At 34.7% G+C, this 72,089-nt stretch overlaps 1 protein-coding gene across 1 annotated transcript; it reads right to left on the bottom strand.

Moving 5' to 3' along the window:
* Window positions 1–13,566: 13,566 nt before the first annotated feature.
* LOC105778289 (myosin-6) lies at window positions 13,567–54,656 on the bottom strand. The gene is made up of 39 exons (XM_012601970.2): window positions 54,519–54,656; window positions 53,413–53,556; window positions 53,020–53,165; window positions 52,771–52,930; window positions 52,548–52,606; window positions 52,275–52,434; window positions 51,588–51,737; window positions 51,369–51,505; window positions 51,125–51,271; window positions 50,912–51,013; window positions 50,483–50,540; window positions 50,285–50,386; window positions 32,309–32,346; window positions 32,042–32,168; window positions 31,427–31,597; window positions 31,205–31,336; window positions 31,018–31,127; window positions 30,843–30,909; window positions 30,455–30,632; window positions 30,102–30,307; window positions 29,419–29,538; window positions 28,902–29,000; window positions 19,161–19,361; window positions 18,946–19,080; window positions 18,740–18,858; window positions 18,540–18,648; window positions 18,413–18,433; window positions 18,254–18,334; window positions 17,975–18,145; window positions 17,703–17,843; window positions 16,764–16,937; window positions 15,916–16,023; window positions 15,754–15,824; window positions 15,571–15,670; window positions 15,396–15,452; window positions 14,606–14,662; window positions 14,411–14,488; window positions 14,242–14,321; window positions 13,567–14,133 (listed from the first exon to the last, which is right to left on the bottom strand). Exons 1-39 carry the CDS (start codon window positions 54,654–54,656, stop codon window positions 14,019–14,021), a joined length of 4,569 nt encoding a protein of 1,522 aa, XP_012457424.2. The 3' UTR covers window positions 13,567–14,018.
* Between the last annotated feature and the right edge of the window lie 17,433 nt (window positions 54,657–72,089).

The following is a 72,089-nucleotide window of genomic DNA, read 5'->3' as shown; positions in this document are numbered from 1 at the left end:
GAAAACTTCGAGTGGTACTCTTTCGCTTGAGTTGTTTCTCCACCTTAATGGCCATGTGTACCATGTCCACTATCTCAACATAATGTTGGAGTTCCACAATGTTAGCAATATCTCGGTTGAGACCAGTAAGGAATCGTGCCATTGTTGCTTCACGATCTTCTTGGACATCGGCTCGGATCATCGCGATCTCCATCTCTTTGAAATAATCCTCGACACTCCTTGAACCTTGAGTGAGATTTTGAAGCTTTTGATAGAGTTCCCGATGGTAGTAGGAGGGAATGAAACGACGTCACATCACGGCCTTCATCTCGGCCCAAGTGGATATTGGCCGTTCCCCATTCCTTCTTCGGCTCGTAGTGAGTTGATCCCACCATATCATAGCGTAATCGGAGAATTCTATGGCTGCCAACTTCACCTTTTTGATCTCGGAATAATTATGACAATCAAAAACCAATTCGATCTTCTTCTCCCATTCCAAGTAGGCTTCTGGATCAGATTTTCCTTGAAAGGATGGAATGGATAGTTTAATGTTTCTTAAGTCGTCATCCATGCGTCTTTGATTCCGATTACCTCGGTTCCTTTGACCTCTTCGTCCTTCACTTATGTTTGATCCTTGATCACTTTCGGCTTCATTCGGATCATATAGGTCGTCTTGATTGATTTCCAATTGGTCTCGCCTTCTTTACGGCCCTTGGGGTGTACGCTCTCGTTGATACCCCAATTCAACTCGATCCAATCGTTCGTTAACGGATTCTAACTCACCTCGGATCATACGTTGGATTTCTCGTAACAAGGGTTGTTGAGCCAAATCCGGCACTCCACCTCCTCCAGGCGCAATGTTTCGAATTGGTTGTCTTCCACCTCCTTCCGCCATATTTCGTTCAGGACTTTGAGACATGAAAAAAAAAACCTCACAACAAAACCTCACGAATCTCTCGAAAAGAAAGAATAGCACTCCACTCGTGTTTCACTCAATTTTTTTTGGCTTTTTCTTTTGATGTAACTCTCACGCCTTTTTCCACTCAACTTCCTCTCGTGATTTCGTAAGTGACTCGTCGTGACCTTATCGTAGTTCAATGGGTCGGCTTCAAATGGCTTTACAAGGGTTTGATGTTAGGTTACGGGTAGGCTAAAAGAAACAAGAAAGGCTTTAGGCTAAGTGTGGCTGAGAAGATGAATAGAAGAGAATGCCAAACTTACAAACTCGAAACACTTTTTTTTTTATATCGAATTTTTTTTTCAATAGCGTGAATTTCACTAAGGGGGATATAAAAGAGTGTAGAATGTGATTTTGGAAAAATTTCTATTGAAGTGTCTCCATACTTTTTTTTTACGGATCTTTCACGTTCTTTTCGTCCGCACCTAGACCGTATACAATTTTTTTCTTTCTTGTCTTTTTTTTTCAATTTTTTTTCAAATTTTTTTTCAAAATTTTTTTTCCAAGAATCTACTTACTCCGGCACTTCTCGAACGTCCGTTCTTCTCGTTTTAACCAGCTCTGATACCAAATGATACGATCTAGGTTTAGTAGTTGAACCCGAGTCGTTTAGTTCCCGATCGTAAACGTAGAAGTGTATTAGAAAAGAAGAAGAGAAAATGTAATTAAGTTCAAAGAGGTAAGGTAGGTTCGTTCAAAGTAGGTTGTGGAATTTGGTTTAGGAATAATTCAAGAATGGTCTTTAGTTTTGGTGCGATTTGGTATTCGGAAAATGGTACGAAATGGTATGGGATTTGGTACGAAATGGTAATGGTTCAAAAAGGTCAAGAAAGAACCAACACTAAAAAGAGTGTCGACCCGAAACTTATAGGACCTAAATGAATTGGAATTGAGGTGATAAGGACCTTGACCCAATACTTAGGAAAGTATGAACCAAAGGTATCAATGGTGAATGCCACACTCGGGTTGGGGAGTGATAAGTTCGAAAGAAAGACTCGGAAAGACGCCACTAGAAGCTAGATAAGTCTTACGGGTCTCGAACGAAATTTGAGAGAAAATGCCTCACAAATTTGGCAGCAATTCGTTACTTAAAATGTCAAAAAGTCCTTTACAAAGTAAAAATTCAGCTATTTATAATAATCTCCTAAGCTAGCCGAATGGTCTCTTTCAATCCTTAAGGAGTAAGCAAATGAACCACTTGAATGTGCTAGCTAGATTCGGCTGAACTTGACAAGCTTCTAGAACTCCCATTGAACCTTGGTCACTTTGAATGGTGCATGAAGGAGTTAGATTCGGCCAATGTACATAAATGAGCTTATTTAAGTTGTATCTTTTGCTGAAAAGTGACCAGCCATTAAGAGGGATTTGAATGGCCAAATGAAGTGTGAACACTCGGTTTCAAAGAGTCCTTGTGTGTGAACATTCCAAACCGAAAAGCCAAGAGTGTGAACTTCATGTGTGAACGGTAATATGTTGGTTCTTGAATCATTTAAAATCAATTGAACATTCCTCATGCATGTAACGCCACATTCATTGAACCTATGATGCATACACCTAGCTTAAATGCTTCCATCCACATTCGCCCAACCTACACAACATGAACAAATGAATTTAGTTGATCATTATTCAATTGAATCATATTAAAAATGAAATTTAGACAACATTAATCCAAATAATTAAAACAAAACTCAATTAATTAAACTAAGTCTAATTAATTCGGTTTGGACAAGACACATTAAAAACATGTATTAAGACTTATATATAAGTCAGAGGAAATTAATTTGACTTAATAACATGTAGGAAAAACACAATTAATCATGCATAATTAAATCGACCATTTGAGACAAATTAGATAGCAAAAATTATTTGAGTGAATTTGCAAGTTTTGAGCTAAATTGAGCTGATTTGAGCTCATTGAGCTAAATTGGAAGTTAATTCAGCTCGTAGTAAAATGCATGGAGTGTTCTTCGAGTTGGTCCAAGCTTCTTCGATGTGCCCAACCAAAGTCTCGCCCCAAACTTTGTTAACTAAAGCCGAAACAGCCTCCTTGAATTGTTTGGCTCGTGATCGGGTGATGGGACCTTGAGGCAGCTCCAAAGGCTCCTTGCTTGAGCTAGATTGGACTTGAGGTGTGGCCGTATCAAAAGGATCCAAGACAAAGCTAGAGTTAAGATGTTTCAAACCTAAAAGTCACTTTTCTTTATCCCTACCTTTAGCCTAGCCCCATTACAACTTAATAAAAGACCTATTGATTAGACGATTATACCGACTACACTAGTGGAGAGGAATTACTGAGTTCAACATATGAAGACACTAATTAAACCTTGGGATTGCTATGTTTAGTTTATAAAGAAAGCATGTTGATTGGTGAATGTGATGTATGACTTTGACAATGCATGCAAACAATAATTCATGTTGACATTATGATGTACTTAATAGAAAGTTATAACTACTATTTTCATTTGAGCTACTTGTCAATAAAGAGTATTTTTAGCATGACTTAATTGATGCATGATTATGTGCAAAGATTGATGCTACTTTATCATTTTGCAAAATTGCCTTAGCAATAGTTGTGCTATGCATGAACATTACTCGGGACGAGCAATGGTTTAAGTTTGGGGGTGTGTAAACTCGAAATTATATAGGGTTTTTCTATATGTTTTTACCTCATTTTTACCTAATTATTATGTTTATCTCCAGTAATTATTATTGAAATAAGTGAATTTTACTTAATTAGTCCTTTTAGACATGAAATTAGAAAGTATGTGAAATTATGTTTAATTACATGATTTTCAGGCATATTTTATATTAATTCATGTTAATTTATTCATGTGTATATTTTTCACTGTATAGGTAGGCTATGGAGACATGATGTAAATAAATAAAAGGTGTTCATGCACAATTTATCCATGTGGACGGCAAGACCATGCAATTTGGGCATAGGGATTGACTACTTGACCTAGTAAAGAAAGGTGATAAAAAGATAGACATGTCTGCTAAGTTTTGGACTGAAGAATTCTCCAACTAGGGGAATTAAAAGCCCAGATTTGGCACTTGATATTGGCTGCCCAAAAAGTGTTTTGGGGAAATTTAAATGAAGGTCCCTCAATTTGAAATTAATCAAATTCAGCCCAACGACTTATTTGTTGAAACCATCCACTACATAGCTATCTTTAGCTTGAAATTCAAATTCAAAATAGAAGACTTGGTCATCCCTTTTCTTTGATACATGGTCGGCCACATGAGAAAGGGAAGGAAGGTAATTTTAAACTATTTTTAGTAAACTCAAACCCTACTACTCACCAATAAATACCTTGCCATCCTCCACACATCCCTCATCCCTCATTCCTCATTCCTCATTTTCTCTACATTTCTCTCTCACTTTAGTTCTCTCAAATCCTTCTCCCTTTTTCTCTTGCATAGCCATCCATCCCCTCTCCATCTTTAGCCTCAAAAGCTTTATCAAAAGCACTCCTTAGTTGGCTAACTTCTAAAACCTTAGCAAAAGAAGCTTTCATCATAACGAATGAGCGCATCAGTTATAATAATTCGGAAGGCTACTGAATTGAGCAAAGTAAAGCACCTCAATTAGAATAGATCTGAAAGGTTGCTGAACTGAGTCAGTTAGAATAGATCCAAAAAGCTGTTGAACTGAATAAAGTTTACTCTCTCCTCTTGTTATTTATTTTAAACATGTTTGCTTTGAGTTTTATGCTTTTGACATCAACTATGAAGTTTTAAATCCTAATTGTTGGGATAATTATATTTAGTTGATGAGATTTATTTAATCCATGTTAACATGTTTTGTGCCTTTGTTGACTATATTTTCAATTAATATCACGTTGCATTTCATTCATACGTGATTGAGTACACTCAGATTAGCTGAGCGGTCCTAACCACAGGACGACTAGTAGACGCATATTTGAAAAGTGTAATGCTTAATTTAGGTCATTAAAACCGACTAAGTTAAGGTTCATAATATATTTAGTTAGCTCTATTATCTTGCATGGTTTTTAGATTTCTGTAATTAAATTGTTGCAAACGTAAATGTCCTTGTGACCTTGCATAAATGCTAAGAAACCCTTAGTTTAATATGATCAGTAAAATGCATATTTAACTAAGTAAAAGATCTAAGAGGACTTAATTTGGTTTTCAAACCCATAAGAGATCGATTTTCCATGGAAATAATTCTAAACATGTTAGCATGATGAAACTAAATTGAATTAATTAATATAATTATCCGAGCTCGTTTAAAGTTGATTGTTTTTTATTGCTAAAGGCCTCATTCATATGTTTAGGTAAAACTGCATTTAGATTAGAAATTGCATAGGGATCACTCCTTGCATTTAATTTAATTAAATCATCACCATCCAAATTTATTAAGTTTTTTTTATATCAAATTGTTAATTATAATTTTGCAATTGAATTGATTAATCTTATCTAGTCCCTATGGAGACGATAACTCATATTACTTACTTATTACTTGAACGACTACTTACACTTGCATAAACATGTTACAATTCGTTACAAGCTTACAAGCATATGCCTTGAGACATAGAGCCCTTGTCTCGAGAAAAGAATAACAAAATATGATCGTTGGAGCATACTATGTCGAGACACAATAGATATGTCTCAAGACATTTAGAGGTATGTCCTGAGACAAATACACGATTGCCTAGAAACATGGCTCCCTAAACCAACCCTTAGCTTTGATGTTTTCTTGTCTCGAGACAAACATGCTTTTGTCTTGAGAAAAGGTTCCCCTGAAGCACACCCTTAGCTTCGATGTTGATCAGTCTCGAGACTAATATCCTTATGTCTCAAAACATGGCCTGTTGTGTAACGACCTAAAATTTAATGGTGTCGAAAATTATAATTTTGGGACCTCGTTTCTGTAAACCAAGTCTGTAAATATTAAATATCAATATTTAATTTCGTCCTCTATGGAAGAAAAACTTTAAAAATCTTTTTTATATTTTACATCAATTACAAGTAAGTCCCTAGCCATTTTTCTTTGATTTTTATGGTTTTTTTTATCGTGGGAACTTGATTTAGCTAGCCCATGTATCAATTTTCAAAACTGTTAAAGTTTTTGAAAGTTTTCATAGTTGAGAAATGGATGAATTTGGTGTGAATTTGATACAAATTAAGCTTAGATTAAGAAAAGGATTAAATTTTAAAGCTTAATTGTTAGTTTCATACATTAGGGATCAAATTGATTAAAATGTAAATTTTTTATAAAATTTTAGTAAGAATAGAAAATAGGAGGTCCCTAATGAGTAAATGTGAAATCGAATTTCAATTCGAAGCCTTAGATTAAAAGTTATGTTTGTCCCCTGTTTAGATACTAAATTGAATACATTTAAAATTTTGATTGGCTTTGTATTTGAAAGTGATTTGATATAGAATTTGATATTATGTCATTTTGTACCTTTTTTGGTAGACTTTCATGACTGGACTTGTAACATCCCACCTAGCGGAGCCTTGGTAATTGAGTACTATTCCATATATGAGAAGGATACGGAAAGAATAGAAGTGTATAAGTGTTAGAATTAGATTATTTATAAGAATTGGCGGAGTGCACCCATGACACCTTTGGAATTGGCAAACACTGGTTTAGCACATAGTGACCAAAGAGTAAGCCTAACAATGAAGGGTTTGCCCTTGAAGCCTCTATTGGCGTGTATACTTTAGGCGGACTCTGTAATAAGAAAATGAACCCTATGATAATGAAGCTTATGTTAGCAATAAGTGCGTCTAGTAACATTGCCCTTGCGCCGGTTAAGATATAAGAAAAAGATAGTTTGGAGGTAACCAAATTGGAACTAAGATAGTTAAAAACCAAAGAAAAGTACTCGATTAGTTATTCGAATTCGTAAGATTTGGATAAGACTACCAAATGACCGATGTGACATTTGTTGAGTCTTAATAAAGTTTAGAAACGGGTCAAAGGGCTTATCAATGAAGGTAGGAAAACTCCTTAGAGCTAAGTAAAAGCCTCAAGGATTAGGCAAGGTCGTCGTAAGGTGACGCCTGAATGGCGAACTATGAAGTCTATGAGTAAATAAGGTGTTGTTCGCCCCACTAATATTCTTATCGTATATGTGGGTACATAACCAGCACAAAGATATAGAAATACTATATGAAGTATCGTTGGGAAAGGAAGCCTTGAAAAGCATTAAGGGGACTCCAGTAAATGAGGTTACCACCAAAGAGGCATGATGTGCCAAAGCGTGATCATTTAAGCCATCAACTATGCCTTAACAAAGGATGGGTTAAGACCCAAAAGTATGTTAGGTCAAGGTAAGTGTGCCTGCACATGTTACTTTTACAGCTTTCGTGCATCTAAATGGTAAGTCACAAGGATTAAGACGTTTTTCAAACATCTAACAAGACAAGGAAAAATATCTAGTTGACCATGTAAGTGGTGGGCACGATTCACTTACTTCCTAAGGAAGTATTATTTGCCTATATAAGGAATAGATGAGGGGAAAAATCCTCTCATCCTTTAGGATGAGGTTGGAATGTAGGTTAAATCCTGGGATGCCCCTATTAAGGTAAGAATCGTGACCTTGCATGTTATATTGCTAAAGAGCAGATTTATTTAGCTTGATGAAGCAAGTATGGTGAGGTTCTGCTATGTAATTCTGATGTTCAAAGTTAAAAGGAAATGAGTTAAATGAACAGATCTTGATGAGTTTCTTGTGGTTTAACCTTTAGGGGCTGCTGATCTACTTGAGGGAAGTCCAGGTCTAATGTTGAAACAAATAAAGGTGAAGCTTCTGTGAAGATTTTGTAAGGTTTTTGTAAGTCTCTAAATTGACTCTTTTATACATGTTTGCATGTTCATTTCCTCGGTGCTAACAGATTGATCTAGGAAACAAAATGAAAGCTTTGTATGTACAATAAGCTTGTATGTGTGGCTTGATGCCTAAATGACAATGCGCCTCTGCCATTAAAAGATAGTATGAAAATGATGAATATGCAAGAAAGAATGAGCTAAATGATAAGTCTCTATCTTGTTGAAAAGTATGTGCATGCATGAGTATGTTTAAAGTACGGTTGTCCTTGCGTAATGAGTTTTAGTTGCATGTCTAGAAACATAAATGCATTTGCATGTTGAATTCTATTGCAATGAGTCAATCAAGCATAAGTCCACATAAAAAGTCTTTTTGCATGTGAGTTCGTTAAGACAGTAAACACAAATTTTGATATGGAAGTCCATGGCCATGGCAAAAGGACCACATAATGTAAGACGTAGTCTGGGACTATGGCATCATGTGGGGAAAAAGATAAAGGACGGTTGGGTGAGTACCAGGCGATAAGGAGCAAACATCAAGGCATTGATTTTAGGCAAATCCCTATCATCGAAAATGAAATTTACTGAAATGTGGAATCCTTTGTGGCTGTTCTCGGATATATGAAAGCCTTTGTGGCTATTCTCTATTACATGTGAGCCCTAGTAGTAGAACCTGCTATATGTGAAAGCCTTTATGGTTGTTCTCTGTTATTCGTGAGCCTTTACGGTGATATCTGTTATATGAAGTCTTAATGGCCAAATCTATGAATGTGCCTTTGTGGCGAAGTATGTAAAATTGGATAACCTTATGGCGAAGTCTGTTATATAAGGATGCCTTTGTTCTATCTATTTGTATAAACACCTCTATGGCTATCTTATGTATGTGTTCGGATGCCTCAGTGGCTATCTATCTACTGTGCAATGATGCCTCTATGGTTATCTGTGACAAGGGAAGAATATGCCTTTATGGTGCAGTCTGTAGAATGGTCTTCATGGTAACATTTCAAAGACAACGCAAAATTGGCAGACTCTGACTGAAAGCGCGACTAGCAAGCTTGAGATAATGGAAGACTGGCAAATAATGTATCATGCTAAAGCGATAGAAGTTTTCCTTGTCCCCTAAAATTAAAGGTGAATTAAAAAGTATGTCGTGAGCACGAGCCCACAAATAAGTCGAACAACACCAACTAAGGTAAGAATGCTCATGGAGTATTAAAGAGGGTGAGGTAAGTAAAGGATTATTATGTGAAGTGCTAATTCTAGTAAGTACTCGCCCAAGAAGTAAAGGAAGGTGCAAATTTTAAAGTTTAATAGGAAATAATGAATGAATGTATGGAATTGTCTCACTAAGTTCTTCTGAACTTACTGTGTATGCATCTAAATGCAGGATTGATAGAAATGATTGCACTAAGAGACAATGATAAGGCCACACCGAGGGAGCGACGGATTGTGCTGATATGCATACAGAGAAGAGAAGAAAAGAACTATACTGAAGTCTTAATCTATGCCAAAGTTTTTATGAAAAGCCTTATGGAAAAGTCAATGCCTGCGCATAAGTATTAGTACTCTGATTTTTGTATTTAGTGAAGGTGAGACATGAGTTCATCTAGTATGTAAATGTGAAACATACATTGTATGTAAAAATATTCTAAATAATATACACGATGTTATTCAGTATAAGGGTAAAAGAAATTTTATTAGACATTGTAATAATAGTTACATAGGAAAGTATAAAAAGAGTCTAAATATGTTTGTCCTTAGACGTAACACCTAATACTTAGATTGGGTTAGGTGGAGGGCGTTACAAGACTAGTCCTTGGCGGACTCCCTCTTTATATACGCTAGTCTCGAAAGACTTATTAGCACTTCCATGTGGTGCTGACCTTCCGCAAGCCTCGCTACTTTAGCAAATCCGTTCTCATTCCACTCTACCATTGTAGTGGGAGATTACTTCCAATAATTCGCCTCACACACCATTCCTTACTTAGGGACTCTCCTACCCTATAAATGGAGATTTATTTTCTATGCGTGCATGTCATCTCACTCGCTCGTTTCCTCCTTACGGAGCTATCCTTCTTGCGGTGTACCTGCACTAGACTTTCCTCAAAGAGTAATATTCTTGTCAGACATTCTATCCTTTGGATAGAACCTTTAGTCTAGGAGCATATCCCTCAATTATCCTATGAGGTACACTTCTCGCTTACAACTTTATTGAGCTCTCCCTGGTGACTCTTTATTTCAAATCCTTGCTTGCAATCCTTGCTTGCAATCATTGGATAATTTCTCTTCTTGATCAGGCCAGCTCCTATGCAGCCTACCCTTTCCCATTTCTCATTAGGTCTTCGCCCATACCTTGTCGACTTTCATCACTTTTGGCAGATTCCTCATAGTCCGCTTACCACTATTCATACTTTCTTTTAACTCTTCCTCACCCATGGGGTTTCTCGTACTGGTCGCACTGGTCACATACCTTTCACTTGAGATCAGGGCATACTTACTACATTTGTCCCATGGTGGAATCCATGAGATGTCGTAGCCTAGCTATGGCCTTATACCCTTATTACCTCTTTTTTTTGTCCTAATGAACTCATTCGTATTTATTGTTCCAGCAGGCTTATCTCTATGGAGGCCACGGAGTTTTTCATCCATAATCTTACATTGATTTGCCATCTTAGCATATTACCTCGTGATGCCATAGAGTCTTTCATCCATGGTCTTACTCATCATACATGGCTATTATAACATCTTTCATTTATGGTCTTACACTGTTTACCCTTTATATCATATACCTTGCTGTCATGGTGTCTTCTATCTATGGTCTTACACCCATATCATTACCATGTACCATGCCACCATCACATCTTTCATCCATAGTCTTACGCTACGTACCACATACCAAACTGTTAGAGCCTCTTTCATCTATGGTTTTATGCCATATACTGTCATCACAGTGTCGCCTCGAAGGACCAATCGATACTGCTGTCGCCATAAATACCATTCCATAATTTCATTTCCCAAATCCTCCTCCCATCACTTCCTTGACACCACCTAACCTTGATCATCGAACACCACAGTGTTCCCTCCGCAAGGTCCGAAGCTTCACCCTAAGCAATAACTAATGGGTTCTCTTCCCATTCCCATCCTATCTTCCTCTAGCCCTTTAAGGTTTCCTACGTTCATGCAATTCATGCTCATATTATCATACTTCATTCTTATGCAACCGTGGCCTACTTAAACAACGTAAACCATAACAATGGGTTTGGAGTCTGGAACTCACCTGACTCATCGCTTCCATAGCTTATTCCTTCTCTAGTATGCCAAAGCTTTCATTCCCTTGACGGCAACTTACAACCAAAAACTTACTAGTTAAACTTATGTTATATCTTAAAAGCTTAAACTTTCATAACATGCAGAACCAGTAAAATAGTTCTGAAGCTCCATAGGTTCATTTCTTAACTCTTACGTTCACAAAAGAGTTAAAAACCTTATTCGCTTGTTGTTTTCCCTATTTCTCCAGCTTTGTCCTTATGAAGTTTGCTCCATGCAGAACCTTCAATGACTACTCCTACTTCGAGCTACCGAAGAAGATGAAGAACGGAAGAAATGAACAAGGTTGGGAAGAAAATCATCCCTGGAAGCCATCTCTCAGCTATTTACAGCCCTTTCCGTGCTATTACCAACATAATGAGAGTCGTGCATCGCTAATCATGATGTCTCCCACTAAGGATTCCGCGGGTTCCATCCTAATCGAACTAGAATTGGATCTCGAACAAGTCTGATTCGGTTTCTAACTTTCTTATTTCATTCAATAGAGGCAGCTAGTTTGCGGTCTCTTATTTATTCTAAATTTTGGGTTAATTGGAAATTGGGTGTTACATTGCTAATAATTATGGCTATTAAAATAGAAAATGAAGAAAACTAACATAAAAGAACTTGAAATCAAGCTCATTAAATGCCTAAAATAGTCTAATTTGCCACAACGAATTGTGGCAAATCAAGTACCTCTTACCTTTTCTCTTTATTTTATTTCTCATACACATTGAAGGCAATGTGGAATAAGTAAGGGAAGTGGGATAAATCATTTCTAACATTTTTTGTTGCATGTTATTGTTGTGCGTCCACGACTTTGTTGCATCTACTCTTGCACATGAATTATTGCTTTTCATTATATGATGCAACATTTCATGCCCACGACTTGGCTAGACCCCTTTTTGTTCCCTTACATGCTTTCGATTCTGCCATCTAGTCATTCTTTAAGTACTTGAAATTAGTTTGAAATTTCACTGCCTTAGTAATTTAAGCAATTGAATGTTTGATGAATGATTTCTTGTGATTCAATTATTACAATATACTATTGGAATCTGTTAAATATTGGATTTTAATTATGTGTTAAATACATGTCTCATGGAATTTGACACTTTATATACTCTCTTAGACAAATTTCTCCTTTGAATAAAAAAGAAGAAGAAAGAGAACAGAGGAAAACAAATAAAATACTCTATTGATAGCATAGGTTATGAGTAAAACCTTGAGAACTATGACTAAATCGAGTAACCGGGATGGAGTGTTTGGGTTGTCATCCCATTTCACGTCAAAATATCAAGTGACGTTTCAAGTCACTAAGTTATTCCTCTCATCACAACAATCATGAGCAGAGTGAAATGGCAGTTTAGAGATGTATCGAATTGAATAATTGGGATGGGGTGCCTGGATTGTCATCTCATTTCGCATAAAAAAGTTTGACAACATCCTAAATAAAAGAAAGAAAAAAAAAGTGTTAATAAAAAAGGAAAAAATTGTCTTTGCAAGTCCAGCTAAGTGTTAGTTTTCATGAGAATAATTAAATAAATTCAATGTTGTATTAAACTTGATGATTCCTACACTTATTGTTTGAATTGAGGTTTGTTGAGAAGCTATTTTAATCACATCCCTTTGTAGAAATTAAGTAAAGTTGTGGAATAAAAACTTTTTTTTGAAAAATTTATGAATGACTCGAAAGATTGAGCTAAAGTTATGCTTGAAGGTAAGTAGGAGGATTTGATATTATGCTTAATTGGCATATTTATTGAGCTTAATTTTGATATATTTTAAAATGAAGTGCCACTAATTTTGAGCTTATTCCTTGGTTTTTAATTAGGTATGGAGCAAAATCAGGAATGTCACGAAAAGTCAAAAACATCAATTGTCGAAAGATTTTTTGGGGATGTGAGCAATTTGTAGACGTATAAAATACTATTTAAATTGTTATAATTCTTATCTTAATTTTGAACTTTATTTGTGCAATTATATATTTACGAGTTTTATTAGGATTAGGCTTTACTTTTTTATCTTTTATTTTTACTAGCTATTTTTTAGACTTATCTTTAGTAATTTGATTAAATAGAGTTTTGAATTTCTATTTTTATAATAGATATGAATGAGAGAAAGCAGAGGAGCTCCATGTACTTTGGTTGGGAATCACAAAACAAATTCAATTATTTCCTTTGTTTTACTTATTACTTTCCAGGAGTAACTTAACCACCCAATCTAGCTTTAGGTCCATAATTAATCTGGGAGAGAATCGTGAGATTTGAAACCATACTTAAAAATCTCCACTTTGATATTTAATTTTTTTTAGTTTAAGAAATAGACTCAATCGTCTCACAAAGTCATTATAGCATCAAGTCAAAAAAAGTTCGTTGATTCAGTATTGTGCAACGTACAGTTGAAAGAACCAATACAATCCATAATTATTGTAATCGCACTACTAAAAAATAAATTTACATGATTAATTGAGTGAGTTGTTAGATCCATCAAGAGAAATAATGATTGAATTTAAACGGCCACACAATTGAGGTCATTGATTCAAATCAGATTCTTCTAATTGTCAATGAATAATATGAATTCAAACATCAATTCACTTGTATTCCACTTTATAATTAATAATATGTACCAATGAATACGTAAAAAGGAAACTATAAATACTTTTGGCATTTCAGTTTGTACAATATGAGATTGGGGGCAGAGTAGCTTTTATCAGCTCCTACCACGGGACTAGATTACATTTTTCTTCCCCTCCTATCACTATAAATAATGCTGATGAGAAATGACCATATCTATGGATTAGTGGTGTCAGATTAAAATATGTCCAACACGAATTTGTTTATTTTTTTTTTCGAAATTTTTTTATATATTTAAAAGATTATATCTTATACTCATGTCCAAATATATATCGGACATAGGGGGCATGGATGTTACAATGAAAGGGCACCGATTCTAAGTACTGGCGCTGGATACGGTGCCTTACTCCTGTAAAAATTGGAAGTCAGGATTCTCAGTAAGTTCAGCACTGGGTTTAACATCAGCAAAATCTTGTACTTTCATGGAATCAGTGATGTCCTCCACTAAGAAAGGAATGCTGCATTCAGACAGTATAAGCAATAATTAGGACTCTGAACCACATTAACCTCAATAAAAAAAGAAAAAAAAAGCTATAGTTTTTCAACTTTGGTTGAAGTTATCTTACCTAGAATCTTCATCCAATAAAAAGGAGCTGCTATCATTTTCGGAGTCATCTGTCATAAGAAGTTTCATGCTTGACATGACCTGGGCAAGAATGAAGAGGTTTAATTAACATATGAAAAGAGAAAAAAATGTAGAGTTGAAATTTGTGCAATTTGTTGTGGCAGACTTACATCTGCCGAAACACTTTCATTGTTGTTACCATCACTGTAAAGAGTGCATAATTTATAAAATTGTTGAACACTCAGAACCTGGTGATTTAGGACACATAATAATGTAAGAAGCAGAATATAGATGTATATATTGAACAAAATTTTGAAATTCTGAAGAATTCCATATTGTTAAAGCAGTGTTATAAAGAGACTTACAGTGCAAAGGTCATTTGTAATTTCGTCATACGAAATTTTGGACTTTTCAGGCATAACCTGACAATACAATACACAAACAGTTGTTCAAATTAGAGAAACTAAAGAAAACTACATGATGGAACTGAGAGCAAGGGATGGTAGCTACCAAAATTAACAAAGATATTTGCACAAGTAGATACTTTTAATATATATATAAAGGCATAATGATAAATTTAACCCTTCACGTTTACATTTTTTTGTCAATTTAGCTCTTATTCCTTTTTAGCTAAATTTTGCCATTAACTTTTCAAAAAATAATCAAATCGGTTTTATAATGTAAATGTTGATTAAAACATTAATTTTCTTAACCATGTTGGCATGGTAATCTACGTGACAGCCCACAAATACTTAATGCTGACATAACACTATTTGTTTATATGCCATGTCAACAAACAATTTAATAATTACAAAAATATTAAAATATATATATAATAAAATAACTCAAAACTAAAAGTTAAAAAAATTCAAAATTAGCATGAAGTATATGTGGATTACCATACGGGCTGCCATGTCTAAAAAATTAACATTTTAGTCAATATTTTCATTAAAAAAATAACCATTCAACTTTTTTTTAGGTTGAGAGTCAAATTGACAAAAAATGCAAACGTTATGGGTCATATTTGTTATTATGGCTATAAAAAAATAGCATCAAATGAGAATGACATGTATAAATGCATCAAACCAAAAGAGTAGAAATAATTTAATGCAACAAAGTTCTAACTTGGAAACATGAACAACTGAAGAAACATACCAAGAATCCAACTGCTTGCCTAGTGTGCTTAAGTTCATCCCATGCTGAGCCAGCATACTGTAGTAAGAGGAATCACCAAAGACAACTATGAAACCTTAAAACTAAAAACTTTGCTTGGTAGTATGTGAAAATGACACTTTTTTCAACATTCATTAGTCAGAACTAAAGAAACTACCTCTTCTTTTGCTTCAGTACACCATTTTTCCAAGGAATCTAAGCCAGACTTCACATACTCACCATTGCTAAATGTTGAACACTCTTTATGCTGAAGAAGGCTGTATCATAACATTACATTTTGAAAATAGCACTTATTATATTATCTACAGTAATAGGAAATAAAGATGAAATAGTGATTTACCTATTAAAAATCTGTACATTCATATATGCAAAATTTTGAGTGAAAATCTTCTGAACAAGTATTGGAGGCACCTAAAATAAACCATACCATAAGCTCACGGTTCATAAAAACAAAATAAGGAAAAACTCCACTTTAATATCATCAGAATTGGAAATTACGTACAAAATTATCTTTTAATGTGCTTAGAAACTGGTTTAGGCACTCAATAATGCTCTGCCAGTGACTAGCTGGAGAAGTATCATCTTTTGATTCTTCAGAAGTCTTAGGAACCTGATATGTGAAAGCAAGTTAAAGTAAATTAATATTGAAACATCCAGTTTCAGTTTATCACAAGAAAGCACACAGTCTAACAAGTTCAACGAAAGCAGCACAGCCAACTTATAATGTGCAAGGCACTATACAACGGGAGGAGATGGTTTCAAAAAATAAGCCTGCAGAAAGATCAAAATGCTTTCTCCTGTCTAGGTTAAATTTTGCCATTAGTCATTGTACTTATATTTGGTCATTTTCAGTTCCTATACTTTTAGAATTGTAAAATTTTAGTCTTCACCAAATGGTACAAATTAAATTGATTAAATTAAGTTTTGCTTCTTTTCAAAATTTGAAGCGACAAACATATTACACGTGTAATTTCATGTCAGCTTCTTATTTTCATATATTACTCAAAAAAAACAGTTAAGAGATTTAATTATTGACATTTGTATTAAGATTAAAATTTTGAAACTTGAGAAATATAACGACTAAAAAGGATCCAGTTGGAGAATATAGACTAAATCTACAACTTCATGCATAATAGACTAATAGCAGAATTCAACTAAACAGATTTAATTGCTATCATTTGGTCAGGACTAAAATTTAAAAATTAGAAAAGTATAGACTAAAATTGATCAAATTAAAGTACAGGTACTAAATCAATAATTTAGCCAAAGTACATGGTCTAATAACAGAATTCAACCTATCAACTAACATAATTTTAAAAGTAAACAAAATAAATGCATAGCTCCTTATACCTGAATACAAGAAGAAACATGTCGTGACAATTCCTTTTTCAATTTGTCCCTAATGATTCCAAAGATCTTTTCTACATATGCTGTGAGTTGCTGCTTAAAAAGCAGGGCTGGATATTTGGCCTCAACTAGTTGCACTACACCAACCGGTAAATTGGCAGAAGATGAACGAAAACTCTGAGAAAGAACAAAATGTCACATAATTTTCCTTCAAAAGCTCTAGAATAATTAGAGCTGTAAATGATGAACAATTCATGAACAATTTGGTTTTTGTTCGTTTATTAAACTAAATAAATGAATACGAACAAGATTTTGAGGCTCGTTTATTAAACAAACCAAACACAAACAAAACTTGTTCAGTTATTTATGTTCATGAAGAAGCTCGTTTATGTTCGTTTAAAGCTCATTTAATAAATAATTTAAAGCTTATTTATTGTTCCATTAGTATATAATAATAAATTTATTATGGTTTGTGTGCTTATTTTATATTTATTATAATTATTAATATTTATATTTGACTATTTTATGTCTAAAAATAATATATATGTTTATTTGTAGTTTGTTTGTTTATTATTCATGAGCATTGTTCGTGAACAAGTTCAATTATATGTTCATGAACATGTTTGTTTAATGTTCACGAATATGTTCATTTAACTTAAACAAACGAAAATGAATGCACATACTTCTAAATGAACGAACATGAACAAAAATTTTGAAATAAACAAACAAACATGAACAGAGGTATGTTCGTTCAAGCTCAGTTCATTTACAGCCAAAAGATTAATTCAAGAAAATATCGATCATAATCATATCACAAGAGTTTTAAAAGAAGTAGGGTTCTTTCTTTTTCTAGTGATATGTTAAAGAAGAGTTATAGATTTTTAAATCATGAGCACTTCATGCAAACAAATTAGGCAGAATGTTAATGAAATATCTTAATACCTGGGTCATTCTTGAAAATATTGATGTTGCAGCAGGTTTATCAGCACTTGAACCAGAGGATTTCAAACTACGTTGAAGCAAAAACAGCAATGCACAAGTGTTGGACAGCCAATAAGCCATGTGGTCATTGTTGTCCTGGTCCTGAAAAATATCACAAAGCATTGAACAAACTACAAATCTCAACTTTCTACACTAGCTTTTTTGTACTAAATATTGAGGACTATGATTTGAGATTATAGTAAACAGGAGCTTTTTGGTAATAAACAAGTCACCTCTAGTGCAGATCCAATCATTTCAATAAGACGGTCAAATACACTTGTCTTTTCTGCTTCAAATGATTTCCAGTGGAGAAGGCATTTGTATATTGTAAATGCTGCTACAGGCTTTTCTTGACTGAATCCAAGATTCTGTGACACACATTTGAGTAGAGTATCTACATTTTCCTGTGGATAGGTGATACACAATCACAATTAGCCCCTAAAAACTTCATCTGATTCATATACTAGAACGAAAAACTAGAAATGGGAAAATCATATTATGTGAGTTAATACTTGTTGCCTTCCATTTTGTGAACTTGTTTTACTATCTTCTCTACCCAAACTTTTTTTTGATGAACCAGGACTCATTTGTGCCTATCACAAAGAACTTTCCATCTCAGGATGATAGAATCATCAAAGAACCAAGTATACAGTCACTCATCCCTAGCTTACCTGTTGATCATTTTCCAGAGGCTGCAAGATGAAGATAAAGACCAACAAGAAAAAAATAAGGTGAAAATTAATCTAGGGAAAAAAGAACTCAAGAAAGAAAAGGAAAACATGTTTAAAGAAAGCTTACTGCGGATGTTGCAGCTGTCTCTGACGTTTTTGAATTAGATGCACTCAACAATGCTTGCTGTCGTAAAATCTGGTCTTCAGTTTCTATGTCCAAAATCTTCTCTTCAAGCCTGTTAAAAGATACAGACAATCTGCAATCAAAGAATGAAAAATCCTATTGACAAACATTCATACAGCGATAAAAACATCAAACATATAAACCTCTGCATTGCTGTTTTTAGCTCAATTATCTTTGACTCTGCCTCCATAGCATGCTTGCTTGTTTCTTCATATTTCTTCTCAGTTTCCTCAATTTTCTGTTCTAATGAACTTACCAGAGCCTGCAACGACATTGTGGCAAACAAGATCTCAACAAACATAAAGACAAACCTAAGTTCTCATTCAGAGGAACATATGTCTAACAATACCTTCAGCCGTTCATTTTCTGCTGTAAGTTTCTTTGTCAATTCGTCACTAGTAACAGGGATCCCCTGAGTCGTAGGAACTTGTTCAGAAGTGCTGCTTGCAGCTGCACTTTCCTTAAGTGGCAATTCTTTTGTTTCCTAAAACTCAAGTTGCATAAGGGAAGCCTTTAGTCAAACCTAAGGTCTTATTCAGAAGCCAAAAATGTGTATAATAATACCTTCAGCCCTTCATTTTCAGCAGCAGGTTTTTTCACCAATACATCATTAGTAACAGGAACCTCCTGAGTCACAGCAATGTTTTTTGCAGTTTGACCTTCCTTGTTTTGCATTTCTTTTGTTTCCTTCAACTCAAGTTGCGTCATCTCCAAAGCAGATTGTAACCTTGCAATTTCTTGGTTTTTGGATTCCTCAAGCTCAGCCTGCCCTAATAAATTAATCAGTTAGGAACAAGAAAAATACCAAATTGCAGTAATCCTGCTAATGGTTGTTATCCTTTATAGCATGTTTACCATGAGAAATTAAGTAGAAATGGACTAATTCTACCAAAGGTAACTTGTACATAAGCATTATTGGTAGCCTTCTAATGATACCAAGAAAATGCATCTGCTATCCTAACCTATAAGCAAACCAAGGGCACTATAATTTAGTCCGGAAAAGGGAAAACATCACCCAGACCATAAATAAAATGGAAAGCATAAGAAATTCTCCATAAACAAATTCGCATAATAGTTTATTACTAATCAGATATTTAGGCTATTTTTGAATTGACATAGAATCGTAGGACATATATGTTAAGCAATATGTAGATATGTGAATCATTGGAAGATTTGATAGCTGATTATTAGGGATTATATTTTTTCCTTATAAGATAGTCTCTAAACATGTATATTTATGTACTATGAAACATGTATATTATATTTTTTTCCTTATAAGATAGTCTCTAAACATATATATTTATGTACTATGAAACATGGACACACAATACGAGTATAACATGATATGGACACGACGATACGATGATTTCAAAAAGATGAGGATATGAGTAAGGCACGACACGACAATAAAAATATTTTTATATATATTTTTATGTTAAAATATTTCATTTGTTTACCACCTTGTTGTTAAAATAATAATAGCATTTTTTAATTTAATTTAATCTTAATTAATTAAAATATTTTAAGTTAAAATTTTATAAATTAAATGTTATTTGTAATAGTTTCTAAAACTCAATGTATAACTTGTGCTAAATAACCCAAATATATTATAATAAATAACTGAAGCCCATCCTAAAAAACAAAATGGGGTATTTGGTAAAATAGAATTTTGGGTCTTTTTTAGTTGATCTAGGCACAAATAGAGGATTGGGTAATCAAACCTTCTAATTGTAGTATTCGGTGAATAGGGGTTTACAAAAACTTGTTAAGTTAAAACTTCCAAAAAAAAAAAAAACACTACGATGAACAACTTTTTTCACAACTAATTAGGAATGTGATACATAGAATGACATATATTTGACCATGCTTGCTAAAAAATTATTCATTTTGCCACATGCTTGCTCAAAAGTTATTCCATTTGCCTCATGTATCTTTCTTGAATATTTATGTACTCTTAATTTATTTTCAATTTACTTGTGTAAAATGGTTTCTTATGCAACTTTATCTTAATTGAAATGTGTTACTTGACACATTTATTTAGAGTGTAACATAATTATCACTAATTTACGTACTAAGAATATGACATAATTATCACTAAGAATATAGTTTACAATTATATTGATACACTATTAATATTTATCAATTTCCACAATGTTAATATTTGCAAATAAGAAATTTAAGAAATTTGTTTATTTAAATTTTAAAAATATTCACTAATTAATTTCCGTAATAGATGCTTTAATTCCTTGATAATTATGTTTTATTTCAATAATTTCACCCAATAAAGACTAAAGTATTACAAACAAATAAATACGTAATAATAAATTGTGTCATGCCTTTATTTGTCATTTTACACATATCAACTTTTAGCTTTTAGGTAAATTTTACCAAACATTTTTAAATAAACAGTTAATAGAATCAATTGGTCAAATTAGTTAATAGAACCAATTGGTCAAACTAACCACTGTAATCAACAATCAATTATCAGCTAATTGCTAAATATGACCAAAGCTTGAATTCAAAAAAACAACCAAAGCTCAACAACTAAAAAAAAACTCTACCAAAAAAAAATTATATCACTTCATCAAGCGATGAGTTCAATACACCAAAAAATTAACTCTAGAGACACTTGTTTCTTTCTACCACCACAAGTCTTCTTCCTCCTTTTTCTCATTCATCAGTCGACTACTTCTTTTTCATCGCTTATTGACCGCCAACCGTCCGTGTTCGTTTGTATCCATTTTTGGACTAATATCTTGATCGTGCCAAGACCAAGTCCAATTTTTTTTCTTTGATGTATTTCAATATGTGTCGTACATATCCGGGTGTATCCGCGATATGTTTGTGTCAAACACCCGTACAACACCAATACGAGAGGGGAAGAGTAGTTTCGGTGGTTCATAGTTTGTGTTAGAGTATGCCCAAAGAGCAATCATGAGATGGTTGTAATTACATACTCATTTTACCTTTTTATTAATATAAGACACTCCCATTATTATTTAAGTTTCTTTTTCTGTGCGTATAAATAAAATTATCAATAATAAATTTTCTTAAAAGATCGTTAATCAAATATTATTGTAAGATTGAACAATAATAATGAATTGAGACTAATGTGTAGTTGATTGATGATAAAGTATTGTCATTGAAATAGGGATGTCAAAATCAATGCATGAGTGTGTTAGAGAACAACATACTAGACTGACCGTCATGAGTATGTTTTTTGGATTATTATGAAATAGTCACAAACATTACTTATAATGATAATTATGTATATGATCCTCAAACTTGAGATCATTATTTTCCCAACATCATGAATCGTATATTTTGATACACCAAACGTCTCATCGTAATAGATTATACTATAAAGACTAATATTGAATATACTACAATCCATGTAGTGTGATATGATTAATTAAAATAGGATTTATTCCTCCTATATCATTGGAGTAATATCTTATTCTATTTGATAGAGTGAGACTAGAAATGTATGGTAATACTCAAATAAGTTAATATGAAAAATTCCCATTTTTTTACAGTAATCTACCTAGACTATCAAGAAATATGGTATTGGATTATACAAGTGTGATGATATCATGACTTGTGTCCAATCTAGATATAAGAAAAAAAAATGATGCATGAAAAGTTCATCACAAAAAGGTTATGTCGAATCACGATTTCTTGTAACTTGAGTGACAATAATGCATTGCTAGACGTCACTCATTACTTGTAACATTAGAAATGTTCTATTATTACTACTAATATTATAAGAACCTATAGGGTCACACCTTATTATTAAAACAAACAGAATTCACGCCAATGGAATGGGCATATACCTTCCTACATACAACTATGGGGGATAAGTATCACATGACGGACAGAATCGTCCGACGAACAATAGTTCCTGGTGAATAGTATTGCATGGCAGACAAAATAACCTGGCAATAGAATTACTGGGCGAATGGGATTATCTGGCGGATACGATTCGCAACATCTTTTCAGAGTTAATATTTGTGAAAGTTAATATTCTTTTGGAAGGAATATAATTTCAATATCTTTCATGATTTTCTTTAAAAAGTAAAAGGGAAATTATTTCGTTTTTAATACACATGATATTAATAAAAGGAATACAATCAAAGATTATGTAAAAGAGTGTAAGAAAAATCAAATTAGGTCTAGCAGCCAAAAAGTTTGTATTCTCTCTAAAAAAGTTAAAAGAGTTTTGTTTTTCGTGCTTAACTGGGTGGGCCACGTAGTGGCCGAGACACTTTGTTACGGCTAGGATTGATATCGCAAAAAGGAATCCAACCAACAACCTTCTTACTCACAATTCTTCAATTTTGAAAAGGTATATATTCAACCCTATTTCAACTCGACTCGTTTATCGTACATGGATCGTGGTTGACAATCGTCGAAATAATTTTTTCGTGGTATCATGGCCTCTTGGCTCGATTTAGTGAGTTCACATTTTGTTATTTTAAACGGGAATCATTTGAGTATTTCATGGGTTCGTGTACATGGCCAACACAAGCAGGTGTGCCATCATCTCCACAGAAAATCTACAACTTTCGACGGCTGGAGGGCTTGCACGTAAAGCTCATGCACCACATAAAGGTTTGCAACTTTGCTTCACGCGTCGGAATGCCTAGGTGTGTAGAGTTTTGTCTCACCTTCGGCTTTCGTCCCCGACGTTGACTCCCTTGTCTGACCTTAGCCTAGTGATCGGTTGCTTGATCAAATGAGGTTTCATGGGTCATTTGGTTATTTTTGGGTTTCACACTATTTTGGTTCTATTTTTTTCCTTATTTCGAGATTAATTTGAGTTGATTAATCGTCATTTGGACTAGTTTCATTATTTTTTGTTTGTGTTGTTCAAAATTTTTTGAATTACAGTTGAATTTTATCTAGAAATCTATCTATTCTTCGTAAGTGTTAAGTTTTCTTAAGAAGAGATATGATGATTGACTCTAGATTGGCTGCGAGTAAGATGATTCCGGTTATGTCTAAAATTAGAGAGCACAAAGTCAATGGATACAATTATTTTGAATGTAGTAAGACGGTTCAGATCTACTTGAGAAGTATTGACAAGCATGATCACCTGACCAATAACCCACCCATTGATGAGACACGGAAAACATAGGTAAGAGATGATGCCAAACTATTTTTGTAGATTCGCAATTCTATTGACAGTGAAGTAATTGCTTTGATTAATCATTGTGAATTTGTTAAAAAACTAGTGGAGTATCTGGATTTTTTATGTTTCGAGAAATGAAATATCTCATATGTATGAAGTATTCCAAGTGTTTTATCGTCTAGAGAAGCAGAATAAATCTCTGAGAGCTTACTTAATCGACTTTAAGAGAGTGTATGAAGAACCCAATGGGAACAAATGATGTTTATGAGTTTTCTCTTTGGTCATTTTCCAGAGTTTGAGGCTACCAGATCCCAAAACACAAATTTTGCTCAGACTCAGTAATGTATGGTGGGTCACGGTAATAAGACATAAGGATCAACTACTCGTGACAAACATGGTGGTAGTCACAAAACAAGGTGTGGTGTGTTATTATTGTCATGAGTCTGTCTAAAGCTTCAGACTTAGGCTAGGAGAGCATAGTCACCACATGTTGCAGCAATAAGTACTATGACCATTTCACTATCTGGAAAATTTACTCCTATCACTTCTATTTTTGAGTCAGGTAACTCCACTATGTTGAAATTGGCCAACCATGCTGCTGTTACATGTTTTGGTTGAAGTGCATGCAGCTTGATGACATGCTGCAACACGTATACTTGCTGTAACAGCAAGGTTTTCTCTTTAGTTTCTTTGTTAAGCTACTTAGTTGAAAATGAACTAAGTTGGTATTGTTTTGATATTTTTAGGTGCTGATTGACATAATCAGCTTGTGTGCAAGTTAAGTTTTACTTGTTTCAAAGTATGATTAGTGGTAGTAGGTAGTAGTTGGTGATGTATTTGACTATATATATGTTGTTTTTCTAGTTGAATGAATGAGCTGAATGAGCTATCAGCCATAAGCTCCCTTGCTGCACGTTTGTGAGCAAGTACAAATTTTCTTGCACCTTGCTTCATGTTCTGTTCTCTCTGTTCTCTTATTTTGCTGTTGCCATTGTTCCAACACACTAAGTGGCTCATTTCTTCATCATCCAATTGAATTATTGATTCTAGTGCTATAGATCACATGATGGATAATACAAATATCTTTTTAACCTACATAAAAATACTTCTAAAATTGTTCTAGCTAATGGGTCCAATTCTCATGTTCTTGGATCTAGCACCGTTATCCTACATAATCTATTTCTATCATTTATGCGTTAAACATAATTGAAATTTCTTCCAACTTATTGATTGCTAGTAAGCTTACTTGTGCCCTTAATAGTTGTCTTATTCTTTCCAAATCATTCTCTCTTTCAGGATCTTACGAAAAACAGATTATTGGTAGAGGTCATGAGTTTGGAGGTATTTTATCTTCCTGATACATTAATGTTGAGAGCTATTGCTTGCTCTAGTATGCAATGTCCCTTTGAGGTCATTACTGGTTAGGTCGTCCCTCAATTTCTAGAGTCAATAAAAGAGTTGAGTTTCTTTTGAGTTAGTCCATTATGATGTTTAGGGTTCGTGTCCTACTACTTTAAAGTCTGAGTTTCATTATTTTTTTGGACAATCATTCATGCGTAACTTGGTTTGTTTAATGAAAAATCGTTGTGATTTATTTTGGTAAAAGGACCCCTTTGATCCCTCTCAATTTTAAAATTTAACAAATTGGCCGCTCTTAAAAAAATTAGAGCAACTAAGGATAATTAAGCACAATATTAATGTTTTTTTTGTCAATTGTACATAATTTTGTTTGGTATAATAATAAAATTAACCTTTGATGTCTACATATTTTGTCATTTTGGTCTTAATTCTACAAAATTCAATAAATTCAACATTAACATTTACACATTTATACAAATGTTATGGATAAATTTGTTAAATTAAGACTAAATTGATGTAATGTGTAAACTTTGATGGCTAAATATATTATTATACTAATCAAAATCATGTACAATTGATGAAAAACATTAATGTCATGATTAATTATCCTTAGTTGTTCACTTTCGAAATTGAAAATGATGAAATTGTTTTGATTTTTTTGAGAGGGACTGTAGAGGTCTTTTTACCCTTTGCTTTGTATCTTTTGTGCCTCTTGTACTGAAATTAAAACTCAATTTAATGTTTTTTTTTTCTTATTTTGCGAAGTGATAATATAAAATACATTTTTTGCTATGCTTTCAATGTTTATGACTTAAAATGGTATTACTCATCAACCCTTTTCTGTTTATACTCTATTCTAGAATAGAGTGGCTAAAAGAAAAAAAATAGACATTTTCTTGAATTGACCAAAAGCTCTCCTTTTTAGATAAGTGTTTCTTAGATTATTATATAAGTCACAATATTTCTTATAGTGATAATTATATGTATAATCCTTAGATTTGAGATCATCAAAGTCCCAACATTGTTTCTTGGATTGGCCACACTTTGTATAGTAAGATTTGAGTTATTAAGATAGGATTTGTCCCTCTTGCATAATAGAAATAATATCTCATATAACATCTTTGAAAACCCGTGGTCATAATGGAATAATTTTGAACAATTATGAGTCAAATTTGTATGAATAAATAAAATGTTAATTATAAGCGTTAGTGGAAAAGGTAATATGATACGGGAGAAAATTTAAAAGAATGATTTATTAAAAAATTAACTTGGGATATAAATTAAATTGTAAATTTTACAAAATGTTAGGGTCAAAGTGAGAAATTTATAGTAAAAATGATTAAATTGAATTAATAGTGAGATGTGTGAGGACATGAAATTTTTTTACCAAGAGTTAGTAGACAATGATGATGGATTGATTTTTCTTAATGGATAAGTAATAAAAATCTTATTATTTTATTTTATTTCTATTATGTTTTTATTATTATATTGGTGATATTTTAAAAGAAAGATGGAAAAGATTCATCATCTTTCTCCATCTCTTTCACGTCACCACCGTAGAGAAGAAGAAAAAACATTTCATTCCTTTACAAATTGATCCTCCATCTCTATTAAAGACCCTTCCAAGCTTAAAACCATCAACTTTCTTTAGAAAAACTATAACCTAGAAAGCTTAGATTTTTTTAATAGAAGGAAAGTGTTCATACTTGAAGAGAGAAAATCTAAATAATGTGAAGAACTAAAGTTTTAAGTTAATCTCCATTATTTAGTGATAGTTTTATGTCTATTTTGATTATTTGAACATGAAAATGTTGTGGATAAAGAATATAAATTTTTCATATTTTATGATATTGATGTGAAATGAAGAGAAAGAGAAGGAAGAAGATAGGAGTGTAGACAAGGGAAACAAGTAGACAAAGCTTGAAGGAAGTTTAATTTAGCTAAATTTGTAAGTACGGTAGAATTCTTTCTTACCTAATTAGATTTTATTAAAATGATAAATTAAAGAGCATGCTAATGTTATGAGTTAAGTACTTGTAACTTAGTAAATGTGTGAATGATTCAAGAAAATAGGAAATGGTTGCGGTTATTATTGATATGATTAAATGTGTAGAAAAAAGAACTAAATTGTAAAATGTTAAAAAAGTTATGTGGCTGTGAAAATATGAAACTTGATTGTGCTTGTGATGAATATTGATTTTATAATAATGTAAAAGCTATTGTAGACAAGTTTTGAACTTGTGAGATATAGATGGCATGTCATTAGAAATATCATAGCACACTTGTGAATTTAGTACTCTGGTGCTCCTGAAACTAGCACTTCGGTGCTCTTAAATTTAGCACTTACATGCTCTTGTATTTGTGATTTCATTTTGTTTATCCTTTTTGGTCACTTGAGTCTACAATGGGCGAAATTGAGTGATACATGAACAATGCATGAATGATTAAAGTATGCTAAGTGAAAAAGAATGTAGACTAATCTTGTTGCTATTGTGTACTTTATCTACGACTAATTACTATGATCATGTTAAGATAGTTAATTAAACTTAGTGGTAACGTTTGAATTCTCTATTACTTATCAAGCTTTTACAAGCTTAATGTGTTGTTTTAAACGTGTAGGTAAAGATTGTTTTGAAGGCAAATTTTGAAGTGACTCTCCCCATCCTTATCCCATCATCAAGCAAGGAGTGAAGAGTATGAAACTTAAATATTGGTAATAAGGTGGCATGTAAATAGGATTAGAACCATATGAATTTTTGTTGTAAAGTAACTAATTGGTTCAATAACTATGTCACGCATGCTTAATGTCATTTTGGCACCTTGGGATAATTTTCTTTGAACGGATATACTCATGTTTTTTGTGACCATTTATCACTTATGACTAGCTCTTTTATTACATTTTTGGACTCTATTTCAATTCCTAAAACTTTTAGGGAAGCTTTGTCCCATCCTGGCTGGCGTGATGCAATGATATAAGAGATGACTGCTTTAGATGGTAATAGTACTTGAGAATTGGTGGATTTGTTTTCTGGAAAGAAGGCTATTGGATGTAAATAGATTTTTGAAGTTAAAGTTAATCCTGATGCAGATTGGGCAGGATCAGAGATGGATATAAGGTCAACTACAGATTATTGTGTTTTTGTTGGAGGGAATCTAAGTTTTTGGAAAAATAAGAAGCAAAGTGTAGTATCACAGTCAAGTGTAGAATCTGAATACAAAACTACGACACAATATAAATGTGAGGTTATGTGGTTACAACAGTTATTGAATGAACTTGGCTCCCATATGTCGTTACCAGCAAAACTATAGTGTGACAGTCAAGTTGCTCTTCATATATTTTCCAATCCAGTGTTTCATGAACAAACCAAGCATGTTAAAATCAACTGTCATTTTATTCATGAGAAGATGCAACAAAAATTTATATCAACAGGCTATGTCAGAAACAAGAGATCAATTAAGAGATCTTTACAAAAAGTGGATCTCGAATTGATTATATTTGTAGCAATCTGGGAATGATTAATATCTATGCTCCAACTCGAGAGGGAGTGTTAAAGAATGTGTAGTTATGTGAATCATAAGAAGATTAGATAGTTGATTATTAGGGATTAGATTTTGTTCACTTTTATTTGCTTTCCTTATAGAGTAGGCTCTAAACCTGTATATCTATTGTACCGTTTGATGGAATGTAGAAGATAGAAAATTCATTATCTCATTCTCCTCATGTTCGATTATTTCGTTTCAGTATTTTATTTTAATATATATGGAAAAGTTATAAACTCATCTACTTCTAGTAAAGTAATCAAGAAAAGACCTACCCTCAATTTTTTCTCCAACTGCAAGCTGCTTGTAAGTTCTTTAACTTGCTTTTCCAGCTTATCCTTGGCGTCTTGGAGTGCACCAGTTTCCTTGGCAGCCTGCAGACAGACAAGGTGTAATCGATTTACATAATCAATCCCGGACTATCACCTTAGAGATGAGACTAACAAAAGATCACATCAAACAAATGAATTGTTTTCCTCTGGCAGGAATGGAAGAAAACTAGGATTACAAGAGATGACGTTATATTATAATACCAACTAATGCAAGCAACATAAGCGCAAAAGATAAAATTAGTATCCCATTTCTCAATAACTGCTGTTAGTAGGGGTTTGTTCTAGATATTCCTTCGTTCTATAATTAATCAAAACGAGCAAAAATTACATTAATATTCACATACAATAGCATACTTTCGGGAATATCATCATCTATCAAGAAATTTTGTTGAAAACAAGATTAGATCAATAGCTTCAGCAAATTAAAGGAAAAAAAGAAATAAAGAAATGACAAATTCACCATTCTTAGCTTCACTAATTCTCCAAATGCATTGCTTCCTCTCACGGCACATTGTATGATAAGTGCTGCTTCCTTTAACCGACGATAACGAAGGTTGGCCAATTTTCGTCGACAATGAGTCTGTAGTAGACAAGAACTCACATAGCTTCAGAATCCAAACAGAAATCATAACAAAAATTGCAGCTGGGAATTGCGATATAAAAAACATCAGCATGATTTCTTTTGTTAAATTAACCAACATCAATATTTAATGCAAGACAACTAAGATAACACAGAAAGGCTGTTTTTTTTATTGGAAATAGTTAAACCTAGAACCTCCTTTAGCGCAATCCTACTATTTACAACCTAGGGCACACCAGAGGTTGCTTTGGCTTTTTAGAACTAATAAGAGGGAATGCTAGACTTTCTTTTCCCTTTTGATTTTACTTTTATAGGCAAAACCTAGGTCCTGAATGAGAATGAACTCATTATAGTTTGATCTAGAATAAAGTAAATGCAGGATCTAAGTAATAAGTTCTATTCAACATACTCTCTTATTTCTGAATCCTGTTGACTGGAGATAATAAGGGGAAAATATAAGTTCCACGTGGTTGAATTCTTAGAAACATATCGTAAAACGAGAAATAAAGAGGAAGGTAGTAGCTATTAATGTTTCCTTGTTTAAAAGAAATTTTTATCTTTACCTGAATTACAGTTGCAGCTACAGTCCGCTTCCTGGACCGAAGCTCATTACGAGCACTAAGGGCACGTAAACTTGCCTGAATGGAAATAGCTGAGAAGCGCAAATTATTGTATGCTTTCCTTTTTAGAAACCTGCGTGCATATTTTTGAATTTTCAAACTAGCAGCTTCCCTTCTCATTCCCTCATACAGATGGCGTGTCATTTGTCCTGCAAGAATGTTAGAGAAAACAAAAGGAAAGGTATATAAGACTAGATATATTCATCAAACAAAAAATGACAATAGATATACATATAGCAGCAGCAATTCCATCTTATGAAACAATCACGTCTGCACATATATGAAACTCTTGTTACCTCTACAAAAGGCTTGAATTTGTGTGGCAGATGATTTTAGCAAGACAAACTTTTTGCGACACATATATGTACAGGCTCTTCTCTGTATTTTTGTAGCTGAACTTCCCAAAATCTCACCTCGCTGACCATCCAGTTCTGCCATCTGACCAGCCCTAAGAAAAACTTTTGTTTTACCAATCTGCAACAGCAGAAAATCTGTAAGTACAGAATTAAGTGGTACAAGAGCCTAATGGAAGCAAAAAAATAAAATATACTAAATATCAAAACTGATGCAAGAAATGTGTAATGTGGACATGCATGATATATAGGAACTTCTTAAGAAATAAATGGATTGACAAAAGCTGCCCCAAAGTTTAACTTTAAGAAAATTTATAAATACATCATGTACCTGATAACCAGTGAGGTTACTCTTCTCCAGAATCTTTTTGCAAGCAGCGATATCATCTTTCTTGCCACTGAATAAGTAACTCGTGAATTCTAGTAACATAATTCTAAAGAATAAAAGGTGCACCTAAACAGAAGTAATAATTTTTGAACTGCAAGGGATAATCATGAAAAGCTACCTCTTATTTCGAACCTCTGGAGCCAATATGACAAACCGATCTATAAATTCATGAAACAGCTTTCGGGAGGGAAATCCGGCACAACTAATTCTAATTGCCTCCATCACTCCCTGGAATCAAACATGCATAAAAACTAATGGACTTACAGACAGGTTACTTAGGCATTGACCAAAACGTCAAAACTTACCCCACATCGAAGTTGTTGTAGTACATTATTGTTTTCAAATATTGCTGGCTTAAGAGCATTATTTGGCTTTACACAACGAACGTAGTGTGGCTCAGTGGAACTCAAAGTCTCCAGCAAAGATTGGAGTTGTAGCTGTATAAAGCACATGGTATGCATGAGATGAAAGAAAATAGATGAAGAATATAATCTGTCTTTAACAGACGCACCAAAGCTAAAACAGACCTTGAAGCCAGAACCTATAGAAGAAAACTTTGATGATTTGGAAGATTCCTCAGGTAAAGGAGGAAACAAGCTTGAAACAAAAGAGCACTTTGAAGCAGCCAGTAAGGCTTGATGCTCTGGAACAACATAATCTTTGTTCTTATCCAGGAAAAGCTCGGTTTGGTAAGTCACCTGTAGAAGAAATTCCTTCCACTCAATATTAAGAAGATTTCACAAAAGTAGATTAGAGAATAATAACTGATTATGACTATTTCTAGCGAATGATGAGACTGTATTGGATTTAATGTAACTGATTTAATTATTTATAGAACAAAAATCTGATATCGGTTTCTGTTATCTAGATTCCACATATATGGATTCCTATGCATAGTTTGAGTAGAGTTAGCTAATTGGATTCTTCTTGTTTAATCTTAACCAATTTAGACATGTGTTAGATGTCAAGTTTAACATCCATTTTCAAAGTTGGAGTAAGGAGTAAGGAGTCATAAGCAGCCAAATACCCTATATATTCTCTATATATAGTGGAGAATAACATAGATATTTCCATCAGCCTTATCTTTTATCTTGCTATTTAAGTGCCTCTGTAAGGATGTCCTGCAATAAAGAGACACTTACATCGCCAGCATAATGATAAATGGTGAAGTCAGTGCGCGACAACTTAGGCTTACTGAAGCGTTTATGGTCTTTAAAAGTCTGATAAAGCTTTTGAGCAAATGTCTCATGTGTTGATCTGGGGAACATGCTATGGAAATAAAAGGAGTTATAGTTACAACTTCACTGGGTGATTGAAGCAAAAGAAAATCAAACTAGCAACTCTAGGTAAAAACAAATACCATTTATTCTTAAAATAAGTTTATCGTTCATTCGTATTCTAATACCTACCAAGCCTCATCAAGAAGAGCTATGATGCCACCAGGTTTCTGTAAGCAGAAAAGTGAAGATTAATTGATAAAAGTAATATTATACATTATGGAAAATTATTCTCCCTCCCTGGTTTCATGAAGGTCTCTGTAGCTTCATTTTCAATATATGCATAAATTATGAACATCAACAAACATAAAATGTCAACATAATAATTTGTTTCCAGTGTCTGTAGGATATGATCACTTAGATTCTTTCAATGTTGACATTTCATTTTTAAGAAGTTTGGAAGGGCAGTGGCTAACATTTTGAAGTGGATGGAGTATTTATTTCATACGACAATCTGTTGGAACAATGGCAGCAACAACCAAACAATGAAACACTAAGAGCATAAGCTCTTCAAACAGCAAGCAAAAACACAAAGCATCAAGAGCATAAGCTCTCGGTTAACAGGCAGAAAAAAGAAAAAGAAAGGACAATGGCAGCAGCTCTTAGAAAAAGAACAAAACAGAAAACAAAGGAGGAAGAAACAAAAACAATTTACTTGCTCACAAACGTGCAGCAAGGAAGCAATCTGAGTTTCACAACTGATATGCTTAATTTTTCAATAAGAAAAACAATACATTTATAGCCAACTACATCAGTTATTACTACCTACTACCACTAAGTAGCCTAGTAACTTTAAAAACATTGCTTGTACACAAACAAACCACCTAAACTAGTCATTCAACAGCTAAACATATCAAGTCACATCGACTTGTTCATTTCAAGTAGTTTAATCAACAAAGAAACTAAAAAGAAAAACTTGCACACAAGCTGATTATGTCAATCAGCACCTAAAAACATCAAAATAATACCAACTTAGTTCATTTTTGTTGAAGTTGGTCAGCATGAAGCCAACACTCGATTCCATACAGGCCATGAAGACCAAGCAAAGTCGAATGATGCAAGAGTCATTGATGCAAGCTCATTTTGTTCATTTTGTTATATTTAGTTGATGAAATGAGTGTTAGTTCATTTCTAACTAAGTTAGCTTTCGATTGATGTAATTAGCTTATGTATGAGTCAGAAACACGCTTTGTACAAGTTTACAAGCTAAGATTTCAAGTTTCTATGTAATTAGTGGAGGTAGGTAATTACTTGTTGATTTTGACAAGCCTTATGCTTGAGTTATGTACTGGCTTCAAGCCATTGTTTTATGTATGAATCAAATCAGTTTTGTTCATCAATATTCTCTCAAATTTCCCCAGCTTATTCTCTTCTTTCTTTAACTCGAAATTGTTTGTTTGCTCAGCAAGTTTCGAGGCTTGCTCGACAAGATACTTGCTGAGTCTGCTTGATTCTGTTGTTGCACCAACAATTGGTATCTAGAGCTTATTTCTTAAGGGACCTGTTATACAAAACCATGGCTTCATCAAGCTTTTCACCAGCTGCACCTCAAGTATTCAATGGAGAAGGCTATCACATATGGGTGGTCAAAATGAAGACTTACCTGCAGGCTTATGATCTGTGGGAGGTGGTCAACTCAGATGTTGAACCGTAACCACTTAGAGGCAATCCAACAAAGGCTCGGATCAGCAAAGATGTCGATGAGAGGACCAAGAGGCACAAGGCCATGTCTTGCATTCAGAACTCAGTGTCAGATGTGATTTTCACAAGGATTATGGCCTGTGAATCACCAAAACAGGCCTGGGATAAGTTGCAAGAAGAGTTTCAAGGACGAGAGGACAAGGCAAAGAATAAGCATCGAATTTGAGGAGAGATTTGAGAATTTAAAGATGAAGGAAGAAGAAACTGTCAAGCAATATTCTGACAGGATTATGGCTGTGGTTAATAGCATCAGGCTCCTTGGAGAGCAGTTTAATGAAGCTAGGATAGTGGAGAAAGTAATAGCAACTCTGCCTGAGAGGTATGAGGCAAAAATCTCATCTCTCGAGGACTCAAGGGATCTGTCCACCATTCCCCTGACTGAGTTGATCAATGCTCTATATGCTCAAGAGCAGAGGAGAGCAAGTAGACTGGAAGAGCATCAAGAAGGTGCCTTTCAGGCAAGGACAAATACTGCCTATAAAGGCAAGAAGGCCTGGAGAGACAAGCCAAAGAATGATGCTGCGAGAAGAGAAGGTCAAACTTGCAAGCACTGTAGAAGGGCTGGTCATCCAGAAGAAAAATGCTGGTTCAATCCAGATGCTGTGTGTCAGCATTGTAAGAAGAAGGGTCATGTTGAGAGAGTTTGCAAGAGCAAGACCAAATCAAGACAGAACCAGTCTCAACAGATGAAAGCTGAGGCTCGAGTAGCTAAGGAGGACAGTGACCAAGAGGAGCAAGTCTTTCTGTGTGTCATGCTCACCGCCAGAAAGGCTCTCATCCGGTTGGCTCTAGACGTGGATGCACCAATCACATGACACCGATGCTTGCAATCTTCAAGTTTTTAGACGTAAATCAGAAACCAAAGTCAAAATTGGTAATGGGCACTTTATTCAAGTCAAGGCAAAGGTGATGTGCTGATATGCACTCCCACAGATGCCAAAATGATCTCAAATGTGCTTCTGGTGCCTGAAATTGACAGAAACCTACTCAGCATAGCTCAATTGCTAGAGAAAGGTTACTCTGTGGTGTTCAAGGACAAGCAGTGCCAAATCAGTGATCCAAGTGGATCCAAACTGATGGCAGTCCCTATGGCTGATAAGAGCTTTGTGGTTGACTGGACAAATAAGTCAGACATTGCCTACACAGCCACATCAGATGAATCTAACTTGTGGCATCAAAGGCTGGGACATGCCAACTTCAGATCGATGGCCCGAATGGTCAGAGAAGACCTGGCTGAAAACTTCATCAACTCAGTGGATCATGATGATGTGTGTGAAGTGTGTCAGCTAGGAAAACAGGCCAGATTGCCATTTCCCATGAATCAAGCCTGGAGAGCCTCTGAAAAACTCCAACGGTGCACACCGATGTGTGTGGCCCTATGAGGATCGAGTCACTAAGTGGAAACAGTATTTCATCATGCTTATTGATGATTTCTCTAGATATTGCTGGCTTTACTTCTTAAAACAAAATCGGTGGCCACCGTGTTTTGGAAGTTTAAAACTACCGAGATGTAAACAGTCGCAAGCTTAAGACCATAAGGTCGATAATGGGACCGAGTACACCTCACCGGTTTCAAGCCTTCGTGATAAGGCGGGCATCAAACACCACTTACCAACACTTATACACCTCAATGTAATGGTGTAAGTGAAAGGAAGAATAGGAGCTTAATGGATATGGCGGTGCTTAATGATTCGTAAGAATCGCCTAAAGCACTATGGGCGTATGCTAACACCGCAACATACATTCAAAATAGACTTCCAACCAAGGCTTTGGATCAAGACTCCATTCGAGGCCTGGTTTGGCTTCAAGCCATCACCGCTCATCCGAAGGTCTTTGGATGCATATGTTACACACATGTACCTGCTGTTAAAAGAGACAAATTGTCTGAAAGGGCTCGACCTGGTCTTCTGGTGGGCTACAGCACTGTTAAGAAGGGCTATAGGATCTTGGATCCTTCAACAAACAAAGTGTCAAGCAGGGATGTGGTATTTGATGAAAGATCATGTTGAACCGGAAAGGCATGAACCCGAGGAAGTTTCAAGAACTTACAAAGAAATCAAGTCGAGCGAACAAAGTGTTCTGAAATGGACATTGATGATGAACCAAGAGGAACAAGATCAATGACCGAGATTTATCAAAGGGCTCATATAGCCATAGTGAACCAAGTAACTTTGAAGAGGTCAAGCTCAAAGAAGAGTGGAAGGTGCAATGGTGAGGAGATCAAGATGATTGAGAAGAACCGCACTGGAATTGGTTGAAAGGCCACCAAAAGGAAGGTGATTGGGGTGAAATGGGTGTACAAAGCCAAGCAGAATCGTGATGGAACCTTGAACAAACTGAAAGCAAGGTTGGTTGTCAAGGGTTCATCAGAGGTATGGCTTGGACTACCCGAGACCTTTGCACCAAAGGCTGTGCTCGACACCATCGATCATTGATTGCCTTAGCAACCCAAATTCGAATGGAAAATTCATCAACTCGATGTGAAATCAGCCTTTCGAATGGTTTTTAGATGAAGACATCTATGTTGAACAACCACAAGGGTTTGAAACAATGGGAGAGAGCATATGGTCTACAAATTGAAGAAGGCCCTATATGGCTTAAAACAGCTCCAAGGGCACAGTGCATGCAGAATCCATGGATACTTGACTGATCCGGGATTCAATCAAGCAAGAGTGAGCCAACATCAGTATGTTAAGAAGCAAGGGACACAAACACAACTCATTGTGTCCCTATATGTTGATGACCTGCTGGTGACAGGAGGAGATCGAGCAGTGCTGGTTAATTTCAAGACCAAGATGCAAGAGGTGTTTGAAATGTCTGATCTTGGGGAGATGTCCTATTTTCTTGGAATGGAGGTGACTCAAGCACAGAATGGGATATTTTTAAGTCAGAAGAGCTTTGCCACAAAGATTCTGACCAAGTTCTCCATGCAAAATAGCAAACCAACTAAAACACCTGTTGCTGTTGGAGAAAAACTATCGAGCCAAGGAGACTTTGAGAAGGTATGTGAAACTACCTACAGGAGTCTAGTTGGTTGTTTGCTATACTTAACTGCCACTAGACCAGACATAATGTATGCTGTAGGATTGCTCTCAAGGTTCTTGCATTGTTGCAATGAGAAGCATTTCCAGGCTGCCAAGAGAGTGCTCAGATATGTCAAAGGCACTTTGGACTATGGCTTAAGGTACAAAGCAGAAAGGAAATCTAAATCTAGTTGGGTACACCGATAGTGACTGGCTGGATCGATAGATGACATGAAAAGCACCTCGTGGTATGCTTTCAACCTTGGTTCAACTATGTTCTGCTGGAGCTCAAGAAGCAAAGTCCGGTGGCACAATCTCTCGTGAAGCAGAGTATGTGGCGAAGAAGTGTCTTATCAACCAAGCCATTTGGCTTAGGAAAATCCTGGCTGATTTGAATATGGATCAAAGGGAAGCAACAGAGATCTTCTGTGACAATCAATCTACTGTTGCAATTGCCAAAAATCCTGTGTTCCATGGAAGAACAAAGCATTTTAGCATTAAGCTATATGTTGTTCGAGAAATGGAGCAAGCTCGGAAGTGAAGCTAATTCACCGCAATTCAGAGGACCACTTGCACATTTTGACTAAAGCCCTTAATGTCACAAGGTTTGAGCATTTAAGAAGAAAATTAGGTGTTTGCACCATGCTAACCAAGGAGGAGTGTTGAAGTTGGTCAGCATGAAGCCAACACTCGATTCCATACAGGCCATGAAGACCAAGCAAAGTCGAACAGATGCAAGAGTCATTGATGCAAGCTCATTTTGTTCATTTTGTTATATTTAGTTGATGAAATGAGTGTTAGTTCATTTCTAACTAAGTTAGCTTTCGATTGATGTAATTAGCTTATGTATGAGTCAGAAACACGCTTTGTACAAGTTTACAAGCTAAGATTTCAAGTTTCTATGTAATTAGTGGAGGTAGGTAATTACTTGTTGATTTTGACAAGCCTTATGCTTGAGTTATGTAATCGCTTCAAGCCATTGTTTTATGTATGAATCAAATCAGTTTTGTTCATCAATATTCTCTCAAATTTCCCAACTTATTCTCTTCTTTCTTTAACTCGAATTGTTTGTTTGCTCAAGAAGTTTCGAGGCTTGCTCGACAAGATACTTGCTGAGTCTACTTGATTCTGTTGTTGCACCAACAATTTTCAACTAAGTAGCTTAACAAAGAAACTAAAGAGAAAACCTTGTCATTACAAAGAAGTATACGTCTTCTGACATGTCATCAAGCTGCATGCACTTCAAACAGCAGCATGGTTGGCCAATTTCAACACAATCAACATCAACAAACAAGTGAAGTCCGTTGTGAGTGCTATCGTTTTTGTCAAGATGAGTTTAGGAGGATTTGATGCATAACACAAGAAAGAGAAACCGGTAGAGACTGTTATGATCGAACACTTGGGTTTTTGTTTCAGTAAAAAAATAGTTAACATGCGGTAACATATGATCAAGCATTTAATCAGTCATCTGTTCTATCTTTGTTTGCTTACACTCGAGCTTCTTGTATATTTTTGCTCTCTAGTTTGCCAACCACGATTCTGCAATTGCCAATGATAATTAAATCTTGATATGGAATTGTTACAATTGTGCGTTTGAGATTGATAGTTCATCTCATCAAAAGGAGAATAGAACTTTGGAACTCTTCAGAGAGAGACTCTCAGGGTTTTCAGAAATGTTGCATAAGGTTTTATTATTCCATTTGTTCTTTAAACAAGGACTAATCATTTTCATAAAAGAGGAAACCTATTACCAAAGGAAAATAAATCAACTAAAATAAAAAGATAATCAAGAAACCTAAAGAAAGAAATAGAAGTGTTATCTAAGCCTTAATTAATGATTTTAGATTAACAATATTTCCTAACATAGATTTGGCCATAACAACATCATAGGATGTGTTGAAAAGATGACTCAATTAGATTGAATCATTCAAGGAAGGCTTTAGTTGAAAAAGAAAACATCATAAGAAGTGTTGAAAATGATATTTCAATTTATTAGATTTAATCATTCTCGCTTTTATCTTGATTTTCTTTGTACTTATAAAGTATTTATCTTGTTATCTTATGCCCCAAGCCTATCTAAAACAGTCATCTTAAATTATGTCCTACTTTTAGTCTACCAGAAATTTCTACGTATGTATCACTTTGTACCTACATATAGCTTGGATTTAGTGTTCTTGATCTAAGAAATGCTTTTTCTACCAATTTTCTTAGATGTTATCAAAGTTAATATTTATTAGTATCATATTTTTACTTCGCTTTTTAACATAAAAATAGAGTGTTACATACAAGCCTTTATTGCTATAGTTCTTTTCTTAGACTTATTGGTTTTAAATATTCATTGTCAATCTTTGTTTACCTACAACTTATTCCATAGTGTTAGAGAAAATTCTTATAGCTGTATATAGCTGATTTATATGGACCATATAAGGGATTTATTATTCTCTTTCCTTTCCTATTAAGCTATATATGCATCTCAAGGTAGAAAACAAATATACAATTTTCACCCAAATCAGTTTCATTCTTCTTCCTCCTTTACTAAATCTCGTTTTTCTAGTATCAAAGTCACTCGGGTCAACTTTTGAGTCCATGTTTTGCTGCTTTAAAACATGAAATGTTTTCATATCACTTTTAAAATGATCGTTAATGTGCACCACCGACACAAGGAGGAGCAAACGAGTCTCCTCAGCTATTAGGGAATTTCCAACGACTAGAAGGCAAGCGCATGAAGCACATGCACCATTGAAATCTTTGCACACCATTGTCACACGATGACGCATGAGGGCATGTAGGATGTTACCTGCTCACCAGGCCTCGACTCTAACGTCAATTCACGATTTTGACCCAAGCCCAATGGTTGGGTGTTCAATTGGAGGTGGCACTGATGGCATTTGGTGAGTTTTTGGGGTGTTGTTATTGTTCACTATAGTTCGTTATTATTCTAAGGGCTAGTTGTTCAATTTACTTGGCTTTTGTAGATTAATAAGTTTGTGCAATTTGTGTTTTTGAGGTTATTTTCTATTTCAGGGCTTTTGGAGTTAACGTGTAATTACCAAATTTACAAAGTATAGTGACTGATTTGGAAGTTATAATAAGCAAGATGATTCCGGTGATGTTTATGATTACATATCAAAAATTGAATGGGTCCAACCATTTAGACTACAGCAAAACTGTAAAAATTTATTGAAAGAGTATCGATAAAGATGACCACTTGGTCAAGAATCCACCTATTGATGATGCTAAGTAGGCCTGGTTAAGAAATGATGCACAATTGTTCTTGTAGATGTACGATTCTATCAATAGTGAGGTAATCACTTTAACTAATAATTGTGGATTTGTTAAAGAACTAATGGACTATTTGAATTTTTTGTACTCTGAGAAAGGAAATGTCTCACTGATGTAAAAAATATGCAAAGCCTTCTACTAACTAGATAAGCAAGATAGGTCACAACATGTTTTTTCAATTTCAAGAGAGCATACAAGGAGTTTAATGTTTTGCAACCATTTAGCCCAAATGTGAAAGTTAAATAGACTCATCAGGATCAAATGACTATAATGAGCTTTCTTTCTGGTCTTCTGTAAAAATTTGAGGCTGCTAAACCTTAAATCCTCTTTTGATTTAAGATCACATCTTTGCAAGATACCTTGACGGTGTATTGAAAGCTCTCATTTAGTTCAAACTAATAATAGTTCCCTTGTGGCTTGTGGTAACAAAACAAAAGGATCGAGTAATCGTTACAAAGGGACCAGTAGTCGTGATCAAGAAATAGGGTGAATCATGTTCTAATATTGTTATGAGCCAAGCCATACTAAAAGTTTTTGTGTAAAGCTACAAAATAAGGCTCAAAGATCGTAGTTATCAAATATTAAAACATCAAGTAACAAGACCATCCTACAATCTAAAAAAGACACTTCTTCTATCACTGCTATTGCTGAGTCATGTGTCTTTAAAAAGTGTCTTCTTTCCTCAACTTCCAAATGGGTCATTGATTCCAGTGCTACAGATCATATGATGAGTAATTCAACTATCTTTCACACCATTAATTCTCATACAAACATTACTAAAGTTGTCTTAGCTGATAGATCAACATTTATGTATTCTTGGATCCGGCACCATTAATCCAACACATCTATTTCCATAATTTTTTTGTTAAAATTACTTGATCTTACTTTTAACCTAATATCTATCAGTAAGCTTACTTGTAACCTAAATTATTTGTTGTCATTTTTCCCTGATCATTTTCTCTTTTAAGCTCTTTAAGACAAAACAAATTATTGGTAAAGGCCTTGGGTCTGAAAGTCTTTACGTTCTTATACAATACTGCCAAGATTAGTTGTTTATTCTAGTTTGCTGTCCCGTTTTAAGGTACACTGTCAGTTAGGCCATCCTTCCTTGCCTTGCTTAAAGAAATTGTGTCTGCAGTTTAAGAAATCTTCTTTACTAGATTGTGAGTCATTTTAGTTTGCTAGACATCTTCCTTTAATGTCTAGAGTTAATAAACAAGTAGAATCTCCCTTTGAATTGATTCATTAGACCCAGTTGCAAAGATGAACACTTCCAAAATTTTGTTGTCTTGTTCAACCAACCTTGAGTAGGACCTACAACAATTTAATGAAAAAAAATGCATTTTTACATCGAGACTTAGAAGAGAAGGAGAATATGGCGATTCCTCCTAGATTTGAGGATGAAAAAGCATGAGGAAAAAAGTGTAGATTAAAGAAACCCTTGTACGGTTTGGAACAATCTTATAGAGCATGGTTTGATACATTCAGCAAAACCATGGTTTTTTTTTGGGTATCGAAAAAACAATTTTAAGCATACCCTCATCATATACATCTAACAATAAGATCACTCTTATTATAATTAATATTGATGACATACTAATGACGAGAGATGACAAAGAAGGGATGACTCAACTAAAAGAAAATTGGCTCAGGACTTTGAAATCAAAGATATTGGGAGGCTACAAAATTTCTTGAGAATTGAATTTTCCAGATTAGAGAAAGGGATATTAATCTCTCTTAGAAATTACATATTATTGCTGCTAACAAATATTTGGTTTGATGAGGTGTAACCCTAGAGAATCACCTATTGAGAGAAATCATAAGTTGAAAGTATGGATTGGAGAGTCAGTGGAGAAAGAGAGATATTAAGGTCTAGTTGGACAACTGATTTATATCTCACACACTAAAATAGACATAGCTTATGCAATCAATATAGTAAATCATTTCATGCATGATTCTTGAGAACCTCACATACAAGCAGCCCCTCACATTCTACGTTACCTAAAGTCTACTCTAGGAAATGGCCCTTCTTCTAAATTTGGTCATCTCCAAATAAAAAGCATTTATAAATATGGATTGGGCTAGATCTTTAAAATATAGGAGGTCCACATCTAGGTATTAAACATTTCAAAGGAAAACTTATCACTTAGAGAAGCAAAAATGTAGTTGCTTGATCAAATGTTGACGTAGAGTACAGAGATATTGATGAATTTGGTCAGCATGCAGCAAACACTCGATAGCAAGCAGGCCATGAAGACCAAGCTGTGCAAGAGCTGCTACAACAAGTTTTTGTTTATTTTGTAAACTTTAGTTGATGAAATGAGTCTTAGTTCATTTCTAACTAAGTTAGGCCTATGATTGATGTAATTAGCTAGAGTGTGAGCTGTAAACACAGTTTTTGTTCAAGCTTACAAGTATAAATTTAAAGTTTCTATGTAATTAGTGGAGGTAGGTAATGTTTAGGTGATTACTTGCTGTTTTTGTCAAGCTTAGTGCTTGATTTATGTACTGGCATCATGCCATTGTTTTCTTAATGAATGAATCAGATTTGTTCATCAATTTTCTCTCCATTTTTCCTTAGCTTTTCTTCTTTCTTTTGCTTGAATTCATTTGATTGCTCAGCAAGCATAGAGGCTTGTTGCAAGACACTTGCCGAGTCTGTTATTTCTGTTACAGCACCAACAATTGGTATCTAGAGCATATTTCTTATGGGACCTGGTATTCAAAGAAAGGCTTCATCAAACTTTTCACCAGCTGTACCACAAGTCTTCAATGGGGAAGGCTATCACATATGGGTGGTCAAAATGAAGACCTACCTGCAGGCTTTCGATCTGTGGAAGGTGGTCAACTCTGATGTTGAACCAGAGCCACTTAGAGTGAATCCAACAGTGCCTCAGATTAGGCAGCATGCTGATGAGAGGACCAAGAGGCACAAGGTCATGTTTTGCATCCAGAACTCAGTGTCAGATGTGATTTTCACAAGGATTATGGCCTGTGAATCACCAAAGCAGGCCTGGGACAAGTTGCAAGAGGAGTTTCAAAAGACAGAAAGGACAAGGCAACAACAGTTGTTGAACCTGAGGAGAGAATTCGAGAATTTGAAGTTAAAGGAAGAAGAAACTGTCAATCTTACAGGATTATGGCTGTGGTTAACAGCATTAGGCTCCTTGGAGAGCAGTTTAATGAAGCTAGGATAGTGGAGAAAGTCATTACAACTTTGCTTGAGAGGTATGAGGCAAAAATCTCATCTCTCGAAGACTCAAGGGACCTGTCCAACATCTCCCTGACAGAGTTGATCACTGCTCTATATGCTCAAGAGCAGAGGAGAGCAAGCAGACTGGAGGAGCACCAAGAAGGTGCCTTTCAGGCAAGGAAAAATATTGCCTACAAAGGCAAGAAGGCCTAGAGAGACAAGCCAAGGTATGATGCTACAAGAAAAGAAGGTCAGACTTGCAAGCACTGGAAAAGGGCTGGTCATCCAGAAGAAAAATGCTGGTTCAATCCAGATGCTGTATGCCAGCATTGCAAAAGGAAGGGTTATGTTGAGAGAGTCTGCAAAAGCAAGGATAAACCAAGGCAGAGTCGTTCCCAACAAGTGAAGGCAGAAGCTCGAGTGGCCAAAGAAGATAGTGATAAAGAGGAGCAAGTCTTTGTTGTGTCATGCTCAGCTGCTCAACAAAGAATTCCATCTGGTTGGCTCTTAGACAGTGGATGCACCAACCACATGACACATGTTGCTGCTATTTTCAAGTCCTTAGACAGAAGCTGCAGAACCAAAGTTAAAATAGGTAATGGCCACTTTAAAAAAGCTGAAGGCAAGGGTGATGTGCTGATATGCACTCTCACAGGTGCCAAAGTGATTTCAAATGTGCTCTTGGTGCTTGAAATTGATAGAAACCTGCTCAGCATAGCTCAATTGTTGGAGAAAGGTTATTCTGTTGTGTTCAAAGACAACCAGTGCCAAATCAGTGATCCAAGTGGATCCAAGCTAATGTCAGTCCCAATGGCTGATAAGAGCTTTGTAGTTGATTGGACAAAGGAGTCAGACATTGCCTACACAGCTACATCAGATGAATCCAAGCTTTAGCATCAAAGGCTTGGACATGCCAACTTCAGATCGATGGCTCGAATGGTCAGAGAGGGCTTGGCTAAAAACTTCACCAACTCAGTGGAGCATGATGATGTATGTGAAGTATGTCAGCTAGGAAAGCAGGCCAGACTCCCATTTCCCTCGAATCAAGCTTGGAGAGCCTCTGAAAAACTCCAACTGGTGCACACTGATGTGTGTGGCCCCATGAAGACTGAGTCATTAAGTGGAAACAGGTATTTCATACTGTTTATTGATGATTTCTCGAGATATTGCTGGCTTTACTTCTTGAAACAGAAATCAGAGGTGGCCTCTGTGTTTTGGAAGTTCAAGACTACTGCTGAGACTAAAACAGGCTACAAGCTGAAGACCATAAGGTCTGATAATGGGACTGAGTACACCTCAGTTCAATTCCAAGCCTTTTGTGATAAGGCAGACATCAAACATCAGCTTACCAACACTTATACACCTCAGCAAAATGGTGTAAGTGAAAGGAAGAATAGGAGTTTGATGGATATGGCAAGGTGCTTGATGATTCAAAAGAATTTGCCTAAAGCTCTATGGGCAGAAGCAGTTAACACTGCAACCTACATTCAAAACAGACTTCCAACCAAGGGTTTGGATCAGAAGACCCCATTTGAGGCCTGGTTTGGATTCAAGCCATCACTGGCTCATCTGAAGGTCTTTGGATGCATCTGTTATGCACATGTACCTGCTGTTAAAAGGGACAAATTGTTTGAAAGGGCTCGACCTGGTGTTCTGGTAGGCTACAACACTGTCAAGAGGGGCTGTAGGATCTTGGATCCTTCAACAAACAAAGTATCAGTCAGCAGGGATGTGGCATTTGATGAAAGGTCATGTTGGAACTGGGAAAGACATGAACCTGAGAAAGTTTCAAAAGAACTTGCAGTAGATCAAGCTGAGCCAGATCAAAATGTTCCTGAAATGGACATTGATGATGAACCAGTCAGGGGAATAAGACCATTGACAGAGATTTATGGAAGGGCTCATGTAGCCATATTTGAACCAAGCAACTTTGAAAAGGCTGAAGCTCAGCAAGGGTGAAAGCAGGCAATGGCTGAGGAGATCAGCATGATTGAGAAGAACCAGACTTGGGAATTGGTTGAAAGGCCTGTCAAAAGAAAGGTTATTAGGGTGAAATGGGTGTACAAAGCCAAGCAGAATGCAGATGGAACCTTGAACAAACTGAAAGCAAGGCTAGTTGTCAAGGGGTTCAGTCAGAAATATGGCCTGAACTACCTAGAAACCTTTGCACCAGTGGTCAGGCTCGACACCATCAGACTGCTGATTGCCTTAGCAGCACAGCTCGATTGGAAGATCCATCAACTCGATGTGAAGTCAGCTTTCCTGAATGGCTTCTTAGATGAAGACATCTATATTGAACAACCACAAGGGTTTGAAATAGCTGGGAAGGAGCAAATAGTGTACAAGCTGAAGAAAGCCTTGTATGGCTTGAAACAGGCTCCAAGGACCTGGTACAGCAGAATTGACGGCTACTTAGTTGATTTGGGATTCGATAGGAGCAAGAGTGAGCCAACATTGTATGTTAAGAAGGAAAGGGCACAAACACAACTCATTGTGTCCCTGTATGTTGATGACCTGCTGGTGACAGGAGGAGATCGAACAATGCTGGTCAATTTCAAAACCAAGATGCAAGAGATGTTTGAAATATTTGATCTAGGGGAAATGTCCTATTTTCTTGGAATGAAAGTGTTACAAACACAGAATGGGATATTTTTAAGTTAGAGAAACTTTGCCACAAAGATTTTGACTAAGTTTTTCATGCAAAACAACAAGGCAACAAAGGCTCCTGTTGCTGTTGGTGAGAAGTTATCGAGCCAAGGTGACTTTGAGAAGGTTTGTGAAACAACCTACAGAAGTCTAGTTGGCTGCCTGTTATACTTAACTACCACTAGACCAGACATAATGTATGCTGTAGGATTGCTCTCAAGGTTCTTGCATTGCTGCAATGAGAAGCATTTTCAAGCTGCAAAAAGAGTGCTTAGATATGTCAAAAGCACTTTAAGCCATGGTTTGAGATACATCAAAGAAGGAAATCTGAAGCTAGTTGGCTACACAGACAGTGACTGGGCTGGCTCGATAGATGATATGAAAAGCACCTCAGGGTATGCTTTCAACCTTGGTTCAGCCATGTTCTGCTGGAGCTCGAAGAAGCAAAGCCTGGTAGCTCAATCTACTGCTGAAGCAGAGTATGTGGCAGCAGCAAGTGCTGTCAACCAAACCATTTGGCTAAGGAAAATCTTGGCTGATTTGAATATGCATCAAAAGGAAGCAACAGAGATCTTCTATGACAGCCAATCTGCTGTTGCAGTTGCCAAAAGTCCAGTGTTCCATGGAAGAACAAAGTATTTTAGCATTAAGTTGCATGTTATTCGAGAAATGGAGCAAGCATCAGAAGTGAAATTGATTCATTGTAATTCAAATGATCAACTTGCTGACATCCTAACTAAAGCTCTAAATGTCACAAGGTTCGAGTGTCTAAGAAAGAAATTAGGTGTTTTCACTATACTAACCAATGAGGAGTGATGAATTTGGTCAGCATGCAGCAAACACTCGATAGCAAGTAGGCCATGAAGACCAAGCTGTGCAGGAGCTGCTACAACAAGTTGTTTTTGGTTATTTTGTAAACTTTAGTTGATGAAATGAGTCTTAGTTCATTTCTAACTAAGTTAGGCCTATGATTGATGTAATTAGCTAGAGTGTGAGCTGTAAACACAGTTTTTGTTCAAGCTTACAAGTTTAAATTTCAAGTTTCTATGTAATTAGTAGAGGTAGGTAATGTTTAGGTGATTACTTACTGTTTTTGACAAGCTTAGTGCTTGATTTATGTACTGGCATCATGCCATTGTTTCTTAATAAATGAATCAGATTTGTTCATCAATTTTCTCTCCATTTTTCCTTAGCTTTTCTTCTTTCTTTTGCTCGAATTCATTTGATTGCTCAGCAAGCATAGAGGCTTGTTGCACAAGACACTTGCCGAGTCTGTTATTTCTATTACAGCACCAACAGATATTGCTCAAGGTGTTTCTGAACTCTTGTGTTTGAAGGAATTGGACTTGTCAAGGAATAAGAAAATGTCCTTGTAATGTGGCAAAAAGGCTATTATCAGTGTAGCTTAAAATCCAGTTCAACATTATTGAACAAAATATATTAGTAGTCACTTTATCAAAGAGAAATTGACCACATGCTCCTTAAACTTAGTTCATGTGACGTTTGACAAGTAGTTAGCTTACATATTCACAAAAAGGATTGAGAAAAAGGGCCCATCATATTCTGGTGTACAAGTTGGAGATGTGTGATATCTATGCACCAAATTGATGGGGAGAGTTGACAACTAACTGAATTAGGATTGCTGATGTTTAAGGATAACAACAATTCTTGACTTTCAGGGTTCTTTTTACAAATATTTAGCTTTATTATTTCCTTAGATAGATTTATTCATGGTGTATAAATACCTACGTAATTTCTCACTCAAGACATTGAAATTCATCAAACATCTCTTCTAAATTTGTTTAAAGGTTGCTACCACTATTGTTCACAAAAAAAAGATCGTAGGTAGCTTTGGGAGGAATCTATTCTTACAACTATGTAACTTACAATTGGATAAATATAAAGATTTCAAGGTTTCATGCACCTCAAAGTTTCAAAAGGTTTTTCTTTCTTTTTTCTTTTATCTAAGTTGTGCTCTAACCAACCATTAGAAGTGTTTATTCATAATCACAACCGAGGTAAATTAAACATAAGAGAAATGAAGTAATTCTTTGTAGGTTATATTTTGAAGCAAGAAGGATACAAATGTTATGACCTTATTTCCAAAAAAAATGTTTGCCACCATGGATGTCACCTTTTTTAAGTCTGTTTTAGTGAAACTCACCTTTAGGATGAGATTTATGGAAGATTTGGGATACTTAGATGTTTTTGTAAATCAAAATACCATATTGATTTCTACAATGTCATATATGCAAAACCTAGTGTTTTAACTAATGAAAACCAAGGTTCAGATTTTAGAAGTCATAATAATTTGGATGCAGTGGAAAGACAACAAGTACGAAAAAAACTCCTTGTTTACTTGTAGAGAAAATAAATTCAAAGTAATAAGGCCAATGCTTATCATAATGTCAAGAATCTAAATCGGAGGTTGATCAAAACTCTATTGGATCTCCTCGTAACCTTCATTGTGAGTCTATCCAAGCTAGTACACCTAGTTCTCCTAATCCTACTTCTAGTTATTTTTTATCTTAATGTCTAATTGCTAAATGAAAGGGGATTAAAATTTGTACCAAACAACCAATGCCAAAACATGTTTCTTACAAAAATTTGTCACCGAGTGTTTATGCCGGGATGGTATTGGCCAAGTCAAAGGAGGGTATTTTCATCTCTCAACATGATTATGTGTTAGAATTACTTGAAGAAACTGATTTGATTGGGCGTAAGGCTATTGAGACTCTAATTGAACCTATCTTGAAGTTACAACCGACAAGCTTAAAGAAGTGGTGAACAAGGATTATTTTCAAAGGCTAGTTGGTAAAATGAGTTTCTCAAATACACACCCATATATAGCTTTTGCAATTAGTATGGTAAGTCAATTCATGCAATCACCAAACTAGAACACATGGATGTTGCTTATAGAATTCTAAGGTATTTAGAGGCACACCAAGTAGAGATCTACTATTTGAAAATTGTGGTCACCTACAATTTAAAGTGGTCGCTAATTTCAATTGTTGAAACTATAACCAAAACATAATAGGAAGCACGACATGACCTTGAAATGAAACACAAAGACAACATAAATACCCTAACATGTCAAAATCTATATAACACAAATTATTAACTTATCAAAAATTATATAAATATAAAATAATTTAAACATGATTATGACATTAATACACATATTGCTAGGTCTAGTATTATAGATAAAGATATTTCAAGAAAACTTAAAAGTCTCTAATCATTTACCCAAGAAATTATACTATGATAATAAAACAACAATTTGAGAGGCTTATTGGCAACCTGACAATGGAGGTTATTTTTGAAATGGCTGGAGAGGCACTAACCAAAAGGACAACATAATGAAAATATTCAACCATTATAAGATTTGATATTTTAATTTATCTTTCTACTTATCATGTATTTATCTTATTATCTTACAATCTTAGTCTATCTAGAATATCTATACTATAATTATCTCCTAGTTTTAGTCTATCTAGAACTTGTACAAACTTATCGCGTTGTAACCATATATAGTTAATTGATATAGTAGTACGAATATATTTCCTACTACTTTTCTTGTAGGATGTATGCTAAAGTTAAAACCACAAGGGTCTAGGTATAGTTAGCCTTAAAATTTTCTTTAATATAAGAAATAAACATTCATGGACTCAAAGAGTGAACCTAGGACACTGGGATTAAGAGTGCAGTATTCTACCAAGAGACTACTCCTAAATTTTTCGTGATTTTTAAAAGAAATTTCCTAAAACACAATTGTGATCAATATCAAACAAACATAAAATCAAGATCATAGCTTCTAATGTATGAAACACCATCATCCAAGTTCTATATAATCTTAGAGTCAGCAAACAACATAACATTATTTGTAGTTCTTCATATTTTTTAAAATTGCTTTTATAACCAAACAAATTTCACAAAACCTAGCGAATCCTACCCTGTAAAAAAAAAAAAAAGAGTTAAAACCAACTATTAGTATCATAAAAAAAAATTAGTCAAATGTGACTAATGATAGCCAAGCTATCTTTGTCAGATATTCCACTTGGCTTGGCAAATGGAGTTTAAATTCTGTATATTATCAAGTAAGCAAAGATCAATATCTAAATCCAAAAATTTATTCCGCAAGATTTTTAATAATTCATGACAAAAGCATAAACTTCTTCCGCACAAACACAAATATAAAATATTAGAGCAGAATTTAGATTTCTGGTGAAAAATTAAATTCAAATGGAAGAAGTGATGACATACCTTCTCAATGAGATCAAGAATATCTTGATTATCAACAAATTCTATATAACTCCAATCAATTGCTTCTCTTTCATATTCCTCCTGTTCCATCTTAAAGACATGCTGGCAAATGACAACATTAGCCATGTTAAGCATGGCTTTGAAAGCTTAAAAGCTAAAAATATCCTCAAGACACTAGCACCAATCTAGTGCATAAACCTGATTAAAATGTTGTTGTAGCTTTTCATTTGTCAAATTGATGCAGAATTGCTCAAAACTGTATGGGATGAAAATTTCAAAAATCATGTAAGTGCTAATAGTGCCAACCTACGGAATATGGTAAATAGTTGTGCACATTGTAAAACTTGAAAACAGACAAAACATGTAGAGAGAATTGAGCTTTAAAATACATGAAACGCCGCCATCTGTCAAAAAAGAAAAACTAGAAGGTAGTTGCCACACTAGCCAAGACAAGCAAAGTAAATTAGAAATAGGGGCCCGCATAATGTTTAAGGAATCTCTACAGATCATGGCCTTGAAACCTTGACTTCCCCTAATTAGACATCCCAATCATGAAAATGATACAGGGATGTCATGAAAGATATTGATTTCTGTAAATGACGAAAACAAAGCATACCGGTTAAGCACCTGTTTGTCTTGAAACTCTCAAATCCATAAATATCAAGAACACCAATCAAGAATTTTGATTCTTTATCCTGACCAATAGCAACATTTATCTTCTCCACAAGCCTGGGCAACCAGAGTGCCAAAATGTTAAGAGAAAAACTGTTAGATAAGATGTGTTTGGCCTGTGATCTTATGTCTCTCCAGAATGAATCTCTATGGTAGATTGAAAGTTACCAGTCAAATAATTTTGAATAGACAATTTTGGCAAGAGCATCTCTACTGAGGGCTGCAGCATTTGGATCTAGTGCTTTAGTAATGGTTTCATCACGAGTCACAAAGACACGTTTACATAAGGATTCTTCAAGAGACTTCTCATCACACCTAAACAATAAAGGCATATTAGAGGTTTTCCATTCACATCTACACACAAGAACGACATGATGGATGTCTAAGGATAACAGTAGTAATGACAAATTACATGAAAAGTTCTGCAGCAGTTTTTAGATGGAATCGAGATTTATCATTCTTAGGTTCAGAAGCATCTGTTTCTTGTCCCTTAGAAAACTCTACATTTCCTAAATGTAAAATTGCAGCCACAACTCGAAATATTGCATCCTGAAATAGACACACTCAAAAAAATATTTAAAAAGAACCAAGTTAAATAACTTCAACTAAACTAATGACCAAGATGCGTTACCTGTTCTTCCTCACTAATCCCAACAACATCCATAGCTCTCCTAGTTGCAATGTACTCTTCAGAATCATTTAGAGCATCCAACTCAATACAATTTGACTGGTTTAAGTAATGAAAAGTTCTAGGATTTCCCAATTTGTACTTCTCAACATCCTGTTAACATGTATTAGGAATAAAACCAAAAAAGATTTAGATTCTTCTTGGGTAACAAGAAACTAGTAAATATAGGAAAAAATGATGACCTGATGTTAAAACAATGGAGTTTACACTTTAATCACAAGAGCCCAAATAGTGCTGTTCTCATACTGCATTAATCATATTTGTAAATCTAGAACACAAAGCTCTAGTCATGGGTTCTATTGCATATTTTGACACGGAAAGAAATTTTCAGATAAAATAACCACAATTTGATAACCCAGCACACAGAGCTTGAAGTGCTGCAAGCTATGCTAATAGGGACCTGATTTCAGCAACTTTGATATCATCCCTACACTTCTACACCACATTTCAGTTGAAAAGAGTAATCAACTCCAATTATTGTGGCATCATTTGTTTTAAGGAAAACTATATCTGAAAAAGCATAAGCTATAACAGGACTTTGACATCTTTGTTTTTTTTACTAGTATTATAAAATAAACCTGAATTGCTCGGTGAAGGTAAATGCAGAAAGCTCAGAGGAGACACCATTACCTCCTTTCGTGCAGAGCAAAGCATATAAAAGCAATGATAATTTCTCTCTGGATCAGACACTTGGCAAACACGAGATCGTTCTAGCAAATAAGTTCTTATTGCAGCTCCAGAAATTCTACCCCTTTGATCAAATTGAATTTCCACGAACTTGCCAAAGCGACTGCAATTCCATCATGTTCAATCAGGGGGCTTTCATCATATAAAGCAAGACACTTAAAATAAAAATCCTCAAGGAATGAGGAATAAACCTATGTCTCAGTACAGATTTCCAACCTTGAATTATTGTTTCTGACAGTCTTCGCATTGCCAAATGCTTCTAGAACAGGATTAGACTACAAATGTAAGAAGCAAAAACAAATTAGGAAGTTTTTTTTCTTTTATTCAAGCAACCTCATTTTCCATGAAAAGAAGTAAGGAGACCTTAATAAAAAATGCAACATCAAATTCATCAATTTCACATACTGCAAAACTGAAAAAGTTAAGTAGTCTGAGCTACCTCCAAGACCTTCTGCTCCACAGACCGTTCCTCTGCATTGCTAACTCTCCCTCCCATATAGGCTAGATAGCGCATAAGCATCTTTGTACTCTCTGTTTTACCAGCTCCACTTTCACCACTTACCAAAATTGCTTGGCTAATTCCCTCATTAATCATCTGTCTGTTCACAACATTTACTAAATCAATGATGTACATCAAGAAAGCAGAATAATTTTATGACTGATAAGAGAAAGCATAAAAATAGACTACCTATAGGCAGAATCTGCAACCGCAAATGGATGTGGGCTTAGCTCACCCAAGGCTGCCCCTTTGTACTTTTGCATCACCTGAATGTCGTATAAATGTGGCAGTCTTTTAAAAGGATTTACGGCAATCAATATACCTCCTGTATAGGTCTGGAACAAATACCAGAATGTTTAGCTGCACACAACAATACATTCCTCTAGAAAACCTAAAACAACCATATAGCAAATTAAAGAAACATATTGATACAGCCAACATAAACCATGCTCGAAGGGCTGCAAAAGTGAAACATGGTATCGGATTTTTCCACTACCGTAACATCATAATAAATTAAGCAATATGAGAAATATGCTAGAACAAGCAATAAGAAAGGGATGCAAATCAGCTGGTAATACTTACATATATTTCATTAGCATCATATCGACATTTTAAGTTCTGCAAAACCCCTGGCTCATGCAAATATGCTAGCTTTGTCATATCATCAACACCACATTCAGGAAATTCAGGATCCTTTGGATAGGAACTAGATGTCTTGGCCACAACCTACACAGCAAGAAAGGAAGCAAAGGCCACGAACCTTTCAAACTCCATTTTCATGTACTCAGACAAAGAGAAAATAAAGGAAAGTATTGTTGTGAACCAGCAAATATGGAGAAGGAAATTTAGCGTTTGAATAGATGACAGGAGTCGTTAGATGAAGTGATAATAATCTAAACAACATATGTTTTACCACTTTAAGATCAACATAGTACACATATAAGTTGAAGAAGAAGTTTTAAACCAGCAGTTCTGAAAACACGACTTCCAGAAGGAAGTCAGAAAGAAAAGTAACTTCGTTAGCTTCCCTTGCATCAGATAGCTGGTTTTTTTTTTTTTTTAATTTATGATTATCTGAGATGATTCTTGGATACTAAATATATGGAAAAAATTGCAATTCAACCTTCAGTTATTTTTTTACCAGATTATAGGATTAGTCTGACTATGGTGATATTTTTGATTATCTGATTATATGAAAAAATATATGAAAAAATATTGGATCATACCACCATCATCTTACCACTTAGTGACTATAGCTGGTCTTCTCTAAAAGATAAAACATATCTATGATTAGTCTGACTATGGTGATATTTTTAATTAAGGAAAGCTTCTTTTCTTTCTATATTTCATTTTAATTTTTCATGGAATGAACAGTTGATTATCTACAAAGCCAACATGAACAGGTAATATAACAAGACTTATGGAATGAACTTCGTAGTGCACATTTTAGCACCACTAATACATTGTCAGTATATACTTTTTGTTGTGTTCTGTCTCTTTTTGCTTAAGAAAAACATCCATATTATCCTCCTCTGTATTATGTACATTGGGAACATTTCAGTTTCTTATAATTTGCTCATATTTTAAAATAAAAACTAGCCAAAACCATTTACCTTTTTGGTTCTTCAACTATACCAATAAAATGGGGGAGGGGAGCAAATCACAAAATACTGAGAACAAGCACTCACCGTCTTAGCTGTACACTTTACTTTAATCTCTTCCCCATTAATTTCTATCACTTCCCCATCTAACCAAGCATCATCTGGATCCTCCACCCAAACGCGGGAACCAATCATAATACTGGATGGAGCAGCCTGTGAGTCCATGTCATGTTTATTAGCATACCAATTTTTTTTTTTTTTTTAAAAAAGAGTATAGAACATAAAATTAAGTCGTAGTTACGCAAGTACATCAAAAATAGTTTTTATGCATCTCACATTTAATCCTTTTAAGATTGCATTTGGGAACTTGGATTTCAAATTTTAGATAGGATTTTTTAAAAAAAGTGTAAAATAAGTGATACCACACCATACAACTGTAGCATTCATGATTTTTTTCTCAAATCCATGAATTTTGCAGATGTAATAATGAATTTGGAATTCTAAGGAATTTATGAATTCAACAAATTCATGCTATTGATACTTTCCAAATATATATGATATTGAAACCCTACTAATTTTTTCATGATGTAAGCATTTCATTCTTATAATTTATAGAACAAATGGAATCCAAATTTTATGCTCCTAACACGACATAAAACAATTTTCTAGCATCGATCAATTTGAATTTCCATCTTGGAAATCAGAAACTCAAGTCACAAAAATCACTATCTCAACAAAAGAACAGGGATAAGGCTGTGAACATCTAACCCTCTCTGAGCTGCCATTAGTTTTAGTAATCTAGCTACGTCCTAAGGGTTAGTATATGATGTCCACACGACACAGGGTTATCTTATTGATAAAGTCGTGTTCCGTTGAGGTCCACATATGAGTTTGATATTCATCACAACACTAAAAGGTGGGATCTAAATGTGGTTTATATAGATGAAGGGTCCAAACCAAGAACCTAACCCAAGGTTTTCAGTTCAAGTGGAGTTCGACAAGCATGTATGGGTTCCTTGGTGTGCTCCACAAGAGCACATTAAGCAAATTAGAGCAAAGCTACTTGTCAGTTATTATAACAATGTCAAGTTTATACCATTCAAAAAAAAAAAAACAAGAGAAGAAAACAATATCAAGATTACTCGCTATCCATTAAGAATATTGCGGACCAAGAAATGCAGCTCTAGTCCTAGAAACTGGAATATTAATTGAACGCAATCAATCATATCTTCAAAACACTTACTTTTAATGAACTTTTGAAAAATAGCATAAAATATAATTTAAATTCAAATTTCTAAATAAATAAAAAAACTATATTGAAGAAAAAAAGTATTTTTTCTTTTAAAAAACTTAAATTTTGATTATTTCATTGGATTGGGAATGCCTATTGATTCACGAAAACAGATTCCAAAATCAACAAAATAGGCATACATACATTTTAACTATCAAGCAAATTTAGGAAAGAGACAAGTAAACTTGAAAATAAAAGAAAATCGCATGGGAAACAAATCCAGACCATTGTTTCTGATTTGATTCAGATCCAAGGCAGAGGTAATAAACACTAGATCCTTCTTCCAAAAGCGAAGCGAATTGCCATTCAAAAAGCTTTTACCTCCAAATATCTGCCTTCTAATTAAATCATGACTTTCACATTCCTTGCCCTCCCATCTCTCTCTCTCTCCTTATTAACCCTACCAAATCTATCTTTTCCTTCTCTCTATCACTACAGATAATTTGTTACCGAATTGCCCCCTTCTTTCTTTTGTTTAATTTATCTCGTTTTCTATAGGAAATGAAGGGACGAGGAAGATGTCACATTGAAGGAACGGGCCATTACAGAAAAAATAAATGCTATACAATGGCAGACCGTTAAGCGCCTTCTTTTCACCAACGTAGCGAATCCGAATATCAAACATAGCCAAACACTCATTCGTCTCTGGACCTGCTATTTTTCTTTCTAGTTTTTTCGCTGGACGTTATTTTCTCGTCTTCTTTTCTACCTCCATGAAATGGAAAACGTAGCGTTCTTTTATCTTTTTTGGTTTCCTCAAGCTGATCGTCGTAGAGGCTTGAACTCAAAATAAATAATGCGGAATTCCTAATTTGTCCTTAATTTTGGAGTATAATTGCTGAGTCTTATTATTTAAGTCATTATTAAAAGGTTTAATTCAAACTCTCAGTCCCTGTAATCTTTATATATTTAAATTTTAGTTTGTATACTTTTAATCTAAATAATTTATTTATTTACTTTTCTAATTTAATAATTGAAGTCTAATTGATAGCATAATTCAAAAACTTCCATTAAACTAGATTATATCACAGTAAATTTGTTCACATGACTAGAATTACACATGTGAAAAACCGAATAAGCAATTAAAATATTTGGGATTTTAAGTTTTCAATTCTGAATTTGAGATTATAACATTAATTTAGTTCTATTTCAAAAAGGTAATGAAAGTCAATATATATTGTTGTATGGCTTTAGTTGGCCATGAGTAAAACTTTTTAAAATGCACATAATTTAATAAAAGTCCATTGACAATGTTATTTATTGTACTAAAATTTTACAATTTTGAAATTTTGAAATTTTAAAATTTTAAAATAAAGAGATTAAATTCACAATCTTAAAAAAATACCGAGATTGAGGGCAGTATTATGCTTTATTAAAACGTTGCAATTTTGGTTTTATGACGGCTTTGAATAGAATTCTAATTATTTCGAAATGTTGGGAACCATAGCTTTTTTTAATACCAACAAGAAACAACTAATAACAAAGGTGATTCTTTCGCCCAACTATATTTTTACTTTCAAGATCTTTCTTCTTCTTCTTTTTTTTACTATAAAAAATATAAAATGCTATAGCCTCTAGTGTAACTTTTGTTAGTCCCCAAAACGATATATCCTCAAATTGGGATTAGGTAAAAAAATATATAATGTATCATTCCATACTCAATTCGACCGTCAGGTTCGAGCGACAAGATGTCACATTTGTTATTAGAGCAATTATAATTTCAATTACCATTTAAATAATCAATTTACATAATAATAGGTTCATTACATATTAGCACATGTTATATAATTGCTTTCGAAGTTAAATCGAGCTTATGAAAGCTCTTTTGAAAACTCGAGATCAAACGAGGATCAAAATATAAAATATTAAAAACTATCAAGTTGGCGTCACGACAATGGGGTACCATGTCGCGACCTTGAACAAACAGTGAGTATCCCCTTGATATTGGAGAGTCTGTGGTCACGATGCCACTCACTGTCAATTCCTCATAATGACGTTGAGTACATGTCATTGCAACTTCACTTACTATTTTGACAAAATTCATTAAACAACTTAAATTTCAACCAACCAACACCTAAACTTCATCAAATATACCAATTAACAATTTGACACCAATAAACAGCTAAGTTACAAGCATTACAATATTTCATCCATGATACCAAATTACCAAGACACTATCTTTTATTACTTATATGATCATATACACTAATTAACCATTTAAACATTATATAATAATCTTGATAACTTAAGTAGTTCATATCCTTAAGTTGAAATTGACATAAACTAACCAAATCCTTCCAATTAACCATTCAAGATACAAAACCAACTCAAACCTTAGGTACATGCCATTTATCAAAAATAAAAGGTGTTATAAAACACTGTTGAGTCAAGGGTTTTAGATTGGATGCTGAATCACTTCTCGAAACTTCGAGATCCACCTATACCTACACACAGAATAAACAAACCGTACATTTAGCAATAAAGCTCAGTGGTACTTTCATGATTCAAGTCATATAAACAAAACGATTACAGGATAAGTGTAAACTATTGCAATATCATATTTCAACCATATCATGTCAAGTGTTTCAATTCATACAATGCCACAATTTGCAATCTAATACATGCATATCATGTTAACATTCTATCACCAATAATGCATATATTTCCATTTAAATTCTCAACAATTAACCATATTAATATGTCATTCCTGTATCGAATCTATTGATTCATTTTGTTTCATATCGACCCTTAGGGCTTGTCTAAACTAGCTCACATAGTCTTCCACATGTTATCTTTAATTGCATTTCATAGATAAGCTTTTATAATATCAATTCAATTTAAGCATCATTTATCCAAATCATACTTTATATTCCCTATTAACCTGACTCGAAATCGAATGTATACAATAAATCTAACACCAAAAATATAAGAATTGAGAACGGTGGTACCTGCAAGTGCACATGTCAAATTGTAATATAGTTATACAGTGAAATATCGTAAGTATTCCAAGGATCGTACCTAAGGGAGGATGGAAAAAATAATGAAAATAGTTTTTACAATACTAAGTCTAAGTAGTAATAGTTAATTTCAATATTACGATGGGTCATAAAATAGTTTAAGAGGATTAAAAATAAATAACTAACAAAAATAAAGAAATAAGGAAATATAAATAAATTAATTAAACTAATAAACCAATCAAGAAAATTAACTCGCTTCAGGGTTTGCAACTAACTTCAGATTGGGGTTCTAGAGTAGATTAGTCATTGCTTCATACAATTATTACCTCCCGGCTCTAATTAACTTAGTCAATTGGTTGATACTCACTTATGTTCTGACATCACTTTCTCAACCAGGATAAATTATGATTTACTCGATTCGACTTCATTTTTCATTCTCGTTTACCTTATGATAACTGATTAGAGTTGTCAAGCCTAACCGTTTAAGAACATGTAATTTATACCAACCAATCTATCTCGAGAAATCCAAAATCCTCTGTTAATCACATCCTTATCCACTCATTAATCTCCCCTAAGGGATTTAACCATTCATGTTATTCATAATCTTGTTGGGAAATGTGTCTATATTGTAGTAAACATGTAACTATTTTCTATTTATTTGAACGATAAATAAATAAATAAATAAATAAATTTAATTTCACATTTCACTATTATGTCTTTTGTATTTCTGTTTTTTCTATTTTGCATGCATAGCGAAATTGTAATAATTAGCTCATTGATTGTCTAAGTTCAAACTGAAGATAAGTGGCATTGTAAGAATGTTTACATTGCAAGAAAGACAACTTACTTTAGTAGATAATCTAAATAAGTCTACAATCTAGTAAAAGAATCAAAGTGAGAATTTGATTCAAATATTCAGAAGGATTATTATGTCGTCTACAATTCCAATTGGGGAGATGGCTAGTCTTGGCTACCAGAGCAGTTGACTCCACGAGTAAAGACGTAGATGTATTCATTGGTAGAATGATACATTGGATTGGACCCATGATTAATTAATTCACTTGTGACGTTCATGGTGTAATTTACCTAAATCATGAGTTAGTCACTGACCATGCGTATGCTACTCATGTGCTTTGATATAAGTGGAGGCTTATGCTCTAAAGATGATTGAGCTCATAGCTGGTATGTTGGGTACATGACTTGTGTATGGCATGGATTTAATAGGAATAGTGGAATTCATAACACAATTAAAGAGTTAATGATATCCTTTCATTGGCATTATCTGGATTGATAAATATGGAACGTTGCCACAAGTTGCTAGTTCTCAAACGAGCAATTTATCACAGTCATTTGTTGACAGTGATCATATTAATAATTAAGAAGACATAATGGTGAAAATAAGATAAAATAGGATTGTATTAAGTGAACGTATTTAACTTAAAAGAATCAAGGATATCATATGAGGGTAACACACACATGACGAGGTCAATGGACAAAATAGTTGGATGAATTGTTTTCGTAAAGAGTATACAATAAGGAGTTTCCAATCATGGTACTTCTTGTTGACTGACTCCATGATTAAGTAATTGTGAATTATCGGAACGATGCTTATGGACATAATTACAATTACTAGAGCCTAATTCTATATGTCTTATTTGTCACTTCGCTAGCTCAACAAAAGCTCAATCGGCCTGCATTTGAATCAGAAGAAAATTCTACGACTTTGAAAATAATTTAATTGAGTCAATTTATTCAATGTGGAATTAAATTAGGTGGTTGCGGGAATTGTTCAACTAGAGAATTTGATTAAAGAATTTTCTTGAAAAATTAATTTGAAAAATCTAAGTGATTTTTGGGAAAATTAATTTTGATAAAGTAAAATTAAATTAATCAAATTAATTAAAATTAATATAATATTTTTGAAAATTAATTTTCAAGTCAGACAATTGGCCTAATGCGTAATTAAACTTAAAAATTGGACCTGAGATCATAAATTGGGATTAAAAGCCCAAAACTAAGACTAATACCCAAAAATTGATTGAATTGAGCCTGGTATATGAAACCGAGCCACTGGTTTAATTGGTGGCTAGACCGGACTAATTGGGTTGTCGCTGACCTAGACCGAACGAGTAGTAGCCGAACTGGCTCGGGGTGTCATAAGGGTGTCGCACCTGCATCACTAGACACGACAATTGTAACTCCCTGAATTTTTGAACTGTTGTTTGTTATTTGTGTTAATGGTTATGAATCTATTTTAGCCGCTAAGTTTTATGTTTGTGTGTTTGGGATCTAGGGTTCGAATCCAACTTTTGAAGAATTTTGCTACTTTGTTTTAACTTAACCCTTAACCTTGCAATTGTGGCTCAAGTTTAATTCTGTGTAAGTTTGTGTCAAGAATGAGCTTGCTGGTTCACTGGTTAAGGCTCTGTAGTCTCTTTGGTCATATGTTTGAGCCTTTGCGTGAACAAAGGAGGAATATATTTTTAGTATCACTCTGTTAAGTAAAGTTATAATTTTTAAAATTGATTACGTATTTCTTTCCCTCTTTAGTTTTCTTTCCACGTTTTTTTTCTCCTTCTTTTTCTTTCCTCTTTTATTTTTGTCAGTTGTGGTTCTTCTTGTTGTTCGTTTTGAGTTCTTTTCGTTAAAACTTATTGTGGTTTTGTCGAGGAGGTCGTGTGTGTCGTAGTATTTCGATTAGAAGGTTAAATGCGTAAGTTTTATTGTTGAATTTTGTTAATGTTCGTTCACTTTGTTGGAATTGTGATTTTAATTTAATTTGCTTGAATTGGTTGTTTAAGTGCTCGATTGGTGTTCCTTTAGGCAAAGGTCTCAAGGCTAACAATTTCCCAATGCTTTAAGTCTGTGAATTTCTACGTTATGAATGTAAGTGTTGATATTTTCATTTTTGAAGTTTGCGTCAAAACTTTTCGACATAACTTGGTTTGGAGTGCTAATTCTAGCGACTGATTAAAGAATAATGGTTTATTTGGTCTTTGGGTTGTTGTTTTTAAGTTTTGGGTTCTTCCCGATTGTTTCCCCTCGAAATTGTGAAAGGTGTGTAATGAAAAACCCAAACTTTTGCAATTTGAGAACGTTAGAAAACATGGTTGTCGATGTCACACGGCCGTGTGCCCCACTATTTTAAATTTAAAGTCATATGAGCTAGAGCACGAGTGCATTTCTAGGCCGTGTAACTCACTGTTTTGAATTCAGTGTCACACGGGCATGTGTCTTGGCTGTGTAACTTACTGTATGTGAATTAAGGTCACACGGGCCAGAGACATGGGCATGTGTCCAGGCCGTGTAACTCACTATTTTAGGAATTTGAGTTACATGACTGTATGATAGGCCGTGTGTGTTAATCAGCTAGGCCACGCGGGTGTGTGCAAGGCTTTGTAGACCACACGAGCCAGTAACCCAGGCTGTGTGAATCTACATAGACGTGTGGGCTAAAATTTTGGAGTTTTCCTGATGGCCGTAATTGTCATTCAAATCAAACGTAGGCCTAACGTAAGGTCCGTATAATCTAAATTGGATTATGAGATTTTTATCTGATGATCTGTTACTAAATAATCTGTTATTTTTTTATACATATAGTTAACATGAAATTTGATAAATGACAGTGATAGCTGTTGAAACCAGTTTTTGATAAAACAAAAAATTTAGTTGTCGACTTAAAAACAAAAATCGGAGTCGCCACCAATCTTTTATTGAGGTGTGATCGGTTCACCTTGAAAACAATTTTAGGTCTATGAATTTTGAGAAAATAGGTTCGGAAGTTGGTTACGGACGAGGAAGGGTTAGCACCCTCGTAACGCCCAAAATTGGTACCGGATCGGTTTGTTTAATGTCTTAGTGTCAAAAGTTTGAAAAGATTTTAAAATGCGATCCTTGTATTTAAAAACTTTTATAAATCAAATTACATGTTAAAACCCTTTCATTTAGGGGAAATAAAATGTTACACCCAATGCGTTAGGGCATGATATTTCATATCCTCAAGAATGAGCTTGTCCAAAAAACTCAAGCGATGAAATTTAAAAGGATATTCAATTGTTTAAGTTAGACGAAGAAATCGATACCAAATACGTTAGGGTACAATTTCTCATAATCCCAAACATTGAATATTGCCTTTATTATTTTTTTTAGGAAAATCTTCATCTTGAGAAAACAATGTCATACCCAATGCGTTAGGACACAACATGTTGAATTCTCGAAAATGATTTTTTATTTATGAATTTGTGTGATTTTATCACAAAATAAATATTTGGCTATCTAAATTCATCGAAAAGAATTGAAGCCCAGTAAGTTAGGGCACAATCCTTCTCGAGAATCTTTGGGTACCTAATATTTTGAAAATTTATAAAAAAAGCAATTTCAACTTAATAAAATCTAATCTTTTACACAATGTATTGCGGTTGAATCTTTATGAATCGAAATATGCATTTACATATATACACATATGTATAAAAATATGAAATATATAAAAATACATGAATGTGTGTGCAAATATATTTTATAGTAATATACATAAAAGTATAAATGTATATATATTTATCATAAAAGGTATGCGTATATAAACATATTTTGAAACTATAAGATATGTAAAACACATTTGATGTCAAACGTACACACATATGTGTATTGAGATATATGTATATGTATTTACAAAATAAAAAATGTATAAGTATGATAGATATATATATATATAAGTAAATTATGAGAATATGTATATGTAAATATTAAAATGCCTATATATATAAGTATAATATGTATATAAAAAATGACATATGCAAAAAAAACAAATATATATATTTATAATAATTTAAAATAATAAAAAAGTGTACGTATATACATATTATAAGAATGTCTGCATGTATTTAGGATTATAAAATATGAAAATATATGCGCATTTGTATATGTATTATAAAATGTACATATATATTTTAAAATTATAAAACACAAAACAAACAAAAACAAATGTATATACGTATATGAAATATAAATTGTATATGCATATATTATAAGAAGTATGCACAAATACATGGTTATAATAATAATATTAAAAATAATAATACAATAATAATGATACAATATAGCATTATTAATAACATTAAAATACTTAATTTTTTAAAGAAAAACCTAAAATGACAGATTAAGGATTAAAATGCACATAAACGGAGTTTAGGGGCTGAATTTAAAAATACAAAGTACAAAAAGGACTAAATCAGAACGCGCGTGAAAGGAAGAGGACCGAAGAGGGAAATATTCCCTAGCTGAACAAACGGCGTCGTTCCAGAAAGGATTAAATTGAAATAAAAAATGAACTAAAGGGGTAAATTTAAAAAACAAGAAAAACGTAATTGCGAATAATTAAAAAAATAGAGGGGCTAAAAGAGCAATTTACCCCTCCACATAAAAACACGCAGATCCCCTGGAATAGGTCAAGCCGCGCACGGGTCAGAGTTAAACCACTTCATTTTAGGGCCACAGAAACTGGCCCTAAACGACGCCGTTTGAAGCCTATTATAAAACCAAAAATTTTTCTTAAAAATTCATTTCTATTCCTTCATTACAAAAAAAAAAAAAAAACAGGCGAACCCTCTTCTAGGTTTTCTTGAAAACCAAACCCTAGGCCACTGCTATCCAACAGGGTCACCCTTCAGCTTCCGTCGTCGCCTCAGTCTCTGATTGCGACGGAGAAGACAACACCAGGTAAGCCATGTCTTTTAACTGCTTTTTTTTATACAATTAAAAATAAAAAAAAAGAAAAATGCAGAAGAAGAACAGAAGAAAAAGGGAAAAACACCTTCTTTCCGATTTTGATTTTCTTTTCGAATTGATTTTTTTTTGTTTCTTTTCAATATGCGTAACCCCCTCTCTCAATTTCTTGTTTTCTCTTAATCTGTGTAATCCTCGCTTTCTATTTACAATCGACTTTTTATATCGAAAATAAATAATAATAAATACAAAAATCCTATATCCTGTTTGTTGTGCTGTGGTTCGTGGTTGTTGCGACGTTGAGGAAGGAGAGAAGGCTGCTAGCCACTTAGGGTTTCTGTGTTTGTTTTTTGTGTTTTAGGCTAGTGAGTTAGTGTTTGGGCCACATACATGAAAAAAATAGACTGTTTATTGTTTTATTTATTCAAATGGTCCCGGGCAATAATTGGGTATTACAGCTGCCCCTCTTTGCTCGTTGTCATGTAACGGGAACGGAACAAAGACTTTAAAATAGCCAATTTTGCCCAGTCGTGTTGGAACTTGCCACCCTTCTTCTTTAAGTAGCCTTTTTCCATCCTACTGCGTATTCAGAGGTATAGGAATTGGTGCTTCGATCAACTCCACTGCAACGTCAGGGAGATAGGACTTGTACCTTGTAGCTTCTCAAAAGAACAAAATTTGGTATCTTTAGTCTGCTCCACTGCAACTTCAGGGAGATAAGACTTGTAGCTTCAACTTATTCTGCTACAACTTTGGAGATAAGTCTAATACGATCTGCTCTACTGTAACTTCATAGGATTGGTTTATTCTGTCCGCTCCACTGTAATTTTAGGGAGATAAGACTGGATGCGATCTGCTCTACTGCAACTTCAGAGAGATAAGATCTGTGGTTTTAATCTGCTCCACTGCAACTTCAGGGAGATAGGGTTATTGGCCTCAATCTGCTCCGCTGCATCTTCAGGGAGATAAGATTCACCATCTTCAATTTGTTTAACTACAATGTCGAGGAAATAAGATTCACCGTCGTAGCTTCAATCTGTTCCACTGCACTGCCAGTGAAGTAAGATTTGCTATTGTAGCTTCAATCTATTTAACTTCAATGTCGGGGAAAGAAGATTCGCTGTCGTAGCTTCAATCTGTTCCATTACACCGCCAGGGAAGTATGATTCGCCGTTGTGGCTCCAATCTATTTAACTGCAATGTCGGGGAAACAAGATTTGCCGTCGTAGCTTTAATTTGTTCCATTACACCGCCAGAGAAGTAAGATTCGCCGTTGTGGGTTCAATCTATTTAACTGCAATGTTGGGGAAACAAGATTCGTCGTCGTAGCTTCAATTTGTTCCACCACACTGCCAGGGAAGTAAGGGAAGTAAGATTCACCATTGTGGGTTCAATCTATTTAACTACAATGTCGGGGGAACAAGATTCGCCGTCATAGCTTCAATCTGTTCCACTACACTGCCAGGGAAGTAAGATTCGCCGTTGTGGGTTCAATCTATTTAACTGCAATGTCGGGGAAACAAGATCTACCATCGTAGCTTTAATCTGTTCCACTACATCGCTAGGGAAGTAAGGTTCACCGTTATGGCTTCAATTTATTTAACTGCAATGTTGGGGAAACATGATCCACCGTCGTAGCTTCAATCTATTCCACTACATTGCCAGGGAAGTAAGATTCGCCGTTGTGGCTTCAATCTATTCCACTTAATGCCAAAGAGATAGGATTCACTGCCCATAGCTTTAATCCGCTCCACTTCAGCTAATCCAAGTCTTAACGCCAAGGAGATAAAATTTGCTGCCGTCAGTTTTCATCTGCTCCGCTGCAATGCTAGGGACACAAGATTCGCTATCTTTAGCTTTAATTTGCAACGTTAAGGCGATAAGACTGGTGTCTTCGATCTGCTTCGCTGCCAGTATACGAAGGCAAGATCTGTAATTTCCAACCTACTCCACTGCTGCTCAAGGAGACAAGGCTGGGGTCTCACCGGTTTGTTCTTTAGGGAACATGACCTGTTTAATTCAATTTATGAACCTAATTATGCCTAGTGATTAGGATGTCATGATCAAAATGAATCAAATGCTCCTAACTAGACGTGTATGAATGACATTTGAATGAATGTAGATTATTATTTTTTTCGAGAATGATCCCGCTTAGGTTGTCATTACTCAAAGTTTATTAAGATTTTATCACTGACGTGCTACAACGCTTTCTTGCCTGGTTGGCTTCCAAAGAAACACTTGATCAGATTGCCCCCACTGTAAACCTCAAAGTTCAATCTACTAGGATGTATAATTTGTACCATCTTTCTCCCGTTGTAACCCAAGGGTAGAAAAATCTGACCTTTTCTCAATCCTCTCCTATCGCAATTTAAGGATACAGAATGTGAAGCTCTTTGATCTTTTATACCAATCTCAGGGTGTCATACCAAATGCCTATGCACGAATGAAGGATTCTCTTCTCCAAGGAAACCTTTTTTTATTACTTGGTGATTATTGCTTGCTTGTTCATCTAAACCTTGCCACCAACCTGTGATCTTGTCATTTTGTCCAATCAATGTTTTTGACAACAAAATCCAAAAAGAAAGTCTTAATTTAGACTCTTCCTTCTCATATTTCCAACTTTTAAATTTGGCGCGTTCTAAACAATAGTCTTGTTTCAGGTTACCGTATTATTTAGAGACTTTTAGAGTAATATGCAAAACTTCCTTTGTGAAATTTTTATTGGTCCATTAATCATTATTCCAATGCAACATGCTTGCAAAAGATCATAAGAATGATAAAAATAGAATTGATTTGGGAGCGTGGCTCAAAATGAATAAATTATCAAGGATAATAAAAATAAAAGAGGAATGGATTAGGAACACGTATCTTGAAAAAGAATGAAGTATTCCAAGAATAACAAATTCAATATAAATAGTATGAAGACTAGGTGCTCCAGATATCGCAGCTTGAATTTCTTTGTACAAACTTTCTGAAGACCATTCTGAGTTTGACATGTGTTTAGGAGATCTACAGTACTTTATCGATGCCCCAAGATGTCGCATACCCTTTCCTGCTCATTCAGGCATATCAAGACCACCACAAGCCCATTTTGATCAAAATCTGAGCTACTCTGATCACTTCCTGCCCTATTCTGATCAAAATTGGAGCCGCCCTTTTCGGGTTTTCAACTCAAATCCCTTTTGGTCTAAGGCGCCATTTGCGTGTTTTCACCTTAGCCTTTCCAATTTTACTTTTTCCATTTTTTATTTTTCATTTTCATTTTTTCATTTTTTTCATTTCATTTTTTTACGACTCAAAGTGCCCTTTGCGGGTTTTTACCTTGGTCCTCTCCTTCCTTAAGCAAAGTATTTCTTGACTGAATCTGAGTTTATAAGACTAGGCAAGTTTTTACTATCCATCTCACTCAAGATTAATACTTCTCTAGAAAAGGCCTTTTTTACAACGTAAATTCCTTCCTAATTTGACATCCATTTTCCTCTAAAATCCTTCTGAAGAGGAAGAATCTTTTCAACACTAGGTCCCCATCGCGAAATTCTCTAGGACGAACCTTATTGTTGTAGGCTCGCATCGTCCGTTTCTAGTACATCTGACCGTGATGAATAACTTTTAGCCTTTTTCCTTTTATCAGATTCAACTGATCATATCGAGATTGGATCTATTCTGCTTCATCCAACTTCAGCTCAGACAATACCTTGAGAGAAAGAATTTTGACTTTAAATGGAAAGAACCGTGATAAACTAAAGAGAAAGGCGTTGCCCCGGTAAGGTTTTTTTCTCATTTTTTTGAGATATTTTGTTGATTAGATCTGAACTCATAGGATTAGGCAAGTCCTTGTCATCCATTTGGATCAGAATTAATGTTATTCCAAATAAGGTCTTCCACATAAAATCTTCCACTTTCATTTTGTATGCGAAAGATCTTCTTTGGTATCAAGTTTCTTTCATAGAGCCTTTTGGGGTGAAATTTAACTATAACGAAAAACTTTGGATCTTCCTCTTCAATTAGGATGAAATCCAACAAAAATACGGAGAAATGACAACTTGACTTCAACGGGCAAAACTATGATGAGCCAAAGTAGAAGGCATTACCCCAGTAAAGAATTCTAACTACACCGTTCATGATGTTAATCTTGAACATACTGCAAATTTTTGACGTTGTGCTGTTGGTCAGATTACAATATCAGTGCTTAACCCGGACTTGTCCTGGTATGACCATGCGAATACATCTTTGAACCCTTAAGGTAACTCAACAAGGTCCTGCTTTGTTTCTCCAGTTATGCACGTTCCCTTAAGGTCGCAATCTCTATTGTCTACTCAGGAGGTAAAATTTGTTTCTCTTCCTATTTTACCATCCTCAACAATTCTGGAGATAGGCCACGATCTATGTCATCTTCAAAGTCATGAGATCCCTCTAAACACATGTCTCGCTCTAAAGGAGATTCTAAATCTATAGCAATGTCACTCATGACATTGATATCTAGGGACCTATTATAGGTACAAAAGAATATATAAAGAATGTATGAATTTATGAATAGTTATTTGTACAGTATGATTATGAATGAATGAATGAATGATTTGGAAAAAAATCCAAAAGAATGAAAGAATCTAGAATTATTCGTAAAGAATGAAAATATTGGCTCAAAATAATCACAAAGATGTATTTCATTAAAACAATGACATTCAGACATGAGCCTATTTCACAAAGGGATTCTTATTACCTCTAGGCTAAAAGTAACAAGTGTGTTTTGAACATTGCTCTAAATAAGCCCTAAATACTACAGAGATTTCTTCTGCATTTCGATTGCTTAAAACACTCCCAGGTTTATAAAGGTGGATATCTTAGAAGGTCCCTTTTCAATTGTATGTTCATATATGGCACTGATGTGAACGCCTCCCAACACTTCTCCATACATCGCATTCACCCCCTTATCAATATGATTGGGTAACAGATTTTCTGTACTGGAGGACTCATCGAATTTGATGATGCCCATATAGATGAGTCTTTCAACTATCTTCTTGAATGCGGTGCAGTTTTCTATTGAGTGCCCCGCGATTCCTGCATGGTATTCACACTGGACACTTGCGCTATACCATTTAGGAAATGGAGGCAACATTGGTTTCAGGTAGAAAAGGGATACCGCATATCCGTCAAATAGGCTTTGATATAGCTCTCTATATGACATCGGTGTAGACGTGAACTGTGGCTTTTCTACATTTGTCCTTGTGTAAGATTCTCGCTTTAAAGGGCCCTGATAGCTGGTGGTCTTCGTCTTTGGCTGGCCCATAGTGATTGGTTTTGAATAGCCCCTGTTGTACCTGCTTGTATTATCCACCTTATTCACCTTCTTCCTTGGGCCTTTATAGTATTTCGGTGCTCTATTCTCACCTGTTTTGTTTCTGCTGGATCATCAAGGGCAACAGGATTGGTTAGATTGCCTCTTAGATTAGAGCCTAGGTCTATCGAGTAATTCACCCAGTGTCGAGGTGCTAGTATGATATTGGGGTCGGATGGTAACAGTTACCCTTTGTGGATATGCATTTGGTTGTGCTTGTGTATTCGTTGGGGTGAAGCCTGATAGATATGTAGGGTCTTCATTATCATCCCCAAAGTGGACCATTGGGCTCTTTCCTCTTTCTAACCGTCTAGCCAATAACTGGGTTAACTGGCACATCATAGTTCTCTGAAACTCTAGCATCTGATCTCTCATTTCCTGTTAAAATTTGGCCAATTGCTCCTGTATTTGTATTTGCATTCGCTCTAATTTCTCCAACCTTTGTTCCATTCCTCTTGTCTTTTCTTGGGTATCGTAAGGGTGTTGGTTTTCCAAATTAACTGAAATAATTTTACTTAATTAGGCTCTTTTAATGGATTTTAATGCATATGATGCAATGTAATACAAATGCATGAAATGAATGCATAAAGAGATGTTGATTCTAATTCAATTGCATTTAGAAGACTTTACTAAAACACAAATTTCTTTACATAAAGCGGTATATATACGGCTTTGCCTTCATACTCCAAGCGAGGACATCTTCTCTTTCTTCATCCGGATGTTAAGATAAACCCTGCAAATTCTTCAAAAGGGTGTCTCCTCTATCTACTTTTTGCTTGATCCTGGTTATGATCCTCCGTCTGCCCATCCTCGTAATGTTCCTCATCTTCTTTAAGGAAGTTGGAATGTCGGAAACTCTTGAATAATCAGCTTGAATCCTCGAGCCATGAAGTAAAGTCATGTATTCCTCCATCACCTTTCTTGTGTTTCTCGGAATATATTCAGACGACCATATTATATTCCACTTTATCAAGAAATTCAAATTCCATGATAAACTCTCTAATTTAGTAATCAAACTTGAATCAACGTCTCTTTTCTAAGATGCAAATGCAATGCAATCATAATAAAACAAAACAAAAACAAGTTAGTATAAAGTAAAAGTAAACAAGAGAATAGATAGAGTACCTACTCGGGTGACCTCTAGGGGTTTGGCATAGTTCTATCTAGGGCTAGTTCCTAAAGTTCACTATCTGTGGTTTGACTTCTAGGGCAAAGGTACCCAAACCAGTAGATTCCTCGATCGTTACCCATTATAGGCTCATATAGACCAAGTTCGGTTCAGAGAAATACATTTTCCTATGACTATACGGAGATGAAGATCTCACGAAGGCATAGGTACGGATGTATCCCAAAAGCGATCCACTATCCTATACGAAGGTGAAAACCTCACGAAGAAATAGTTTCTCACTCCCACTTAGAGGGGTAAAATCATCCATGGAATGCAAAATGAAAATACACCAACAGACTTAGACCATTCCAGCAAGCATATGATGATGAAAACCAATGAAGGCAAAGGGGAAATCTTGATTTAAAACAACTTTTGATTTTTCGACAAAAAGACAAAAATTAATCAATTTACGGCTCGACTCTCTAATCAGTCCCCAGCGGAGTCGCCAAGCTGTTGAAACCATTTTTTGATAAAACAAAAAATTTAGTTGTCGACTTAAAAATGAAAATTGGAGTCGCCACCAATCTTTTATTGAGGTGTGATCGGTTCACCTTGAAAACAATTTTAGGTCTACAAATTTTAAGAAAATAGGTTCGGGAGTCGGTTACGTACGAGGAAGGGTTAGCACCCTCGTAATGCCCAAAATTGGTACCGAATCGATTATTGTATTTAAAAATATTTTAAAATACGATCCTTGTATTTAAAAACTTGTATAAATCAAATTACATGTTAAAACCCTTTCATTTAGGGGAAAGAAAATGTCACACCCAATGTGTTAGGGCATGATATTTCATATCCTCAAGAATGAGCTTGTCCAAAAAACTCAAGCGATGAAATTTAAAAGGATATTCAATTGTTTAAATCAGACGAAGAAATCGAGACCCAATACATTAGGGTACAATTTCTCATAATCCAAAACATTGAATATTGCCTTTATTATTATTTTTAGGAAAATCTTCATCTTGAGAAAACAATGTCATACCCAATGTGTTAGGACACAACATGTTGAATTCTCGAAAATTATTTTTTATTTATGAATTTGTGTGATTTTCTCGCAAAATAAATATTTGGCTATCTAAATTTATCGAAAAGAATTGTAGCCCAGTAAGTTAGGGCACAATCCTTCTCGAGAATCTTTGGGTACCTAATATTTTGAAAATTTATAAAAAAATCAATTTCAACTTAA

This window comes from Gossypium raimondii, chromosome 10 (genome assembly GCF_025698545.1).
Source record: "Gossypium raimondii isolate GPD5lz chromosome 10, ASM2569854v1, whole genome shotgun sequence".
NCBI lineage: Eukaryota > Viridiplantae > Streptophyta > Magnoliopsida > Malvales > Malvaceae > Gossypium > Gossypium raimondii.
Note: the sequence above shows the minus strand (reverse complement) of the source record. Positions and strands in the feature narration are given on the sequence as shown.

Excerpts from the sequence above, each read along its gene's own strand:
- LOC105778289 (XM_012601970.2), bottom strand. The coding sequence starts at position 54,656 with ATGGACTCACAGGCTGCTCCATCCAGTATTATGATTGGTTCCCGCGTT. Across the intron at positions 50,541-50,911 it reads GAGAGTTTCAAGACAAACAG|TTTTGAGCAATTCTGCATCA; the intron begins GTGCTTAACCGG and ends CATCCCATACAG. Across the intron at positions 18,335-18,412 it reads CTCTGGAAAATGATCAACAG|GCACAAATGAGTCCTGGTTC; the intron begins GTAAGCTAGGGA and ends TCTTTGTGATAG.